This window comes from Patiria miniata, unplaced genomic scaffold, assembly GCF_015706575.1.
Source record: "Patiria miniata isolate m_02_andy unplaced genomic scaffold, ASM1570657v1 HiC_scaffold_10, whole genome shotgun sequence".
Lineage (NCBI taxonomy): Eukaryota > Metazoa > Echinodermata > Asteroidea > Valvatida > Asterinidae > Patiria > Patiria miniata.
This window is the reverse complement of record NW_024037048.1, coordinates 4197772-4254268: the sequence shown is the minus strand read 5'-3', so window position 1 is coordinate 4254268 and position 56497 is coordinate 4197772. Positions and strand designations below refer to the sequence as shown.

General features: G+C 41.8%; 4 protein-coding genes across 4 annotated transcripts; 1 reads left to right on the top strand and 3 right to left on the bottom strand.

Annotated features, from left to right (window-relative positions):
* Nucleotides 1-224: 224 nt before the first annotated feature.
* On the bottom strand, nucleotides 225-6914 carry LOC119740267. Its single transcript, XM_038215532.1, has 10 exons — nucleotides 6769-6914; nucleotides 6215-6496; nucleotides 5384-5659; nucleotides 4954-5262; nucleotides 4091-4500; nucleotides 3229-3827; nucleotides 2878-3003; nucleotides 2544-2702; nucleotides 892-2376; nucleotides 225-620 (listed from the first exon to the last, which is right to left on the bottom strand). The coding sequence occupies exons 1-10, from the start codon at nucleotides 6816-6818 to the stop codon at nucleotides 225-227; spliced, it is 4092 nt and encodes a 1363-aa protein (XP_038071460.1). The 5' UTR covers nucleotides 6819-6914.
* Nucleotides 6915-10009: 3095 nt separating this feature from the next.
* On the bottom strand, nucleotides 10010-18899 carry LOC119740259. Its single transcript, XM_038215519.1, has 10 exons — nucleotides 18758-18899; nucleotides 18203-18484; nucleotides 16612-16887; nucleotides 16181-16489; nucleotides 15414-15727; nucleotides 14542-15140; nucleotides 14222-14347; nucleotides 13888-14046; nucleotides 12256-13716; nucleotides 10010-11968 (listed from the first exon to the last, which is right to left on the bottom strand). The coding sequence occupies exons 1-10, from the start codon at nucleotides 18805-18807 to the stop codon at nucleotides 11573-11575; spliced, it is 3972 nt and encodes a 1323-aa protein (XP_038071447.1). The 5' UTR covers nucleotides 18808-18899; the 3' UTR covers nucleotides 10010-11572.
* A 5161-nt stretch (nucleotides 18900-24060) lies between these two features.
* Nucleotides 24061-31429, bottom strand: LOC119740251. The gene is made up of 10 exons (XM_038215507.1): nucleotides 31288-31429; nucleotides 30742-31023; nucleotides 29402-29677; nucleotides 28971-29279; nucleotides 27964-28517; nucleotides 27097-27695; nucleotides 26777-26902; nucleotides 26443-26601; nucleotides 24802-26274; nucleotides 24061-24515 (listed from the first exon to the last, which is right to left on the bottom strand). The coding sequence occupies exons 1-10, from the start codon at nucleotides 31335-31337 to the stop codon at nucleotides 24120-24122; spliced, it is 4224 nt and encodes a 1407-aa protein (XP_038071435.1). The 5' UTR covers nucleotides 31338-31429; the 3' UTR covers nucleotides 24061-24119.
* A 3438-nt stretch (nucleotides 31430-34867) lies between these two features.
* Nucleotides 34868-52602, top strand: LOC119735830 (alpha-centractin). Its single transcript, XM_038209769.1, has 10 exons — nucleotides 34868-35039; nucleotides 37115-37179; nucleotides 38343-38457; nucleotides 41980-42066; nucleotides 42696-42820; nucleotides 44043-44259; nucleotides 45972-46064; nucleotides 47216-47452; nucleotides 48330-48370; nucleotides 49886-52602. Exons 1-10 carry the CDS (start codon nucleotides 34992-34994, stop codon nucleotides 49986-49988), a joined length of 1131 nt encoding a protein of 376 aa, XP_038065697.1. The 5' UTR covers nucleotides 34868-34991; the 3' UTR covers nucleotides 49989-52602.
* The last annotated feature ends 3895 nt before the right edge of the window (nucleotides 52603-56497 follow it).

The following is a 56497-nucleotide window of genomic DNA, read 5'->3' as shown; positions in this document are numbered from 1 at the left end:
GAAATTTTTGTTCTGTCCTTTTCTTGCCTGGAACAATTTGCCTTTGAATTCCTTCGTGTGACACACGGCCCTAACGCCGCGTCCAAATCGGATGTTTTAGACTAAGGTTTGCATGCTTCCAGCCTTCCACTACTCATGTACTGCTCTGTAATCGTAGTCAAAACATCCGATTAGGACGCGACCGGTCTTCTCTACTCTTTCTGTGCGATTTTGGATTTGATAAACTAACAAAGACGGCAACGCATTTTAGGAGAAGGAGATGATGAGGAATGAGGAATAGGAGGCGGGCTAGAAGGCTGCTGCTCAGCCTGCACCATTTCCGCGATGAGATGGCAACGAAGATTAGGAGAAGGAGAGGATGAGGAAGGAGCAATGGGAGATGGGTTGGAAGGCTGTTGTTCAGCCTGCATCATCTCCGAGATGAAATCGTCTAGTTTCCCCGAGATGGCATCCAGTGTTGGGCGAGCATCAGGACTTCGTCTCATGCAGAACTCGCCGAGCAGACGGAGACCGTGGGGGATGTTTGCGTCACTGGCTACATCCACGAAGAGATTGCCGAGACTGTAGATGTCGGATTTCTCGGTGAATGTGTCTCTGCTTTCAAGAATCTCGGGGGCACACTGGAAGTCAATGTGTGAGAAAGTAAAATGACTTTAGCCTAAGCTTTTACATTGGGCAAGGATAACATTGCTCAATTGATAAGAATGCAGACTGCAATAATATATTGTATTGTTCTTTGCACTTCATATTCAGCTGCACAAAATTATATATTTTTTTGTTTTAAAATGGAAGTAAAGAAATCTTAATCTCAGCGAATTAAAAAGTTGGGAAACGACGGAGAAAGCATCCAAGAAATGGACTGGGTTTAAAAGATGATGGTTTCGTTCGTACCTGCTTGGCAAGTTCGTAGAGCTTCTTCTGTTGCTCATCATCAAGGATCGTGACTGGGCCTGGATTCGAAATCTGCAGGGCGTTTCCCAGGTCGATGATCTTGCCACACCAAGCCACCTTAGAGCCTGGTGGATTGGGACACACCATAGCATTGCCGCAGTGTAGGTCGCAGTGAAGCCAGCCAGCAGCGTGTAAAGCCTTGAGTCCCTTCGTGACATCACGGCAGACGTGTAGCCACTCTAACGCGTTCAAAATATCATAGTGCTGCGCCTTGCGGAAGTCGTAAGCCGTGTTTCTGCCAACACCGCCCACGAGCTCTTGGGCGTAAGAACAGTAGTCGATGACTCCTACAAATCTGGGGAAGAAAGGGCAGTTCACCACCGCATGCATGGCTGCCACCTCGTGCTGCAAGAAAGAGAAGTTTTTAACCAGCACCTTGACAGCAAGGAGGGTGTTGTCTCCTTTATGCCGCATCAGTAGGACTCCACCACAAGAACCCGACCCAAGCGCCACTTCTTTTCCGTTGTCAGACATAATGAACTCCAACTCGCTAGGATCGATGGAGGGATAGGCTGTGAGTTCTGGTAGTCCTTCCTGAGGACTTTGTGTTGCTTGAGGGTTCTTAGAAGAAGCATTAGCTGTGCTTGATGTGTTATCAGTTGTAGCTACATCCTTCAATGACGAATTCTTCGAGATTTTCCGTTGTGGCGAATGGTAATTTTCTTCAAATGATGCCTTGTTGACAACTTCTCCTAATGAAGCTGAAGTGGGAGTCTTATCAGAAAGTTTTGGCAGTAAAGACACTGGACTTCCAGATGGTCGATCTGAGTCGCTCTTCTCAGTCTCTTGGGGTTTTCTTGGAGTTTCTTCCATTTCTTGTTGGGCATACACTATGTATTTCTTTGCATTTATGGATGAAGTATATTCTGCGCCTTTTTCAGAAGCGGCCTCTGCGAGACTTAAGGTGTCCTTCTGAGCACGGGACGCTGCTCTTGATGCATCATTCGAAGATGACTTCTTCGAGATTGTGGGTAGATGTGCACATGGGGATGCCTTGTTGACAACATCCCATGGTTTACTTTCAGTAGACATCATCTCAGAGAGCTTTGAAATTGAAGACTCTGGACATTCAGCTGGCGTTGCCGCTTCTTGATCCGAGTCGCTCTTTCCAACTTTTTCGACTTCCTTGTGTTCCTCGAAAGTCGTTTCGGAATTTTTCTTTGCAGTTATGGATGCAGACGATTCGAATTTTTTTGGAGATGCTACCTGTCTAGGACTCAAAGCGTCTTCCAGGGCCTGTAATGTTGTACTTGATGTTCCTCTGTCCCCCTCGATTTCTGGGTCTTTCTTGACAGGATTTGCTGGAGAGACTGATTGCAAACTTTCAGTACTCCACTCTTCGTCCTCTTCGTCCGTCGATAATGAGATCATTTGGCTCAATTGACGCATTATGTCTTCGGCTTTTGCGGCGTTGGCTTGAATTTCCTGTCGGGAAAAACATGCAGAAACATTTAAAAATTTCAAAATTTCAAAATATTTGTAATAGTTTATTCTGACCATTCGTGACATAAACTCAGACCCGGCTCTTCCTCAGTTTTCAAGAAATCATGAGATTTAAAATCCCTTTGCAAAAGTAATGAGTATCGACTCACCCAAGCCTCCTCTCTTGTGTGAGGTTTCTTGTAGTTGGAAGCAAGTTGCATTCGTCGCATCGCATCCCTTTGCTCAATACAACTCAGCACAACCGTCAGCCAATCGTCAAAGTCATCCAGATAAGAACTTTTATAAGCAAACACCGGGGCCATCTTGAGCTGCAAAACCAACCCCCAAAAAATCTAAAACTGAAACGGTTGCTTCAAACATGCACCATTGAGACAACGTATGATTTATATGAAGTTAGTCAAGCAATAGGAAAGATTAAGAGGTCAAACTCAACTCGGAAGATCTTTCAAAGTATAGATGATGTACAATATTTATTATACTCACAGCGAGTCGCTGCTGACGAAGCGATGGTAATTTTGTAGACCTTTCTCTGTTTTTGTCTGCCATTGTCTTCTCATCAAAGGAGTCAACATTCACATCAGCTTCTGAACTTGATATTGCCCACGAAGACTGTGGATAAAGGGGGACGGGATACTGTCAATATTTCTGGGTTCGCCAGAACAATAAAACATTTCCTTACTGTCAATATGATAACAATTTTAACATAGAGAGATGGCTTAATTAGAAGACAACGTGAAATATCTATTCTATCAAATTCTTAACTTCCATGTAGATGTAGCGAGTTAATACTGTGATGGGACAGGCATCCTATTTGTCCTCATTGCCAATGCTTACATTGCTAATAGATGATGCTGATGAGCTTTCAAAATCATCATCGTAGATAAACTCTTCAACATCCGTCTCTGATCCAAGATTCTGAGACGAAGAAGAAATTTTGGATGCGAAGGAGACAGATTGATGAGATAGAGATGGAGACACTGGAATTGAGATCGATTCCCAACCACCACCATGGTCTCCACTTTCTCTTCCCTCTTCGTGAGGCTTGCCATCACCACGTGAGATCGACGTCAGAGGATCTGCATTAGGGATTGTTACTTCCTCATCTGATGATATCTTATCCCGCATCTTTGCTCCTTGCCTCTGAGATGGAAATAAAGGCAAGTCGCAAACCGAGGAATTGCGAAAGGAAGCATCCCTAGGAATTGAAGCTGGGAGTAACCCATCACCGTAGTTGGCGACGAGGCTCGTAACCTCCTCCTGCTTCTGTGATGTGATCGGATTGTCACTTCCTGGAGCAGGGTTGGAGCTTGACTGGAGACGGTCCCAGTCAAATTGAGGTGTTCCTGGGATCGGGAGGGGCTGGTTGCTGTACGAGGCTGGTCTTGTTGCCATGGCAGCGCTGTATTGCCGATGATGCATCTTTATAGTTAATGCTGGGAAGAATAAAGCAATTGGCCAGTAGGACACATTTTTTTTCCTAAAAAGGAATGTTTTCTTTTTCTAATTGTTAACATTTCAAAGAATTGTTCAGGGTGATGTCATATTCACAATGGCTAATTTTCATTTTGAAATTCACAGGTCCAAGGACATGAATTACAAGTAATGCACCTGCCATAAATCAACTGGACAGTTAATAATCCAGATGATGATGTTATTACAGACAAACCATCAATTTCGCCAGATAGATATAACTTACCATTTCCTCCAAATCCCTTCGCTTCTCGATTCTTCATCAGAGCGCTGGTGTGGCTCTGGTGACCTGGGTCACTGTGGTCTTCTTTGAGCGACCTGGGTCGGTTGACTTGACCTGGGTCACTGTGGTCTTCTTTGAGTGACCTGGGTCGGTTGACTTGACCTGGGTCACTGTGGTCTTCTTTGAGTGACCTGGGTTGGTTGACTTGACCTGGGTCACTGTGGTCTTCTTTGAGTGACCTGGGTCGGTTGACTTGACCTGGGTCACTGTGGTCTTCTTTGAGTGACCTAGGTCGACTGACTTGACCTTCCGATTGCCCTTGTGGTGTAACGAAAGGCTGAACGGTGGTCTTGGTCCCGCGACTCCGAGGAGCAAAGAGAGATCGAAGTCTCGTTTTCCACGTTCGCTTGGACCTTAGGGAAGAAAGTTATATAGGTGGCGGTCATTTCTTATTATGGATGATACGCAAAGGCACGACCCTGTCTGCCTGTTTCTTTTCCTGCATTCCGATCCCCTTGAATTGAGATGCTCAAAGTCTAATGAGAAGCAATTTAACGAAGAGAGGTTGACAAACTTGTTATCTAACAACAACCATCTCACTGACTGACGGTCCGATTTCGGCCCACGGACATAAATTCAGACAGTCAGCCCACATGACAGCACACACAATTTCCAAGAGACACACATGTGGAGAGGGGATAATCATGAGTAAGCAATGCAACAATGTTGGGACTTGATGAAAATATGCCACTTTTAACTTAATGGCAAAGCAACAGGCCAGTAAGAGTCTACCTTCGGTGCTGTAATGCATTATTGTCAAACATATTGTTGTGGAACATTTCCCTACAGAAAATGATGACATTCACCTTGATGTTGTCGGGACAAATGCCTGTCCTACGACGACAGACGGCGGCCTGTCAATGTCGTCTTCTGGGGGACTCGAGCTCGTCCTGTCGCTGGTGATGTTCGCCAGCTTACGGGACTGCCCGGCTACGACCAAGTTGTCTGATCTCTGGGTGGTATTGGAGATTTGCGAAGAGGCATTGAACATGGCGTAGCTGCGGGCCGAGTCACTGGGGCAGGGTGGGCGTGCTTCTGACGCCAACAAGAGACCGTCGATGTTCAGAGGTCGAACCTTGTTGCGTTGAGGAACACGCCGAAGGGGGAAAAGCCTCCTGAGTTGTGGAAATAAATGTGTGTTTGTTTCCGGCAAACCTGAACTGTTTAACGCTTTGCGAAATGAGGAGTGTTTCTGCTATTTTTTTAGGGGGGGGGGCAGATTTGAATAAGACTCACCTAGCTTGAGGGCCTTGTAAGGGTGGCTTGAGATTCCGCTCGTCCTTAGCGGAATCAATCTGGCGATGGACATATCCACTTGGGGACACCCGCTGGGAGCCAGTCATGGGCTGACCGGCATTCCGTGATCTTGGGCGGGTGTCACCTCCCCGTGGATTCCCGCTCTCGACACGAGCCGAGTGCGGACACAGTCCTTGGACGGTGGCAGAACGGGGATGGCAGTTGTCGTAGCGCTGCCCGCTGCCTCCCGCCGAGGGATCCGAGTCGCACGCCTTTCTGAATGATCAAATTAAACAACAAGATCAAAATCGATATTTTTATTACAGATTTGAAAAGAGCACAATCTCAGTATTACTGCTGTGAAAACCGCATGCTGGTACCATCTTTAGTTCAAAAATTATGGAAGTTGGAACACCCAAGAGGTGTGATGAAGTGATGTGATGAAGTGGCCCTATTTTGGCCTGTATCTCCAAATAAAAATTCCCGACAAACAACTCATTTAGCTGAAATTAGACGATGAAATTTCAGATGAAGTTAGACGATCGACAATATTTTACCAAAATGAAAGAAGTTATCAGTGTTGTCAGCAAGTTTGTTGATTCCACGCCAGCCATTGTGTTTCTGTTTACTTTTTTTTTTTTTTTAAGTACTTACAGATCTTTGCCCCCACCCAGACCCCAAAAATATAAATTCCTTTTATGTTGATTGGAATTAGGGGTTGCTACAGAGTTCTCTTTTTCACATTGGAAAAATGAGGAAAGATTCTCGTTAGGCTTTGTTTATTCTATTTTTTTTTAGGGGGGTGTGTGTTCAGATTTGAGGGAGACTCACCTAGCTTGGGGGACTTGTAAGGGTGGCTTGAGATTCCGCTCATCCTTAGCGGAATCAATCTGGCAATGGACATATCCACTTGGGGACACCCACCGGGAGCCAGTCATGAGCTGACCGGCATTCCGTGATCTTGGGCGGGTGTCACCTCCCCGTGGATTCTCGCTCCCGTTGACACGAGCCGTGTGCGGACACCGTCCTCGGACGGTGGCAGAACCGTAGGGACCGCAGGTGCCGTAGTGCTGCCCGCCGCCTGCCGTCATGGGATTCGAGTCACACGCCTTTCTGAATGATCAACCCAAGAACAAAAATAATAACTTCGCAATGATCAGCAAAAGGTCTATCGCCTTGTTTCACTTGGAAAAATATGTTCATTGAAATGCATTCAGATTGATTCTTTTTCATTGAAATGCATTTAGGTTTAAATAATGAAAGGTTTGCGGAAACACCATGTTCAAATAATTTCTCAACTAAGAGAATGGTTCTAAAAAACTCTTTCCATTGAAATTCTTTGAACAGAAAATGTTTTTATTTGTTTTTATTTAAAAGTTACTTACTTGTAACTTTCCGAAAAGGCTGCTGCGTACGCGCTTGCGTAGTTGTACATCCTGAATCGCTATATTCTCCGTCAAATCGTCACTTTTGAGCATCCGAAAACGCACCAAAGCAAAAAACCGTGTTCACTGATCGAAACACAAACACAAACTAACATAAAGTTGCCAAGACGCGGCAGATGTCGCCGATACATTCCAAGTTTGCGCGCACGTCACTGTGACGTCACAAAAGCTCAAATGTGGGATTTCCACCTCCCCCACCGTTATTGCTGCGCGCCTACTTTTAGCCTTTTCAGACTGATTTCATTTTGATAACTTTTTTTCTCAGAAAAATCGGATCCCCCACGCACATATAAAAGTTTGGACTTGTTGATGCCTTTTCACACGGGAAATAAGAAACGTTGATTGTTAAGTCGATGGAGATCAAACTATTAACTTATTGCTACCATGACACTCTACACTGGCAAAGAATGCATTATACAAATAACCAAACGTAGTCTGTTAGGGTTACAGACCAGTAAATAAACTTCCATAGACCCCAATGGTAAATGCTCCCACTTCAGAAATTCGGGAAAAATACTCACAACTCTCCAAGGTTTCGAGACACACATCTAATTAAAGCTTATTTCATCATCTTTCATTTTCTTTTCAGTTTTTTGGGGGTCAACTGATGACTTTTAGGAGTTATTTCCATCCGAAGATGATCACCCCTGAAAATAGTCCTGAAGCCCATCGCCATTTTGAAAAACGATGCCTACACTCCATTGCAAAATAGAGCGCTTTAAGGGCCCCAATTTCATCCAAATTGAACAGAACTACAAGCTCACAGTCCTTGCACGGCTTCCATCCATATTTTTTACAAACCGAAATAATCGAATGTAGTTATGCAACTCTCATTATTCCTACTTACAGCAGTGTGTACACGGGTCGACTGTAAATTGTTTATTTTCTACCCGGGTAGAACCACTCAACCCTGGTCCCGACCATGGTTGGATTTAACCTGCGTATAGCGCCGGACCCGTGTAGAAGCAGTGTTGGATTCTTGCTGGCGTGAAATGGGTTGCAGAAATCTCTGTGTTGGATCCTGGTCCAACATGGAGATTTTAGCCAATAGGGACCATTCGGGGTATTTGCGCGGCTCAGAAAAATTCACTCGTTAAATCGTCAGTTTGTGTGGTTATTTTATCAGGCACATTACTGGCAATGTGCATGTCACATCACAAAATTGAAATATAGGTGTGTAGGCCTTGTAAAATTATCCAACGCAATGGTGATTTAATAAGCCACTACATGTATTTCCAAGCCACACTGGTCCCTAGTGTGGAAGGCCCTCAAGAGCCTAAGTGCTGCCTGCTAATCAGAAATTTGTCTAGATACGTAATTCTGTGTTTATTGTACATATTCTAAAGCACTTGTCATCAGTTTTTTTTGTGAAGTTCATGAAGAAGTGCACAAGGCGTTACTGTCTTAAAACTGAAACAGCAGTTCATGTTGGTTTCTATATTGAAATAGTGCCATACAATGATGTAGGTTAGTCTAAAAGTTGTTTTTCTTTTGTAAGGGGGGGGGGGGCGCGCTGGGTAAATTGCTGACACTTCATCAGTTTTCACTAGGAGGCAAATTTTCCTATTTCACCGTACACTAAATTTGGCTCTTTGTGAAAACTGACGATTTGTGATTTTGTGGAGATGACCAAAATAAGGCTCTCCGGTTATTTGTGTTTGACTTGGTTTACTGTTATTTGTATTAAATATTGGTGATTTTTAACAGTTGATAGTTTGATCATGGACTATGCCAACCAAAAAGTAGTGAATTTTACACCAGGTTTATACAACCAAGCTGTGTTGTAAAATTAAGTGGTTACATAATCGTTTATGAATAAAGAGATTGTTCCGTGCCTTTCTTAAATGGAGGTGTCTTTTGTTTGAATTACCCATGGAGTTGATTCCTCATAAACAAATTATCTTCCATCAAACATGAGTTGAGGGGTGAAGATGAATTTTTTTGTGATGTTACTCGTCCCTTTGCCATTTATGGATCCTTGATAATCAACAATGAGCAAATTCGGGCAAGGACCATTTGTCGATTAGTGGTTGATTTGTGACGTAACTTGCGCCTGCGCACTAACAGCAAGGTGCGAACGTCTCGAGTCAATGCTGGTCAAAATGTCATCACAAAACTACTGGGTCCTGGCTCCCTGCTGTACGTAGTGCGTGTGGTTCCAAATAGTCGACTAACGTAATCAACCATCGTCGAACTATGGTTAACCATTGGTCAACAATGGGATTGTAGGTCAACTCGACCCCTGGCTGACTTGCCCCTTGGCCGACTTGCCCCTGACCGACTCGCCCCCGGCCGACTCGCCCCTTACCATCTTGCCCCATACCGACCGACTCGCCCCCTGACTGAATAGCCCCCTGACTGACTCGCCCCCTGACCGTCTCGTCCCTTACAATACGGCCCCTGACCGACTCGTCCCCTAGCCGACTTGCGCCCTTGCCAACTCCCCTCCTAGCTAACTCGCCCCCCGACCGACTCGCCCCCTGGATAGTTATGCACATTCAGCAGCCATCGTAAAAATGGAGGGGAATACATTGCCCGCGGTGGAACCAAATTATTTAAATGCCAGCTTTTTTTTGTAATGGCAGCCACCTGGACTCAGGAAATGACATACCAGCTTTATATGGATTAGATGCGACAGATAAAGAGGCCCAAATGATGTCACTATTTAAAATGTAGCATTTTTTATCAAAAAAAAAGGAGGCGACCTCCAAAAAGGAAGCGGGTGGGGACGCTAACATTTTTTTTTTTTGGCCTATAAGCGCCGGTCCTGGATTGATTGTCTTTATTAATTGGACAGATATTTAATGATAATTTTTTAAAAGCCCCCATCCCCCCCCAAAAAAAAAATTAGAAGGGAGATAGGAAGGGCATCGTTTTCAAGTTGTCCCAGCCCAAACAAATAACTTTACTAATATTTTTCTTATTCTTTAAATATATGATCTTCAAACACTTCAAATCTTTCACGGAAATAACGACAGGCAAAAGAGAAAACAAAAATAATAACAAAAAAAAATTCAAAGAAACCCCGCCCCGCCCCCTTCCTGCCCCCGCCAGTTGCATGAAAGGGTGGTTTTGCTGTAAGGCAATGGAGGACATTATAATTTTGAAGTAGATTTCACGACTTGAAAAAAAGACCAGAAAACACGATTTTTCGTTTTAGCATGATTTATTTGTTAATTCTCATTTGCCATTAATTTACAGAATAAACCAGCTTGATGTCACATATTGTTTCATTCTGTGCTAGGTATCAGCGTTCTAGAGCTTCATAGTGTCATACAAGAATGTGATAAATACCCGGGAGTACCAATATCTATAGGTATCAGTAATATTCTGATAGTACTGACCAACACCATCTATTATAAAAACCAAATACATTATGCTGGAAAGAAGAATGCAAAGAATTTCTTTTTGCTGTGAAAAAAAATCTGCATCAAAGCTAAAAAGTTAGGTTTTAACTTGTGTTACATACCTACTTATATGAATGACAATGTGTATGTATTTCCATTATTTGTCTTCAAACTGACCACATGTATACCTGAGGTCAATGGTTGTGTTAGTAACTGATGTTACTACAATTATTCAAACTGTGATTTCAAAATTATGCTACCTTCACTCGTGAAAAAGTGGCCCATCGTGAAATATACAAAAATAAGGGATCCATAGGATATGACTCAATTAATAGAGAATGAAATTGAATGAAGAAAAATCAGTGCATGTCATGTTTGGGCTGAAAATAAGACCAGAACTCCGGACTTGAAAAAGGTGACGTCATTGCGGGTGTCAAAGGTCAACCTCGTATTGGAGCTCGAAAGCTATGTTAACGAGGTCGTTAGGACACCCACAAAAACTAACACTTTAACAAACGGAGTACTGGTCTTAACCCTCACCTCTATAAGTGTGTGAAAAAATCATATTCAAATTGGAGGATTTGAATATGAAGCAAAATTGAATTGATGGTTTGTTTTCAAGATTTTTAGATCAGTTTTTTTTTAATACCATATTTGAATAAGCCACATCTCAGATATTAGTTAACAGAATAAATGGTTGTCAAAAATCGCACAGAAACAGTAAACTTTGGCAGTACTCTCTTTGGATCAGTTTAGCAGCAAATCTGTGGTTCAAAAGGCAGATATTTTCATATTTCAGATATTTTTCAAGTTTAAAAGCTTATTATATTTACCAAAATACAGCGTACTGGAACGTTAGCAGCGCATGATAATTATAGTCTTAATCATGTTCTCAATGTTCTTACAACTGATCCAAATGACCAAACAGATCTACAGAGAAAAATAATCACTGTCTGGTGACTATTCTGTACGCAAGTGGCCGCAGTGATTTCTCAATGTCTTGCTGCTGGAAACTAGACAAAAGGGCTACATCGTGATAAAGTTCTCTGGTGTATAAGGGCCAATAACAAAGCAATTCTCATCGGCAACTGAGAGACAACTAAATGCAAGAAACACTAGGAGGAATGGAGAACATTAGCTGTCAAAGAATACCTCAGAGTATTGTAGGGAAAGAAATTTTTGTTCTGTCCTTTTCTTGCCTGGAACAATTTGCCTTTGAGTTCCTTCGTGTTAACACACGGCCCTAGCGCCGCGTCCAAATCGGTTGTTTTAGACTACGGTTTGCATGCTTCCAGCCTTCCACTACTCATGTACTGCTTTGTAATCGTAGTCAAAACATCCGATTAGGACGCGGCCGGTCTTCTCTACTCTTTCTGTGCGATTTTGGATTTGATAAACTAACAAAGACGGCAACGCATTTTAGGAGAAGGCGATGATGGGGAAGGAGGAATACGAGAGGGGCTTGAAGGCTGCTGCTCAGCCTGCACCATCTCCGCGATGAGATGGCAACGAAGATTAGGAGAAGGAGAGGATGAGGGAGGAGGAATAGGAGACGGGCTGGAAGGCTGTTGCTCAGCCTGCATCATCTCCGAGATGAAATCGTCTAGTTTCCCCGAGATGGCATCCAGTGTTGGGCGAGCATCAGAACTTCGTCTCATGCAGAACTCGCCTAGTAGACGGAGACCGTGGGGGATATTTGCGTCACTGGCTACATCCACGAAGAGATTGCCGAGACTGTAGATGTCGGATTTTTCGGTGAATGTGTCTCTGCCTTCCAGAATCTCGGGGGCACACTTGAAGTCAATGTGTGAGAAAGTAAAATGACTTTAGTCTAAGCTTTTACATCGGGCAAGAATAACATTGCTCAATTGATTAGAATGCAGACTGCAATAGTCTATTGTATTGTTCTTTGCACTTCATATTCAGCTGCACAAAATTATACATTTTGTGTTTTAAAACTGAAGTAAAGAAATCTTAATCTCAGTGAGTTTAAAAGTTGGGAAAGGAAGAAGAAAGCATCCAAGAAATGGACTGGGTTTAAAAGATGATGGCGTGTTAATTCTCTTGGTTTCGTTCGTACCTGCTTGGCAAGTTCGTAGAGCTTCTTCTGTTGCTCATCATCAAGGATCGTGACTGGGCCTGGATTCGAAATCTGCAGGGCGTTTCCCAGGTCGATGATCTTGCCGCGCCAAGCCACATCAGAGCCTGGTGGATTGGGACACACCATAGCATTGCCGCAGTGTAGGTCGCAGTGAAGCCAGCCAGCAGTATGCAAAGCCTTGAGTCCCTTCGTGACATCACGGCAGACGTGTAGCCACTCTAACGCGTTCAAGAGATCGTCGTGCAGCGCCTTGCGGAAGTCGTAAGCCGTGTTTCTGCCAACACCACCTACGAGCTCTTGGGCGTAAGAGCAGTAGTCGATGACTCCTACAAATTTGGGGAAGAAGGGACAGTTTCTCACCGCATGCATGGCTGCCACCTCGTGCTGCAAGAAAGAGAAGTTTTTAACCAGCACCTTGACAGCAAGGAGAGTATTGTCTGCTTTATGACGCATCAGTAGGACTCCACCACAAGAACCCGACCCAAGCGCCACTTCTTTTCCGTTGTCAGACATAATGAACTCCAACTCGCTAGGATCGATTGAGGGATAGGCTGTGAGTTCTAGTAGTCCTTCCTGAGGACTTTGTGTTGCTTGAGGGTTCTTAGAAGAAGCATTAGCTGTGCTTGATGTGTTATCAGTTGTAGCCACATCCTTCCAAGATGAATTCTTTGAGATTTTCGGTTGTGGCGAATGGTAATTTTCTTCAACTGATACCTTGTTGACAACTACTCCTGATGAAGCTGAAGTGGGAGTCTTATCAGAAAGTTTTGGCAGTAAAGACGCTGGACTTCCAGATGGTCGATCTGAGTCGCTCTTCTCAGTCTCTTCGGGTTTTCTTGCAATTTCGTCCATTTCTTTTTGGGCATACACTATGTATTTCTTTGCATTCATGGATGAAGTATATTCTGCGCCTTTTTCGAGACTTAAGGTGTCCTTCTGAGCATGGGACGCTGCTCTTGATGCGCAGTCGTTCGAAGATGACTTCTTCGAGATTGTGGGTAGATGTGCACATGGGGATGCCTTGTTGACAACATCCCATGGTTTACTTTCAGTAGACATCATCTCAGAGAGCTTTGAAATTGAAGACTCTGGACATTCAGCTGGCGTTACCTCTTCTTGATCTGAGTCGCTCTTTTCAACTTTTTCTTTGTGTTCCTTCAAAGTAGTTTCGAACTTTGTCTTTGGAGTTATGGATGCAGACGATTCGGAATCTTTTGAAGATGCTACCTGTCTAGAACTCCAGGCGTCCTTCGGGACCTGTGGTGTTGCACTTGATGTTCTTCTGTCCCCCTCGATTTCTGAGTCTTTCTTGACAGGATTTGCAGGAGAGGCTAATTGCAAACTCTCAATACTCGACTCTTCGTCCTTTGTCGATAATGAGATGATTTGGTTCAATTGACGCATTATGTCTTTGGCTTTTGCGGCGTTGGCATGAATTTCCTGTTGGGAAAAACATACAGACTATTTAAAATACTTCAAAATTTCGAAATGTTTTTTTGTAATAGTTTATTCTGACCATTCCTGAAATAAACTCAGACCCGGTCCTTCCTCAGGTTCCAAGAAATCATGAGGTTTAAAATCACTTCGCAGAAGTAATGAGTATCAACCTACCCAAGCCTCCTTTCTTGTGAACGGTGTCTTGTAGTTGGAAGCAAGTTGCATCCGTCGCATCACATCCCTTCGCTCAATACAACTCAGCACAACCGTCAGCCAATGAGCAAAGTCCTCCGGATAAGATGTTTTTAAAGCAAATGCCGGGGCCATCTTGAGCTGCAAAACCAACCAAAACAACGAAAACTGAAACGATTGCTTCAAACATGCACCATGGAGACAACGTAAGATTTATATGGAGTTAATTAAGCAATAGGAAAGAAAGATTAAGAGGTCAAACTCAACTCTGAAAAACTTTGAAGTATGGATGATGTACGATGTTTATTATACTCACAGCGAGTCGCTGCTGACGAAGCGGTGGTAATTCTGTAAACCTTTGTCTGCTTTTGTCTGCAATTGTCTCCTCATCAAAAGAGTCAACATCCGCATCAGCTTCTGAATTTGGCATTGCCCATGAAGACTGTGGATAAAGGGGGACGGGATATTCTAAATGTTCGCCAGAACGATGAAACATTTCCTTACTGCCAGCACTTACAATTTTAACATCGAGATATAAATTAATGGAAGTCAACGTGAGTATTTATTTTATCAAATTCGTAACTTCCAGGTAGATGTAGCGAGTTAATATTGTGATGGGACACTGACAATGCTTACATCGCTCATAGATGATACCGATGAGCTTTCTCCATCAACATTGTAGATGAAGTCTTCAACATCCGTCTCTGATCCTACATTCTGAGACGGAGAGGAATTCTTGGATGAGGAGGAGACAGATTGATGAGATGGAGATGGAGACACTGGAACTGAGATCGATTCCCAACCACAACCATGGTCTCCACTTTCTCTTCCCTCTTCGTGAGGCTTGCCATCGCCACGTGAGATCGACGTCAGAGGATCTGCATTAGGGATTGTTACTTCCTCATCTGATGATATCTTATCCCGCATCTTTGCTCCTTGCCCCTGAGATGGAAATGAAGGCAAGTCGCAAACCGAGGAATTGCGAAAGGAAGCATTCCTAGGAGCTGAAACTGGGAGTGACCCGTCACCGTAGTTGGCGACGAGGCCCGTAACCTCCTTCTGCTTCTGTGATGTGATCAGATTGTCACTTCTTGGAGCAGGGTGGGAGCTTGACTGGAGACGGTCCCAGTCAAATTGAGGTGTTCCTGGGATCGGGAGGGGCTGGTTGCTGTACGAGGCTGGTCTTGTTGCCATGGCAGCGCTGCATTGCCGATGATGCATCTTTATAGTTAATGCTGGAGAATAAAGCAATTGGTCAGTAGGACACATTTGTTTCCTATAAGGAATGTTTTCTTTTTCTAATTGTAAACATTTCAAAGAATTGTTCAGGGTAATGTTATTTTTCACAATGCAATGGCTTTTCATTTTGAAATTCAAAGGTCCAAGGACATGAATTACAAGCAATGTACCTGCCATAAATCAACTGGACAATTTTTTTTTATTAATTAATTCAGATGATGATGTTGTTACAGACAAACCATGCATTTTGCCAGATAGATATAACTTACCATCTCCTCCAAATTCCTTCGCTTCTCGATTCTTCATCAGAGCGCTGGTGTGGCTCTGGTGACCTGGGTCACTGTGGTCTTCTTTGAGTGACCTAGGTCGACTGACTTGACCTGGGTCACTGTGGTCTTCTTTGAGTGACCTGGGTCGGTTGACTTGACCTGGATCACTGTGGTCTTCTTCGAGTAACCTAGGTCGACTGACTTGACCTTCCGATTGCCCTTGTGGTGTAACGAAAGGCTGAACGGTGGTCTTGGTCCCGCGACTCCGAGGAGCAAAGAGAGATCGAAGTCTTGTTTTCCACGTTCGCTTGGACCTTGGGGAAGAAAGTTATATAGGTGGCGGTCATTTCTTATTATGGATGATACGCAAAGGCACGACCCTGTCTGCCTGTTTCTTTTCCTGCATTCCGATCCCTTTGAATTGACATGCTCGAAGTCTAATGAGAAGCAATTTAACGAAGAGAGGTTGACAAACGTGTTATCTAACAACAACCATCTCACTGACTGACGGTCCGATTTCGGCCCACGGACATAAATTCAGACAGTCAGCCCACCTGACAGCACACACAATTTCCAAGAGACACACATGTGGAGAGGGGATAATCATGAGTAAGCAATGCAACAATGTTGGGACTTGATGAAAATATGCCACTTTTAACTTAATGGCAAAGCAACAGGCCAGTAACAGTCTACCTTCGGTGCAGTAATGCATTATTGTCGAACATATTGTTGTGGAACATTTCCCTACAGAAAATGATGACATTCACCTTGATGTTGTCGGGACAAATGCCTGTCCAACGACGACAGACGGCGGCCTGTCAATGTCGTCTTCTGGGGGACTCGAGCTCGTCCTGTCGCTGGTGATGTTCGCCAGCTTACGGGACTGCCCGGCTACGACCAAATTGCCTGATCTCTGGGTGGTATTGGAGATTTGCGAAGAGGCATTGAACATGGCGTAGCTGCGGGCCGAGTCACTGGGGCAGGGTGGGCGTGCTTCTGACGTCAACAAGAGACCGTCGATGTTCAGAGGTCGAACCTTGTTGCGTTGAGGAAGACGCCGAAGGGGGGAAAGCCTCCTGAGTTGTGGAAATAAATTTGTGTTTGTTTCCGGCAAACCTGAACTGTTTAACACTTTGCAAAATGAGCAGTGTTCTGCTATTTTTTTTTAGGGGGGGGGGCAGATTTGAATAAGACTCACCTAGCTTGAGGGCCTTGTAAGGGTGGCTTGAGATTCCGCTCATCCTTAGCGGAATCAATCTGGCGATGGACATATCCACTTTGGGACATCCGCTGGGAGCCAGTCATGGGCTGACCGGCATTCCGTGATCTTGGGCGGGTGTCACCTCCACGTGGATTCCCGCTCTCGACACGAGCCGAGTGCGGACACAGTCCTTGGACGGTGGCAGAACGGGGACCGCAGTTGTCGTAGCGCTGCCCGCTGCCTCTCGCCGAGGGATCCGAGTCGCACGCCTTTCTGAATGATCAAATTAAACAACAAGATCAAAATCGATATTGATCAGGATATTACTGATGGGTTTGTATTCCGTATGCCCAGTTTTGCAGTAGACAGGTTTTAGGTTTCTATATGTTGGCAGCTATCAATACAAATTTTGTCTCCAATCGCTGGGCAATTTTCGTGATTAAAATATTCAGCTTCAACAGAAACATTCAAAATTCCTTCAATGCCCAATAGGTTACAGCCTCCTGTTTGGGGAATCAATTTGCGTGCGTTTCCTGCAAAACTGCAGTCAACACATTCTCAGGGCAGAGTTCAAGTATCTTGTGATTTAAATTTGGACAGACAGTATATCAAAGGATAAATGAAAGTTTCAGGAAACGCATGCAGACGAAGGTCGATATTTGAGTGAAGTCGTGCCCCTTCGGGGGAATGCGCTCTCTCCATTCTAAGGCAATTTGAGAATAAATTTAGGAACTTTGAGTATAATTTAATTATTTTGGCCCCATTTTAATAGTATCACAACATTTTTTGCAGCGGCTGATCGGAAGGGTGTGCAACCACTCATCTCCGCCACCTACCACCAGATGCGGTATACTGGATAAGGTCCACTCCAATCTTTATTATAAATGAACTAACTTAATGCTTTTGATGAAGTCGGACTTGTAAATAGAAAAATGGTGAAGTGAAACTATATGAACAGGTTTCGAGGAAAAAAACATCAACGGCAAAGAATGAATAAAAAAAAAACATTGAGCGGTAGGCTACAAATGTGATGCGATCAAGCTACATGAGTCGTTTGTCGACCCTGGTCAAAAAGTTTTTTTATTACAGAATTGAAAAGATCACAATCTCAGCATTACTGCTGTGAAAACCGCATGCTGATACCATCTTTAGCTCAAAAATTATGAAAGTTGGAACACCAAGAGATGTGATGAAGTGATGTGATGAAGTGGTCCTATTTTGGCCTGTAAATAAACATTCCCGACAAACGACTCATTTAGCTGAAATTAGACGATGAAATTTCAGATGAAGTTAGACGATCGACAATATATATTTTACCAAAATGAAAGAAGTTACCAGTGTTGTCAGCAAGTTTGTTGATTCCACGCCAGCCATCGTGTTTCTGTTTACTTTTATTATTATTTTTAAAGGACTTACAGATCTTTGCCCCCACCCAGACCCCCAAAATATAAATTCCTTTTATGTTGATTGGAATAAGGAGTTGCTACAGAGTTCTCTTTTTCACATTGGGAAATGAGAAAAGTTTCTCGTTGGGCTTTGTTTATTCTATTTTTTTAGGGGGGGGGGTTCAGATTTGAATAAGACTCACCTAACTTGGGGGCCTTGTAAGGGTGGCTTGAGATTCCGCTCATCCTTAGCGGAATCAATCTGGCGATGGACATATCCACTTGGGGACACCCACCGGGAGCCAGTCATGAGCTGACCGGCATTCCGTGATCTTGGGCGGGTGTCACCTCCCCGTGGATTCTCGCTCCCGTTGACACGAGCCGTGTGCGGACACCGTCCTCGGATGGTGGCAGAACCGTAGGGACCGCAGGTGCCGTAGTGCTGCCCGCCGCCTGCCGTCATGGGATTCGAGTCACACGCCTTTCTGAATGATCAAACCCAAGAACAAAAGTAATAACTTCGCAATGATCAGCAAAAGGTCTATCGCCTTGTTTCACTTTGAAAAATATTTTCATTGAAATGCATTCAGATTGATTCTTTTTCATTGAAATGCATTTAGGTTTAAATAATGAAAGGTTTGCGGAAACACCATGTTCAAATAATTTCTCAACTAAGAGAATGGTTCTAAAAAACTCTTTCCATTGAAATTCTTTGAACAGAAAATGTTTTTATTTGTTTTTATTTAAAAGTTACTTACTTGTAACTTTCCGAAAAGGCTGCTGCGTACGCGCTTGCGTAGTTGTACATCCTGAATCGCTATATTCTCCGTCAAATCGTCACTTTTGAGCATCCGAAAACGCACCAAAGCAAAAAACCGTGTTCACTGATCGAAACACAAACACAAACTAACATAAAGTTGCCAAGACGCGGCAGATGTCACCGATACATTCCAAGTTTGCGCGCACGTCACTGTGACGTCACAAAAGCTCAAATGTGGGATTTGGATCTAAAGCGTGTGCAAGGCTTGATTTTTGGCCAAGTGCCAACATGGCCACGCGGGGTAGAATCACCCCCTAATTTCCACCTCCCCCACCGTTATTGCTGCGCGCCTACTTTTAGCCTTTTCAGACTGATTTCATTTTGATAACTTTTTTTCTCAGAAAAATCGGATCCCCCACGCACATATAAAAGTTTGGACTTGTTGATGCCTTTTCACACGGGAAATAAGAAACGTTGATTGTTAAGTCGATGGAGATCAAACCTAATTAACTTATTGCTACCATGACACTCTACACTGGCAAAGAATGCATTATACAAATAACCAAACGTAGTCTGTTAGGGTTACAGACCAGTAAATAAACTTCCATAGACCCCAATGGTAAATGCTCCCACTTCAGAAATTCGGGAAAAATACTCACAACTCTCCAAGGTTTCGAGACACACATCTAATTAAAGCTTATTTCATCATCTTTCATTTTCTTTTCAGTTTTTTGGGGGTCAACTGATGACTTTTAGGAGTTATTTCCATCCGAAGATGATCACCCCTGAAAATAGTCCTGAAGCCCATCGCCATTTTGAAAAACGATGCCTACACTCCATTGCAAAATAGAGCGCTTTAAGGGCCCCAATTTCATCCAAATTGAACGGAACTACAAGCTCACAGTCCTGTGCACGGCTTCCACCCATATTTTTTACAAACCGAAATAATCGAATGTAGTTATGCAACTCTCATCATTCACACTTACAGCAGTGTGTACACGGGTCGACTGTAAATTGTTTATTTTCTACCCCGGGGTAGAACCACTCAACCCTGGTCCCAACCATGGTTGGAATTAACCTGCGTATAGCGCCGGACCCGTGTAGAAGCAGTGTTGGATTCTTGCTGGCGTGAAATGGGTTGCAGAAATTTCTGTGTTGGATCCTGGTCCAACATGGGGATTTTAGCCAATAGGGACCATTCGGGGTATTTGCGCGGCTCAGAAAAATTCACTCGTTAAATCGTCAGTTTGTGTGGTTATTTTATCGGGCACATTACTGGCAATGTGCATGTCACATCACAAAATTGAGATATAGGTGTGTGGGCCTTGTAAAATTATCCAACGCAATGGTGATTTAATATTAAAGCCACTACATGTATTTCCAAGCCACACTGGTCCCTAGTGTGGAAGGCCCTCAAGAGCCTAAGTGCTGCCTGCTAATCAGAAATTTGTCTAGATACGTAATTCTGTGTTTATTGTAAATATTCTAAAGCACTTGTCATCATTTTTTTTGTGAAGTTCATGAAGAAGTGCACAAGGCGTTACTGTCTTAAAACTGAAACAGCAGTTCATGTTGGTTTCTATGTTGAAACAGTGCCATACACTGATGTAGGTTAGTCTAAACGTTGTTTTTCTTTTGTAGGGGGGGGGGGGTGCTGGGGAAATTGATGACATTTCATCATTTTTCACTAGGAGGCAAATTTCCTATATCTCCGTGCACTAAATTTGGCTCTTTGTGAAAAATGACGATTGGTGATTTTGTGGAGATGACCAAAATAAGGCTTTCCGGTTATTTGTGTTTAACTTAGTTTAACAGTTGATAGTGTGATCATGGACTATGCCAACCAAAAAGTACAATACATGTAGTGAATTTTACACCAGGTTTGTACAATCAAGCTGTGTTGTAAAATTAAGTGGTTACATAATCGTTTATGAATAAAAAGATTGTTCCGTGCCTTTCTTAAATGGATGTTTCTTTTGTTTGAATTACCCATGGAGTTGATTCCTGATAAACAAATTATCTTCGATCAAAGATGAGTTGAGGGGTGAAGATGAATTTTTTTAGTGATGTTACTCGTCCTTTTGCCATCTGCGGATCCTTGAATATCAACAATGAGCAAATTCGGGCAAGGACTATTTGTCGACTAGTGGACGTAATTTACGCCTGTGCACTAATAGCAACGTGCGAACGTCTCGAGTCAAATGCTGGTCAAAATGTCATCACAAAATTACTGGGTCCTGGCTCCCTGCTGTACGTAGTGCGTGTGGTTCCAAATAGCCGATAGTGAACCAACATCGAACTATGGTTAACCATTGGTCAACAATAGGATTGTAGGTCAACTCGCCCCCTGGCTCGCCCCTTACCGACTTGTCCCCTGACCGACTTGCCCCTTTACTTGCCCCCTGACCGACTCGCCCCTTACCGACTCGCCCCCTGACTGACTCGCCCCCTGACCGTCTCGACCCTGTACAAACTCGGCCCCTGACCGACTCGCCCCCTAGCCGACTTGTCCCCTCGCCAACTCCCGTCCTAGCTGACTGCCCCCCCCCCCCGACCGACTCGCCCCCTGGATAATTATTTACATTCAGCAGCCATCTTAAAAATGGAGGGGAATACATTATCGGGGACGAAATTAAAGTATCGATATAGGGAATTCGTGTGATACAAGTGTTAAAATGACCGGGAAAACCTATACATGACCTAAAAACACTTTTAAATCTTTAACGGAAATAACGACAGGCAAAAGAGAAACCCAAAATAACAACACATTGTTAGGGCTGAAAATTAACTAAAATGATGAAAACTGAGGGCCTATTTACAAAATATCATTGAAACACGGTGGCGGTACCAGCCGCGCGCCAGCACGGCCTGCGATGTTGACCGTCTGCTGCGCGCACTGCCCCTGGGGGACTCCGCGGAAAATCACGCTGCGCTATATCGATCAGTGCCAAATGTCACACTATCAACCTATATTTCTGACTTGTTAAACTGTTTCCAACTCACATTGTTTATAAAGGATCTCTGGTTTCTTGTATTTGTTCCGGAAATCCTTTGAAATGTTTAAATAATTCGGCTTCATAGTTTAAAAAAAAAAACCATAAAAAATTCGAAGAAACCCCCCCCCCCGCCCCGCCCCCGCCAGTTGCGTGAAAGGGTGGTTTTGCTGTAAGGCAATGGAGGACATTATAATTTTGAAGTAAATGTCACAACTTGAAAAAAAAAGACCAGAAAACACAATTTTTCGTTCTGGCATGATTTATTTGTCAATTCTCATTTGCCATTAAAGGGAAAATACAACATTTGCAAACATCAAAAAATAAAACTACCAAATCATTTTAAAATACCTTGCTGGACTGTTAGTGAATGACAGTGTAAAGCATCCTGTAAAATCATGGCACCTGGTATACTGTCATTTTCAAGAAAAGTGGTATTTTTGTATCAATTTCCAACGCTGGTCGGCCGACCAGCGTTGGAAAAAACTGGCTTTTTTTTTCAAATACTGGCCCCAATTGACCATCGCACTTGTTTGCAATCGATTACACACCTATGAACGGGTACAAGCCAGCTAGACTGGTTCCCTGACCTTACAATTCCCCAATGTATGTAAACTGCTCTGTTTCTTCTTATATGGAGTCAGGGAACCAGACTACAGGAAAATGATTGTTTTTCTTGGTTTTTATAGCATTTTCGAACCCAAAACCTCAAAAAAGTTAGTGTAACTATATTTGCTATATATTTCCAACCCCCCAATTCCATCCATTTCTGAAAATTACAGCAAAAGCAAATGATGTATATTCCCTTTAATGTACAGAATAAGCCAGCTTGATGTCACATATTGTTTCATTCTGTGCTATGTATCAGCGTTCTAGAGTTTCATAGTGTCATAAAAGAATGTGATAGATACCCGGGAGTACCAATATCTATAAGCATCAGTAATATTCTGATAGTACTAACCAACACCATTTATTATAAAAACCAAATACATTATGCTGGAAAGAAGAATGCAGAGGATTTCTTTTTGCTGTGAAAAAAAATTGCATCAAAGCTAAAGTTAGGATTGAACTTGTGTTACATACCTATTTATATGAATGACAATGTGTATGTATTTCCATTATTTGTCTTCAAACTGACTACATGCATACCTGAGGTCAATGGTTGTGTTAGTAACTGATGTTACTGCAATTATTCAAACTGTGATTTCAAAATTAAGCTACCTTCACTCGTGAAAAAAAGTGGTCCATCGTAAAATATAAAAAAATAAGGGATCCATAGGATATGACTCAATTAATAGAGAATGAAATTGAATGAAGAAAAATCAGCGCATGTCATGTTTGGACTGAAAATAAGACCAGAACTCCGGACTTGAAAAAGGTGACGTCATTGCGGGTGTCAAAGGTCAACCTCGTATTGGAGCTCGAAAGCTATGTTAACGAGGTTGTTAGGACACCCACAAAAACTAACACTTGAACAAACGGAGTACTGGTCTTAACCCTCACCTCTATAAGTGTGTGAAAACAAAATATATTCAAATCGGAGGATTTGAATATGAAGCAAAATTGAACTGATGGTTTGTTTTCAAGATTTTTAGATCAGTTTTTTTTAATACCATATTTGAGTGAGCCACATCTCAGATAATAATTAACAGAATAAATGGTTGTCAAAAATCGCACAGAAACAGTAAACTTTAGCAGTACTCTCTTTGGATCAGTTGAACAGCAAATCTGTGGTTCAATAAGCAGATATTTTCATATTTCAGATATTTTTCAAGTTTAAAAGCTTATTATTTTTACCAAAATACAGCGTACTGGAACGTTAGCAGCGCATGATAATTATAGTCTTAATCATGTTCTCAATGTTCTTACAACTGATCCAAATGACCAAACAGATCTACAGAGAAAAATAATCACTGTCTGGTGACTATTCTGTACGCAAGTGGCCGCAGTGATTTCTCAATGTCTTGCTGCTGGAAACTAGACAAAATGGTTACATCGTGATAAAGTTCTCTGGTGTGTAAGGGCCAATAACAAAGCAATTCTCATCGGCAACTGAGCGACAACTAAATGCAAGAAACACTAGGAGGAATGGAGAACTTTAGCTGTCAAAGAATACCTCAGAGTATTGTAGGGAATGACATTTTTGTTCTGTCCTTTTCTTGCCTGGAACAATTTGCCTGTGAATTCCTTCGTGTGAAACACGGCCCTAACGCCGCGTCCAAATCGGTTGTTTTAGACTACGGTTTGCATACTTCCAGCCTTCCACTACTCATGATCATGTACTGCTCTGTAATCGTAGTCTAAAACATCCGATTAGGACGCGGCCGGTCTTCTCTACTCTTTCTGTGCGATTTCGGATTTGATAAACTAACAAAGACGGCAACGCATTTTAGGAGAAGGAGATGATGGGGAAGGAGGAATAGGAGACGGGCTAGAAGGCTGCTGCTGAGCCTGCACCGTCTCCGCGATGAGATGGCAACGAAGATTAGGAGAAGGAGAGGATGAGGAAGGAGGAATAGGAGACGGGCTGGAAGGCTGTTGCTCAGCCTGCATCATCTCCGAGATGAAATCGTCTAGTTTCCCCGAGATGGCATCCAGTGTTGGGCGAGCATCAGAACTTCGTCTCATGCAGAACTCGCCTAGCAGACGGAGACCGTGGGGGATGTTTGCGTCACTGGCTACATCCACGAAGAGATTGCCGAGACTGTAGATGTCGGACTTCTCGGTGAATGTGTCTCTGCCTTCCAGAATCTCGGGGGCACACTGGAAGTCAATGTGTGAGAAAGTAAAATGACTTTAGTCTAAGCTTTTACATCGGGCAAGAATAACATTGCTCAATTGATTAGAATGCAGACTGCAATAATCTATTGTGTTGTTCTTTGCACTTCATATTCAGCTGCACAAAATTATATATTTTTTGTTTTAAAACTGAAGTAAAGAAATCTTAATCTCAGTAGTTTAAAAGTTGGGAAAGGAAGGAGAAAGCATCCAAGAAATGGACTGGGTTTAAAAGATGATGGCGTGTTAATTCTCTTGGTTTCGTTCGTACCTGCTTGGCAAGTTCGTAGAGCTTCTTCTGTTGCTCATCATCAAGGATCGTGACTGGGCCTGGATTCGAAATCTGCAGGGCGTTTCCCAGGTCGATGATCTTGCCGCGCCAAGCCACATCAGAGCCTGGTGGATTGGGACACACCATAGCATTGCCGCAGTGTAGGTCGCAGTGAAGCCAGCCAGCAGTATGCAAAGCCTTGAGTCCCTTCGTGACATCACGGCAGACGTGTAGCCACTCTAACGCGTTCAAGAGATCGTCGTGCAGCGCCTTGCGGAAGTCGTAAGCCGTGTTTCTGCCAACACCGCCTACGAGCTCTTGGGCGTAAGAGCAGTAGTCGATGACTCCTACAAATTTGGGGAAGAAGAGACAGTTTCTCACCGCATGCATGGCTGCCACCTCGTGCTGCAAGAAAGAGAAGTTTTTAACCAGCACCTTGACAGCAAGGAGGGTGTTGTCTCCTTTATGACGCATCAGTAGGACTCCACCACAAGAACCCGACCCAAGCGCCACTTCTTTTCCGTTGTCAGACATAATGAACTCCAACTCGCTAGGATCGATTGAGGGATAGGCTGTGAGTTCTGGTAGTCCTTCCTGAGGACTTTGTGTTACTTGAGGGTTCGTAGAAGAAGCATTAGCTGTGCTTGATGTGTTATCAGTTGTAGCCGCATCCTTCAATGACGAATTCTTCGAGATTTTCCGTTGTGGCGAATGGTAATTTTCTTCAAATGATGCCTTGTTGACAACTTTTCCTAATGAAGCTGAAGTGGGAGTCTTATTAGAAAGTTTTGGCAGTAAAGACACTGGACTTCCAGATGGTCGATCTGAGTCGCTCTTCTCAGTCTTTTGGGGTTTTCTTGGAGTTTCTTCCATTTCTGTTTGGGCATACACTATGTATTTCTGTGCATTTATAGATGAAGTATATTCTGCGCCATTTTCAGAAGCGGCCTCTGCGAGACTTAAGATGTCCTTCTGAGCATGGGACGCTGCTCTTGATGCGTCATTCGAAGATGACTTCTTCGAGATTGTGGGTAGATGTGCACATGGGGATGCCTTGTTGACAACATCCCATGGTTTACTTTCAGTAGACATCATCTCAGAGAGCTTTGAAATTGAAGACTCTGGACATTCAGCTGGCGTTACCTCTTCTTGATCTGAGTCGCTCTTTTCAACTTTTTCTTTGTGTTCCTTCAAAGTAGTTTCGAACTTTGTCTTTGCAGTTATGGATGCAGACGATTCGGAATCTTTTGAAGATGCTACCTCTCTAGAACTCCAGGCGTCCTTCGGGAACTGTGGTGTTGCATTTGATGTTCTTCTGTCCCCCTCGATTTCCGAGTCTTTCTTGACAGGATTTGCAGGAGAGGCTAATTGCAAACTCTCAATACTCGACTCTTCGTCCTTCGTCGATAATGAGATGATTTGGTTCAATTGACGCATTATGTCTTTGGCTTTTGCGGCGTTGGCATGAATTTCCTGTTGGAAAAAACATACAGACCATTTAAAATATTTCAAAATTTCGAAATATTTTTTAATAGTTTATTCTGACCATTCCTAAAATAATCTCAGACCCGGTCCTTCCTCAGGTTCCAAGAAATCATGAGGTTTAAAATCACTTCGCAGAAGTAATGAGTATCGACTTACCCAAGCCTCCTTTCTTGTGAACGGTGTCTTGTAGTTGGAAGCAAGTTGCATCCGTCGCATCACATCCCTTCGCTCAATACAACTTAGCACAACCGTCAGCCAATGAGCAAAGTCCTCCGGATAAGATGTTTTTAAAGCAAATGCCGGGGCTATCTTGAGCTGCAAAGCCAACCAAAACAACGAAAACTGAAACGATTACTTCAAACATGCACCATGGAGACAACGTAAGATTTATATGGAGTTAATTAAGCAATAGGAAAGAAAGATTAAGAGGTCAAACTCAACTCTGAAAAACTTTAAAGTATGGATGATGTACGATGTTTATTATACTCACAGCGAGTCGCTGCTGACGAAGCGGTGGTAATTTTGTAAACCTTTGTCTGCTTTTGTCTGCAATTGTCTCCTCATCAAAAGAGTCAACATCCACATCAGCTTCTGAATTTGGCATTGCCCATGAAGACTGTGGATAAAGGGGGACGGGATATTCTAAATGTTCGCCAGAACAATGAAACATTTCCTTACTGCCAGGACTTACAATTTTAACATCGAGATATAAATTAAAGGAAGTCAACGTGAGTATTTATTTTATCAAATTCGTAACTTCCAGGTAGATGTAGCGAGTTAATATTGTGATGGGACACTGACAACGCTTACATCGCTCATAGATGATACCGATGAGCTTTCTCCATCAACATTGTAGATGAAGTCTTCAACATCCGTCTCTGATCCTACATTCTGAGACGGAGAGGAATTCCTGGATGTGGAGGAGACAGATTGATGAGATGGAGATGGAGACACTGGAATTGAGATCGATTCCCAACCACCACCATGGTCTCCACTTTCTCTTCCCTCTTCGTGAGGCTTGCCATCACCACGTGAGATCGACGTCAGAGGATCTGCATTAGGGATTGCTACTTCCTCATCTGATGATATCTTATCCCGCATCTTTGCTCCTTGCCTCTGAGATGGAAATGAAGGCAAGTTGCAAACCGAGGAATTGCGAAAGGAAGCATTCCTAGGAGTTGAAGCTGGGAGTGACCCGTCACCGTAGTTGGCGACGAGGCTCGTAACCTCCTTCTGCTTCTGTGATGTGATCAGATTGTCACTTCTTGGAGCAGGGTGGGAGCTTGACTGGAGACGGTCCCAGTCAAATTGAGGTGTTCCTGGGATCGGGAGGGGCTGGTTGCTGTACGAGGCTGGTCTTGTTGCCATGGCAGCGCTGCATTGCCGATGATGCATCTTTATACTTAATGCTGGAGAATAAAGCAATTGGCCAGTAGGACACATTTGTTTCCTATAAGGAATGTTTTCTTTTTCTAATTGTAAACATTTCAAAGAATTGTTCAGGGTAATGTTATTTTTCACAATGGCTTTTCATTTTGAAATTCAAAGGTCCAAGAACATGAATTACAAGCAATGCACCTGCCATAAATCAACTGGACAATTTTTTTATTATTAATAATTCAGATGATGATGTTGTTACAGACAAACCATGCATTTTGCCAGATAGATATAACTTACCATCTCCTCCAAATCCCTTCGCTTCTCGATTCTTCATCAGAGCGCTGGTGTGGCTCTGGTGACCTGGGTCACTGTGGTCTTCTTTGAGTGACCTAGATCGGTTGACTTGACCTGGGTCACTGTGGTCTTCTTTGAGTGGCATAGGTCGACTGACTTGACCTGGGTCACTGTGGTCTTCTTTGAGTGACCTCGGTCGACTGACTTGACCTGGGTCACTGTGGTCTTCTTTCAGTGACCTAGGTTGACTGACTTGACCTGGGTCACTGTGGTCTTCTTTGAGTGACCTCGGTCGACTGACTTGACCTGGGTCACTGTGGTCTTCTTTCAGTGACCTAGGTTGACTGACTTGACCTGGGTCACTGTGGTCTTCTTTGAGTGACCTGGGTCGGTTGACTTGACCTGGGTCACTGTGGTCTTCTTCGAGTGACCTAGGTCGGCTGACTTGACCTTCCGATTGCCCTTGTGGTGTAACGAAAGGCTGAACGGTGGTCTTGGTCCCACGACTCCGAGGAGCAAAGAGAGATCGAAGTCTCGTTTTCCACGTTCGCTTGGACCTTAGGGAAGAAAGTTATATAGGTGGCGGTCATTTCTTATTATGGATGATACGCAAAGGCACGACCCTGTCTGCCTGTTTCTTTTCCTGCATTCCGATCCCTTTGAATTGAGATGCTCGAAGTCTAATGAGAAGCAATTTAACGAAGAGAGGTTGACAAACTTGTTATCTAACAACAACCATCTCACTGACTGACGATCCGATTTCGGCCCACGGACATAAATTCAGACAGTCAGCCCACCTGACAGCACACACAATTTCCATGAGACACACATGTGGAGAGGGGATAATCATGAGTAAGCAATGCAACAATGTTGGGACTTGATGAAAATATGCCACCTTTAACTTAATGGCAAAGCAACAGGCCAGTAACAGTCTACTTTCGGTGCTGTAATGCATTATTGTCAAACATATTGTTGTGGAACATTTCCCTACAGAAAATGATGACATTCACCTTGATGTTGTCGGGACAAATGCCTGTCCTACGACGACAGACGGCGGCCTGTCAATGTCGTCTTCTGGGTGACTCGAGCTCGTCCTGTCGCTGGTGATGTTCGCCAGCTTACGGGACTGCCCGGCTACGACCAAGTTGCCTGATCTCTGGGTGGTATTGGAGATTTGCGAAGAGGCATTGAACATGGCGTAGCTGCGGGCCGAGTCACTGGGGCAGGGTGGGCGTGCCTCTGACGTCAACAAGAGACCGTCGATGTTCAGAGGTCGAACCTTGTTGCGTTGAGGAAGACGCCGAAGGGGGGAAAGCCTCCTGAGTTGTGGAAATAAATTTGTGTTTGTTTCCGGCAAACCTGAACTGTTTAACACTTTGCGAAATGAGGAGTGTTTCTGCTATTTTTTTTTAGGGGGGGGGCAGATTTGAATAAGACTCACCTAGCTTGAGGGCCTTGTAAGGGTGGCTTGAGATTCCGCTCATCCTTAGCGGAATCAATCTGGCGATGGACATATCCACTTGGGGACACCCGCTGGGAGCCAGTCATGGGCTGACCGGCATTCCGTGATCTTGGGCGGGTGTCACCTCCCCGTGGATTCCCGCTCTCGACACGAGCCGAGTGCGGACACAGTCCTTGGACGGTGGCAGAACGGGGACCGCAGTTGTCGTAGCGCTGCCCGCTGCCTCCCGCCGAGGGATCCGAGTTGCACGCCTTTCTGAATGATCAAATTAAACAACAAGATCAAAATCGATATTCATCAGGATATTACTGATGGGTTTGTATTCCGTATGCCCAGTTTTGCAGAAGTCAGGTTTTAGGTTTTTATATGTTGGCAGCTATCAATACAAATTTTGTCTCCAATCGCTGGGCAATGTTCGTGATTAAAATATTCAGCCTCAACAGAAACATTCAAAATTCCTTCAATGCCCAATAGGTTAGCCTCTTGTTTGGGGGACTCAATTTGCGTTCGTTTCCTGCAAAACTGCAGTCAACACATTCTCCGGGCACAGTTCAAGTATCTTTTGATTTAAATTTGGACAGACAGTATCAAAGGATAAATGAAAGTTTCAGGAAACGCATGCAGACGAAGGTCAATATTGGAGTGAAGTCGTGCCCCTTCGGGGGAATGCGCTCTCTCCGTTCTAAGGCAATTTGAGAATAAATTTTGAAACTTTGAGTATAATTTAATTATTTTTGGCTCCATTTTTAATAGTATCACAACATTTTTGCAGCGGCTGAACGGTGGGGTGTGCAACCACTCATCTCCGCCACCCACCACCAGATCCGGTATATTGGATAAGGTCCACTCCAATCTTTATTATAAATGAACTAACTTAATGCGTTTGATGAAGTCGGGAATTTGCGGTAAATAGAAAAATGGTGAAGTGAAACTATGAATAGATTTCGAGGAAAAGAAACATCAACGGCAAAGAATGAAAAAAAAACCCATTAAGCGGTACGTTACATATCCAGATGAAATTAGACGGTCGACAGTATATCTTACCTAATGACAGAAGTTATCAGTGTTGTCAGCAGGTTTGTTGATTCCGCGCCAGCCATCGTGTTTCTGTGAACTTTTTTTTCTTCTAATGTAATTACAGATTTCCCCCACCTCCCACCCCCAACCCCAAAATATAAATTCCTTCAATGTTGATTGGAATTAGGGGTTGCTTTACAGTTCTCTGTTTCACATTGGGAAATGAGGACAGTTTCTCGTTGGGCTTTGTTTATTCAAATTTTTTTAGGGGGGGGGGTGGTTCAGATTTGAGTAAGACTCACCTAGCTTGAGGGCCTTGTAAGGGTGGCTTGAGATTCCGCTCATCCTTAGCGGAATCAATCTGGCGATGGACATATCCACTTGGGGACACCCACCGGGAGCCAGTCATGAGCTGACCGGCATTCCGTGATCTTGGGCGGGTGTCACCTCCCCATGGATTCTCGCTCCCGTCGACACGAGCCGTGTGCGGACACCGTCCTCGGACGGTGGCAGAACCGTAGGGACCGCAGGTGCCGTAGTGCTGCCCGCCGCCTGCCGTCATGGGATTCGAGTCACACGCCTTTCTGAATGATCAAACCCAAGAACAAAAATAATAACTTCGCAATGATCAGCAAAAGGTCTCTCGCCTTGTTTCACTTGGAAAAATATTTTCATTGAAATGCATTCAGATTGATTCTTTTTCATTGAAATGCATTTAGGTTTAAATAATGAAAGGTTTGCGGAAACACCATGTTCAAATAATTTCTCAACTAAGAGAATGGTTCTAAAAAACAGAAATTCTTTGAACAGAAAATGTTTGTATTTGTTTGTATTTAAAAGTTACTTACTTGTAACTTTCCGAAAAGGCTGCTGCGTACGCGCTTGCGTAGTTGTACATCCTGAATCGCTATATTCTCCGTCAAATCGTCACTTTTGAGCATCCGAAAACGCACCAAAGCAAAAAACCGTGTTCACTGATCGAAACACAAACACAAACTAACATAAAGTTGCCAAGACGCGGCAGATGTCGCTGATACATTCCAAGTTTGCGCGCACGTCACTGTGACGTCACAAAGGCTCAAATGTGGGATTTGGATCTAAAGAGTGTGCAAGGCTTGATTTTTGGCCAAGTGCCAACATGGCCACGCGGGGTAGAATCACCCCCTAATTTCCCCCTCCCCCATCGTTATTGCTGCGCGCCTACTTTCAGCCTCTTCAGACTGATTTCATTTTGATAACTTTTTTTCTCAGAAAAATCGGATCCCCCACGCAAATATAAAAGTTTGGACTTGTTGATGCCTTTTAACACGGGAAATAAGAAGCGTTGAATTAACACCACTGACAAACAAACACTCCTTTAGTCGATGGAGATCGACAATTAACTAATAGCAACCATGGAACTCTACTCTAGCAAAGAATGCATTATACAAATAACAAACCGGAGTCTGAGTGTTATGCGCCTACCAATTGTTTCCCCCACCCCTCCCCGGGCTACCCCACCCAAGACGTGGGGATTGTCACTTTTGAAGTGACAAAATCCGCACCCTTCGGGCAAAATTTAAGTGACAACTCCCGACCATGCCCCGACATACATGCCTGGGGCGCACTAGTGATTGCCTTTCTATGTAGTACGCCAATTTTAACAATGTAATTTGAGTGACCATAATCCCTACCCTGGGGCATGAAAAACGTGACCAAATCCCGACATCGGACCTGAGGCAGCGGGAGGGGGGGGGGGGGGGGGGGGGCGCAGCGGGAGGGGGGGGGGGAAACCATTTGATAGGCGCATTAGCAGAAAAGAATCCACTTTTGAACTTCCATAAGTTTTCACAGCGCCCTCTATAATTTCTCTCCGGTATAAGCTAAACCTATAGTACGGTGTCTTCAAAAAGACGTATTTTCCTCTATAAATAACTACTTTCCCTGATTTTGTTGTCCTACAGTTTTAAATTAATCAAGTATTTATTCTTCAAAACTTAATCTTGCACAACAATGCAAGGGTTGTAGTGTGAATATTTTACTAGTAAAACTAGCTGTGTCTCGAAAAGTTGTTTTATATTCGTTTTCTGAATTCCTGTTCATTTTTGTATTTGTCGCCTTCCATAGTTCATCGCATGGTACTTGCACACGTTGCACATACCGTTGTCATTATTATGAAAATCCGACTCCTATGAAAATCGGTCCAAATTTTCCCTATTATTGGTTAAGCCCTCGCACGTGACAAGTCACTCTCCCGGTCCATCGCTGTGAAGTCACAGCGGAGGTTTTGGGGGACTTATCGGCCGGGAGTGTATTTCGGTATGATCAGTTGATGCGGATTTACTTATATTTTCGTGCTCAGCTTCAGACAGCGCAGGGTTCCGAATAAAAGAGCTGGAAACAAATATTGTTATGAGTCGTCTAACTCGTCTTTTCAAGGTTTTTTTTTTTTGGGGGGGGGTATTCTAGTTTAGGGAGTTTTGCTTTGCATTTTGGGGTTATAATTTTTGGAAATTGATTTGTCACATAAAATTTTAAAAATCTACATGAGTGTCTTTCGCCACGCGTAGTGTGCTTGTATGGCCCTTTATACCATGTTTATACCAACGGGTCTCAAAGCGCTTTACCAATCGAGCTACCGAAGCGCTCCGGTGGGATAGGCAGTTATAAAGCAAGTAAATATTTCATGATGAAGTATGAAGTACCCAATTCATAGGCGTAGCCAGCGGGGGGGGGGGGGGGGGGGGATACTTTCTGAAGCCTGCCATTTTCCATTGAAGTAGGCCTACCCTTTTTTCACCTGCTCTTACCCCTCCAGTATTTTTGTAGAAGTGTCCTTTTTTATTAAGAAGTGCCCCTTGTGGCAGCGGCCGTTCGGGTGCTTTTTTGGTTTAATTTGACGCACATATCGCCCCGAATAGCCCCATATTGTCCGTCAGTGTGAATAACGGTGGGTTTTGAACAGCGCCTCCACCGACATATGGTACCAGCCCCCCCCCCCACCTCCCCCCTCCCAGCTTTTTTATTTTACGGAGGCCAAGTGTCCAGGGGAAAAAACGCGCTTACATTTTACCCCGGATGTGTAAAAGCCCTTTTCAACAAAATTTACCCCCAATCAAAATGACCGTGCCGCTACGCCACTGCAATTATTTGTTGACTGGTGTGATGATATGACGGATAGCCTAACGTCAGTTTCCAGATTGACTTAAGAACCACAAAGTGAAACGCAAACTGGACTAACTGCAACGCAAGCATCTGGAAACATTTCATCTGAAAGTGTCGTCGACAACTAACTGAGACAGACGTAAACTAGCTCGCAGACGATCGGCAAAGTTGTCGACGGTTCCGCGCACTGTCTGATCAGTCTACGTACGCTTGATTAACGTCTATATCAGGGGCGCATAGCAGTCACGCGTTCTTGCGGGAACTTGCCCAAACATGCGGGAATTTGCCCAAAGATGCGTGTAAACCATAGAGCATGCGAAAATCATAGAGCTATATAGCTCTATGGTGTTAATAAAAAAAAGGGAAAAGAACGCCCCCGTGTGTCGAATGAGGTCCAGCTCCCCAGCCCCTCCACTCTCGCTTTTCAAATTGCAGCCCCCCCCCCCCAAAAAGAAAATGGTTCTGGGCAGACTGGGCTGGATCCACCCTTGTCGATACAAATGATAAATATTGGCGCATTGCGTTCAAAGTAAACTCATTAAACTCCATTCAGCGACTTTCCAATCCTAGAAACTACCTTTAGTTTTACATGCATTAAAAATCATGCAAAAGGATTTTTCTTCATCAAGGAATGCAGTGTGATGTGATATCTAATTTGTTCATCAAACAGCAAACTTTCGTATTCGCTAGGGACATCGATTTGGTTTTCATACTTTTTTCCAGAATTTTATCGGTTCTATTACCCTTTTCCTGAAAACGAATACAACAATTATGTCGGTGTGGGCATAGTTGCAAGATGTTACACTAAAAGTCTTTATAAACTAGTTGGGTCGTGCTTTATTTAAAAGAATATATAGATTTTATAGGCAAATTGCTTTTGAATCGAAGAAAAAAAGGGGGGGGGGGGGCGAACCACCTCTTAATTAATGATACTCGGCGAAGGTTATGTAAGAGGGCGCTATTTACATTTAGTGGTCCGAGCCTGTTCGTTAGCGAACTTGTGAGGTTTTACAACTTTGGCTTCCTCACTGGTTCCACCGATTTAATGATCTTCCAGAGTCCAAATCAGTATGACTCCACCTCCTACTTTAGAAACAAAATCGGTTAAATGTCATCAGACCATGCCAAAGTCAATTGTATTTCTATTTGATTGATTCTTCACATTTTTGAAGTGAAGGACGAAGCCTTAGCTGAAACAAAGCAGGAGTTTCAGAAATTTCCTTTTAGGAGCGGTGCCAAAGCGAGCTGCATCCCAGACTCATATTATGATTCCCAAGCGCGATGCCGAAAACGGTATCAGACTAAATGAGAAGGGTCTGATTTGCAGATTGTCCAGCGCGGCGATCGGGAAACTAATCCGATATAAAGTGCTAGAATTTGGGTAAATTTTGGCCCTGATTTTACAACGATGGACTCTTATGATGTCATAGCGAACCAACCGGTCGTCATAGACAATGTAAGTTAAATAATGTTCAAGGATGGAGACGTAAATTGATGGAAAGAATGTTGCAACCTGACGCTACTTCAGCGGTTGTGTACAAAGTCTATGGAGAGTCAAGAAAATTTTCCAAGTAGGGCCTATTTCCTAACAAAATTGGAATTAGGCCTAGTTCTCAGTCCCAGATTCATGTCTTATCATCATTTTTGCAATGACTGAACTTCATTGAGATGATATATGAAGAAAAAAAGCAGCGTCAGGTTGCAACATTCGGCGATCGTGTAGTCAGGTAGTGTAGGGCCTGGTTCGTAGGCATAGCACTCTTGCCCAACATACAGTCTGCCGTATGCACGTACGTAGTGGTGACCGGGACATATGATGTAGTGCACTTTTCAAGATCGTCTCATTTTAGAGTCAATAACCAATCAAGGTTATTTTTTCTTGTGTGAATATTGTGTCATTTCTTTTATATTTGTATCTTTTTAAAGTACAGAATAAATAAAATACAGCGACAATAATCGAACTTATAAAATACACCATCATTGCGCGCTACAGTCACGCAGGATCTTTTATTTCCTTGCGGGAATACCATACCGTAAAAATTGAAGTTTCCACAATTTCGAGACGAAACAAGCACTGCACTATTGTGGAGAAGTTGCTCTTTCACCTCAAGCATACAGATCTTCCAATACTTGAGAGGAATTCCTGTCTATTTGAGAAAAAATACAGCGAGTTTTTCCTTGCGTCAGTTTTGAAAATGACAAGAAGTGTGACCAAACGGTGTGTAAACGAATGACGTTGTCAATGTCACTGCGAGATTCTTGCATCTACTTGAGCGATTCTTGGCCAAGTTTCTGAACTAATTTACGATTACAAATGCCCTGGTAAGAAAAGAAGTGCTTGGTGACTTTCGTGGAGAAAATTGAATTCTATTTATTCTTAAAACGATACATTTTAGGTGACTGAAAAAGGCCAAACAAATCCTTGAAAAACACGGTCAGAGTTGGGCCGTGTGAAGGGAGGCATGAAGCATGAATGTAGCAGCCTTGGTTGAGCATGCACGTGCACACACCACGTTGTGTATGGGCGCTCTTTTCTACGACTGTTTCATGGGAGGGGTGTTCTGTTTGTGCAGTATGCGGTTGTGTTGGATTGTATTTTGGCTAAATTGGGCTGTTGTTAATTTGCGCACTTACTCCTTGCACTTAGAAATGAATGGATTTAATGACATTTAATTTTTTTAATGTATTGTGAAATAAACAATTTACCCACGGTTAAGAAATCATTTAATCAAATATTTGTGTTATTTTTATTTCTTGAAACTGTGATTTATATAACGAAATGTAAAGAGGCAATACAAAAGAAAGAACAAGCAAGGTTTTTTAATGCAATTTTAATGAGCCAAACTGATTTTGATTATCACATACATTGTACATATTATAAGGAAGACGTCATTAACCCTAACCGTCCCGAATCCTTCAAAATCCTCTTTGCCAAAGTGGAGGAATTTGGATGATCGAGGTTACATGGCATAGTGGCATAGTGCGTTACTGATTTCGTAGAATGCACTTTGTCAAGGTCTTGGGCTGGACCTTGTGTTGTTTTTGCTCAGCCATGCATAAATGTAGGCCTGGATTATGCTTGAAATCCTCCGTACTGCTCCAGGATGTCACTGGCCAAGCCTCAACATATTGACAGTCACTGCCGCAGAATTTTGCAGGATTCAGGCAGTGGTCACCCCTTCATGGACCATATTCAAGAAATAATGGAGGAATTTGCAGGATTGAGGCTATATGCTACATGTATATTTCCATGAGGCCAATTGGAGGATTTTGCAGGATTGAGGCTACATCCTAATGGCCTAGGGAGTTGGGGTTAATTAAACAATTTGCTTGATGATGTAAATTATTTCTTTTCTTTAAATAATTGTTCCACTATTCAAACAGATAGCTTGCATACATTTTTCATCAGAATAGGGTACTGTCTTCAATAAAAAAAATGCAACAAATGACAAATGATCTACCCTACCTTTAAATAACGTGGAATGTATATATTTAGATCGTAGCATTTTTGGGCTTGTTTTACCTGTACAGGGTTCCGGTGTCATTAAAGCAGGGTTTGCTGGCGATCAGATACCAAAGTACCACTTTCCCAATTAGTAAGTAAAATTTATTATGTTTTTCAAAGTTAAACAAAGAAATTGACTGGAGGGGGGTTTGAACCTGTTAATCTGGATTGCCGTTCTGGTGTTTCACCAATTGAGCTATCCAGCCCCGGACTGGGACCTTAAATGCAGAAAAACATGCAAACAAAAATCAGGCCAACTTTACCCTCTCTTTAGCCAATGAAATTGTCCAAAATTTTCAGGAGGCCAAGACAAGGTCCTCAGTATTTCACCAGCCAAGTTTGAGGTCTCAATTCAATTTTGAAGAAGACTTTTCTTCAACATTTGCCACCTGAGAGCGAAGCCAAATGATTTCAATTTGAAGCCTAAGACTAGACTGGTACATGTCCAAGGTTTGAAAAGATTGACCATTCTGTAGTCTGGTGACATGACTATGAGAGAATGTGTAGAAAAAGAGACCAGGTACCAGGTGTTTTTTTGACACAGTTGAACTGATTGTTTCATGTGCCAGTCTATTTTCTTGTATTGCATGTTTTTACTTAAAGTTTTGGGACTCTCATACCCATTATTGAGAGTTGCAAATTTTTGGACTAATCCATTCCTATGTTGGTAATTCTCCAATTTATCAGATTCGGGAACTGCCAATATAGGGCTGGATAGCTCAGTTGGATGATTAAGTTGGTAGAGTACTGGAACGGCAATCCGGATGTCACAGGTTCAAATCCCGCTTCAGTCAAATTCTTTGTTCAACTTTGAAAAAAGTAATACGTTTATAAAATGCACCTTTTCAGTTTCCCTTTGTGGTTTATTTGAAAATTTGTAATAAAAAGCCGTATCCTCTTTGAGTGATCCCCGTTTGCTATTTGCTTACTTCATCCATGAGGATGAAAATTGAGGATAAAAATTAGCATGAATTCGCTGAAACATACAGACAAATAGTCTTCTCCAGACACTGATGTTTTAAAAAGTCATTCTTAAAACTATGACTTAAAAAAATACCACTTTAGAAGAAATTTGTCTAATTTTGTGTGAATAACTGGACTAAAAGTGTTCTTGAAATAGCACAGGTATTCAGCAGTTGTTGGGGAAATTGGTTGTCGACAAAAATTCAATGTAATCTAAAATTGTATGGAGGAAAACATACACATTTTTGTTTTATGCTACCATACAATGTACGTGTCCTTGTTTTTCTCTAGTGTTGGAAGACCTAAGCATGTACGAGTTATGGCCGGGGCACTAGAGGGCGATATATTTATTGGTCCAAAGGGGGAGGAGCACCGCGGACTACTGTCAATCAAATATCCGATGGAGGTAAGTGTTTGTTGGCATTAACACCCCCTCCCATCCTTAAATATCCACAAATTTTTTTTTGCGGATTTTGCAGGATTGAGGGACTTGGAGGCACAGCCCAGTTGCCTCATACATATTCATGATCCTGCTGAAATCTAACTTTTCTCTTCACCATCATGTGCCAGCTGCTATTTTTTCGATTAACATGGGGCAAAAATGTTTGCGCACTTGGTATAAATTAAAACGTATAGAAGCTAAAAAGCAAACCAAAAAACTCTTTTTGCATAATATATGAGCACTTTGATCTGTCACGAATATTTGAATATTCAAGTGTCAACTGAATATTCAAATAGCTTTTTGCCGGTTGGAATATTTGAAAACAAAAATCTATGCACGTACACACAAGATTGTGATGTTATTTTTATCATAAAGTTCGGCGCTTTATTGTCAGATGCCACTTTCTTATTGACGGTAACTATAGCTGGTTAAAGGGAATATACAACATTTGCAAACATCGAAAAATAAAACTATCAAGTTTTTACAAAATACCTTACTTGGATGTTGGTAAATGACAGTCAAAAGCATCCTGTAAAATTATGGCTCCTGGTGTGAAGTCATTTTCAAGAAATTGGCATTTTTGTATACATTTCCAACAGTGGTCGGCCGATCACCTTTGGAAAAACCTAACTATTTTTCAACTTCTGCTTCAAATTTACCATTTTTCCAGTCCAAATTTTGTTTGTTATTGGTAACATGTTCATGAACGGGTGCAGGCCAGCCAGACTTGTTCCCTTACCTTACAATTTTCCGGCATCTATAAATTGATCCATTTTATCCTTAGTGGAGTCGGGGAACCAGACTACTTAATCATTTTCGTTTTTCTTGGTTTTTCCAGCATTTTCAAACACAAAACTTCAAACATGTCAGTGTAACAATATTTGACCTATTATACTAACCCCTCAACTAGTTCATTTCTGAAAATTACAGCAAAAGCCAATGATGTACATTCCCTTTAAAACCCTTGACAGTTATAAAATACTTATTGCAAAACACTCTAACGGCTCATATCGATCACTGCATGCAAATTTTAACTGGTGCGCTCTGCGTGCAACTTTTGACCAGCGTGGCATGCAGTTGCAGGTGACAGTTTGGAATACCTGAATATTCGGTCACATGCAGTTTCAAGTAATCGAATACTAAATTATTCGAAAATGGACAGCCCTACGAGCATTCTCATGGAATTGCCACCATGTACGATCTTTAGTGGTACAGTAAGCCAGTTCGGTATCTCCATGAAGTAGTCCAGGTCAAAGGTCATTTGGGTTCGAATTTGGGTTGGAATTAGCGCACGAGTGTCGTGCGACCGTCTCTGCGTGCATTCATACGCCTTTGATTATCCCGAATGACCTTTGACCCATATCATTGTGTACATGCGCAGTTGAAATACTGAACTGGCTTATTCTAACATGGTTTGTTTTGGGTACGAAGTGAATATAAGGGCTTGATGTGAATAGCACATTTAGCAGAATTTTGCTCCGCGCCGTACGCCCGCATACTCAGACAAACTTTCGAACAATCATGCGCGCACTGGCCCATACATTCACATAGAAACGGTGCTGCAAGCCTGTGCGTAATCTTCACATGAGAAGTTCGTACAACATGCTTGTCTGAGATCCGGGTACTTGCTTCTATTTTTAACATTAGTGCAGAGTGCTATTGTAGCCGTAGTTGACAAATTAGATCAATCGGCTTTGCCTTTGTCAACTTCCAACACTGAGAGGATCTAAAACTGACTATCCACCCTAAAACCATGCATGTATAATTTGTATACTACTGGAAAAATAACGTGTTTAAAAACATTCATGTATAGTTCACATTTGACCTAGAGCTGACCCTCACAGATTACAGACTATGATGTAGGATATCAGCTGGTGATAGTGTTTCACACAATCTCTACAACACCTTTTAACCTTTATTATTTTTATTTTATACTTTTTCACAAAAGAAATTATTTGAAAATTTGTAACAAAAAGCCGTATCCTCTTCGAGTGATCCCCGTTCAAATGGTATTTCTCAGGTTTGCAGCATTGCTAATGTTGCTAACATCGTGACTTAAGGCGTGATCCCTGGCTACATGGCATATTTATGGGTTTATGGCTTCTGACTAGCGCCCCTTGAACGAAGACATTGACAAAATGGGGAACCGCCAACATAGGGCTGGAAAGCTCAGTTGGTGGAGCACCGGAACAGCAATCCGGAGGTTGGAGGTTCAAACCCCATTCCAGTTTAATTACTATGTTCAGCTTTGAAAATGAATATATTTTATTGTAACATATTGTGGTTATTTGTTTACCGATTCCATGTGTATCAAATATGTATACATGTACATCATGAGGACAGTAATTTGTTTGCAATCATCACTGTTGTTCACTGTACATGTACATGTACATGTACATTACTCTAGAGAGTTGTCAACACTGTACACAAATCCTTGTTCATTGTTCAACTGGGTACAAAATATGCAAATGATTAAGTAGATATTGATTTTTCTACGCAGTCACTCATTGTCATCACAAAGCATTATTGCCAATGTGTATTTTTTTTTTAGGAACAACACGTAACAAAGGGCAGTATGTCTGCTCCGCACCTGTTGTGTGTATTAATTAGGATACAAACAATCAAAAGGTAAACAAAAGGTTAAATGCAAAAATATGATAATGCATGAGCAAGTGCTGGTATCATAAAAATGTCAAGATCAATATTTGTTTGAGATTTGGCTGTGGTAGTGCATTGTGTACTAGGGATGGGACTTTGCGTTTAATTTTGTAAACGTTTAGCAAATCTATGAACCCTAACCCTGCTCAATCTAACAGGATCCAACTAATTTACATACTGTGTTGGATTGAGCAGGAAACTCATATGAGTAACCGTTGGACTCTGTTGGATTTAGCAGGGTAGTCCTGGGGAAGTACGAGGGGGTTAATTCAATTCAAAATACTAAATACAATTAATGTTAACAGTTTAAACGTTTAGCCACTTCACAAAGGCTGCCGCATTTATATATGTTTGCACCCGAACATGTTACATGAAATGCATGCACATGTACATGTAGGTGCACATCAAACGCCTCACAACTCCTTTCATAAATCTTCAAAACTATACACGCCGTCAGACAATTGGCCTAATTTGTTTCAATTCAAGAGTGAATCATAAATCCAAATGTGTGAAATGCATTCACTATATTCATATGCATATGTACGTTTGGTACAAAACAGTTGTTTGATTGTAGAACTGTACCTTGACATCTTCAAAATGGGCTTGTAGCCCATGCTCCCGACAGCTTTTGTTTTCCTTCTGGTTTTTAGCAGAGCTTTTTTCCACTTTTATTTGTTTACGGCTGAAACTCCACTTATTTAACTTTAGATGTTGTACATTGTTTCAAAGTTCAGTCAAAGTTTGCCACATTGATGTGAGTGATCTTTAATACCTCTCTCAATTTGTCATTCACTCTTACTTTTTTCACCCCTTGTTTTTCTATTACAGCATGGTATTGTGAAAGACTGGAATGACATGGAGCGAATATGGCAGTATATTTATTCCAAAGACCAACTGCAGACCTTTTCAGAAGAGGTTAGAGTGACTAAATCCTTTCCTATGTTTCTGTTGATATTTTTATCTGTGCCTAGTGGCCAATGACATTTCAGCATCTGAGATCAGGTTTCTAGCTATTAAAAACTAAGATCAGCTTGATTAAAATTTCTCATTTATTATGAACATTTCATTTTTTTCATCACATTTTCTTGTTAACCACATACCAGTGCAACAGATATCATGGAATTCCAAACTTTTCGTGGCTGAATTTGAAAATTGTATTGTCTTGCATTTCAACTTTTGTATTGATATGCTCTGTTTTATTCATTGTTACTTGCCCAGTGGCTTTCTATATGGCCCTCACTCAGAAACAAAAAGTCTGTTTAGCCACTTAACCTTACCAACTCTATCGAAATCCACCCCCCCCCCCCCATTTTGGGGGATTTTTGCTGATAGGCCATGTGTAGCAATTCCATCAAAATCCACCAGCACCAGTTGTGGATTTTAACTGATTTGGTCCTGAAGCATTATGTGAAGCAGAGTGAGTGATGGATTTTGATGGACATGGTCTTCTGTTTAGTATAACAAAGTAGGGAGTTAGGATAAAGTAAAAAAATAACCTACTTTCAAACTCCAATCTTGAAACAAGTATTTTCAACTCTCAACAGCATCCAGTTCTCCTGACCGAGGCTCCTCTCAACCCACGGAAGAATCGTGAGAAGGCAGCCGAGGTGTTCTTTGAGACGTTCAATGTTCCCGCTCTCTTCATCTCAATGCAGGCCATCCTTAGCTTGTAAGAAACAGATTCTTCCTGATGTTTCAAAATTTCCCCAAAACAAAATCTGTATATGTAAACTCACAGCTGGGTCATTCTATAAATTCAGGGGTCTACGTTTTTCCTAGACTTGGCCAAGTCTAGGTTGCGCTCGGTCTTTATCTAAATGTGCCAAAGTGCATACGTACACTGTACACGCCTTCATGCGTCAAATCCAGACCAACATGTTAAAAACGTACATGTACATGTTATTTTTATGTGATGCAGCAACCCAGACTTGGTCAATCTGCCAAGCGTACGCGCTGGTTTGTTTGACGTTTGTACACAGTCTATGGAAATTAATTTTCGCTGTGATTGGCTTCAACCGATTTGGGTAGTAGCTAATCAGAGCACAGTATTTCAGGTAATCAGTGTTTTTATTCTTAAAAACGCGCGCAGGTTGTTTTGATATTATTCCTAACACGCAATCAGCCAAAGTTTCGCGGAGAACACACACGCATCCCATGGTGAGGAGTAGAAACAGATACACGCACGCGTATGTTTGAATGCTTTGAAATGGCTCTAGGTACGCACAACACGTAGCGGAATCAATGGATCTCAACATCTTTTCCAGGTTAACCACAATAAAAATTCCCTTTTGTTTTGAATAACATTTGAATGTCGTGTTCTTTACAAGCCAAGAGCAGCTGATCTTAGCATTATCATCCAAATATATATGTATGAAATCTTTTGCAGATTGTTATCCAGCCTTCCATACCTACTGAAAAATAATAAACGAGTATTCAAAAATTGGTTACTTTCATTGGTCAAGCGATATTGCTGCATATGCATAAAGATGGTGTTGCATATGCATCGATGAATACAGGCGCGTGCGCGTGAGGGGGGGGGGGGTGCTGATGGCAGATTGATCAAGTCGGAATTGCTAACTTTTGCACCACATGTATACGCGTGTTGTACAATGTACATACAGTGTGTGCGCATTGTTATACGGCACTGAAGTGGAATGCGTGCTGAAGTGTACATTGTCGTGCTTCTGGAAAGACGTAAACTAAGTGATTTTTGCAATTTAAAAAAAAAAGATACCGACTGAAAGCAATTCCGACTTAAGTCAAGTCTACGTTTTTCCCTGTCCATGTTACATCTGACACAGATGATTATATAATTCTGATGTACTCCTTAATACAGTCATCCTCCAAGAATGATTACGAATAGTAAACTATCCTTTTTTAATTATTGATAGATATGCGACAGGTCGGACGACTGGTGTAGTCTTAGACTCCGGTGACGGCGTGACGCATGCCGTGCCGATCTACGAGGGTTTTGCTTTGCCTCACTCCATCATGAGGGTAGATATAGCAGGCCGGGACGTCACCCGATACCTGCAGCTGCTACTGAGGAAGGAAGGCTTCAATTTCCACACGTCGGCCGAGCTTGAAGTAGTCAAGATGATCAAAGAGGTATAAAATGGTCCTTTTCTCTGAGATTTTTTTTGGGGGGGGCGTGAAGAGAGGGGTTGAGAACACTGTAGAATGTGGAGCAATTACTCTGACAGATTCCCACAATTGTTTAACCATAAAGCAGCCTTTCCATATGCACGATATTTTCATCCGTTGTCCCGTATGCGTTGCGTATTCGTTTCGTTTTTGGACGCGAACAATCAATCTCATAATGTAGCACACTTTCATATGTACGTATATGATGCGTGTCCGTTTCGATCCTCCATTTAGATCGCTCCACGGAGCGATTTCGGCACATATTCAATAAATACTCAATGTGTGTAACGGATTTTAAAAAAACACGCATATGGAAAGGCGGCTTAACCCTGCCAGATCTTTCAAAAGCTACCTGGGGACTTTTGAAGATTTTAATGGAGTATTGTGGAAGGCTGCTATTACTTTAATTGGGATTTAACCCCCCCCCCCCTTGACATTATAAGTATTGTGGTCATTGATGTCCTGCTGTCCTAAGACGATTCAAGAAGTACCCAAGCAAAAGGACGACAGTGAAGGGTTCTTTATTATGAAAATTGGAGCAATCAGGGTTTTGTGCAACAGAAAAATCAGAAATAACCTTCCCAAATCCTTCAAAATTTCGGAGGATGCACTGTGTCAAAGTCTTGGGCCAGACCTTGTGTTGTTTATGCTCAGCCGTGCATAAATTTAGGCCTGGATTATACTTGAAATCCTCCACACTGCTCCAGGATGTCACCAACTCTGCCTCAACATATTGACAGTAATTGCTGGATGATTTTGCAGGATTGAGGTTGCATCCTAGCAAAAATGCCTAAGGAGTTAGGGTTAAGGAAAAAAAACCTTTGTAGGGTGAACATGAATCGAGTGGTTTTAAGTTGGTTAATAACTCGATTCAAAAGTGGAGAAAATAATCTTGTTTTGAAATATCAATAAGATTAGCACAGTGGACTCGATTTCATGAAGAAAACAAAGCTGATCTGTTAACACTTTTTAAGTGATGAACATGTATCGTGATGAGTGGATACATGGGATTTCTTTACAAGAATAGAAAGTAGAAACATGGAAAGTAGCAGAATAATTTTTTTTTTCAATTTTCATGCATGTTGAGAAATCTGGGTTAAATTCGTATTCTGCAAAAATGTACATCAACTACCAGCCTCGACTCCATGGGCCCGTGGGCATTCCTTTACTAACCCCTGGCCGTGAGAAATACGTAAACAAAGCTGCCTGGCTATTCAGAGCGTACTGCGCACGTATTTCGAAGGCTGCACGACCTATAATATGCGCTCATGCATAATCTTCTGCACGTCACGTACGAACATCTTTTTCAAGACTATGCGATGCCTGTACGATATGGAGTCTGGAAGCCTCGTTTTTCACCCCAAAAAATGTATCTTGTTGTAGGGACGACAGAGGTACGCACATTTAAAATAAATCCTTGCTCTATAACGTGACCTCGAAATCTCATCTTTGAAAGGATTGATTCTACAAAAAAAAAAAAACTTCAAAATTTAAAGCACTGCGTCAGACATTAAACGCATCGACCACAATCCTGATATAAATCTCCCAAATAGTGGTACATTTAAATTACACAATTCCAGGAGTTAAGATCGCACAAGGCATGAAGGGAACTAACATGGCGACTATTTGCTTCAGAAAGAAAGTACCAAATTTGTTGAATTGTTTTTGTTTGGCAGCGGTCTTGTTTCCTATCAATCAACCCTCAAAAGGAGGAGACAACAGATACAGAGAAGTCGCTGTACATGCTGCCTGACGGAAGCACGCTAGAGGTGAGTCCATGCACAAAAACAGAAAAATAGAATTTTTCAATGTCTGCAACTTTAAAAACTGTTGTCACAGTATCATTCCAGATGAATTGTTGTTGCAAACACTGCTATTTTGAACTGTTAGCGTGCCCTTGGGCAAGACACTTGAAGTGTGTTGTCCCTTAAACTCGGTGATAAACGCTGATTGCTTCCCCCCCAACTAAAAGTTGTCATAAATTGCTATTTTTGTTGGCTATTTCTCACTTACAACAACTAAGAATAAGAAAGTTTCCCTACATTGCTCTCCAGATAAACACTTTGAAAATTATCATGGAACTATTGCATGGCGTAGTGTGCATGTGCTAACATCCCAATAGCTACATGCACATGTAAAAGATGGTTGCACATGGACAGCATTGTTTTGTTGAGATAACTTATTGTAACTGGACTTGATCGGGGAGGGGGTTGGGGTGTGGGTTTGGGGGGTTGCAATGCCCCCACCCATTCAGCCGTTGACCAATGTTATGATACTATTATTTTTTATGGGGCAAACAAAAATAAATGGGTTGAAAAAGTTGAACTAAATTTTCTTAACTCAAAGTTCCTAAAGGTATTCTGATATTGCTGTAGAGTTCAGGAGAAAGCATTGAAGATTTCACAATTTTCCAGGTGGGGGTTGGGGTTCCCCTGGACCTTCTAGCAGGGCCTGCCATCGGCACGCCTTCACTCAAATATCAACCCCCTCCTCCTTCCTGAGTTCTTGATCGACCCTTGCAAAATGCTTCAAAATGCTTCAAAAAGCAGGATTTAGTGTTGGTCCATCCACTGCGTATTTCGAATGTATCCAAAGTTATTGGAGGCGGGGATTAGTCTTGGAGACCATCGCAAGTTGAATATTCGCGCTGACGGCGCCTGACGTTCACGCGAAGACGTGGTGCCTGTAGCTTTTGCACATGCAGAAAGTCGTGCAAACTTCGGGCGCGAACGAGTACAGTACCATACGTGCACGCTGTGTGTCCTGTCCACGGAGCTCTCAAAAGAGGTAAAAACGCGCCTCTTTTGTTGGCGTACAGAACCCATTCCCTGACACCAATTGTATTCTTTTCCCTGACTGTTTAAACATTAAAATCATGGAATCTCCTTGATTATTTATTCATGATATCCCTTTCCCCTAGGTTGGTCCAGCTAAGTTCCGGGCACCAGAGCTCCTCTTCAGGCCAGATTTGGTCGGGGAGGAGTGCGAGGGACTCCACGAGGTCTTGACCTTCGCCATCCAGAAGTCAGACTTGGATCTGAGGCGGACTCTGTTTGCCAACATCGTGCTGTCGGGAGGCTCCACGCTCTTCAGAGGGTTCGGGGACAGGCTGCTCAGTGAAGTCAAGAAACTAGCGCCCAAAGACGTGAAAATCAGGGTAGGTTGATAGCTTATCTTCGGTAATTTTTTCTTTTCGTTTGGACCTTCCTGAATCCTCAAAAATCCACTGAAAATATTGACCCCTCAAACGGCGCCCTCAGTGAGGAGAGTTTTTCGATATTTGAGGTCAGTCATTATTTGAAGTACAAAGTATCAACTCACGCATATCACAGAGGAACAAAGACATGTCCTTGGCTTTACAAACGTTTGTTATTATCCATAAATGCAATCTCGTTTACTATGAAGGTGGCCCCTTGGGATAACTCTATCAGTTGCGTAACCGGGGTGGGGGGTGCAGATTGGCAGATTGCAACGGGTTAGATATTTCCAAAGCGAAATCGGGACGCTGATAAAAGCAAAATTTGGGATGGCGAAATTTCAGAAAAATCGTGTATCCATCGGCAAATTTGCACCTATCAATAGATAAACCCCCCCCAACACCCCCCAGCTTTTTGATTTTGCAGATGGCTGATTGCCGGGAAAAATCCTGTCAACTTTTTACCATGGATGGTCTGTGAATTTATAAGCGAGACAAAAATTCTATTTTGAAACAGGCAAACAAAACCACACCCTGGTTACGTTACTGGACTCTAAAAAAAATTTTGCTACTTTTTTTTTCAAGGGGTGTATATCATGCCTGCAAAAGGTTCGAATATTTGCATTTGGGTTGCTTCCCAGTGAGTCAGAAGTCGGACATTTAGCCGAAGTTGTAGGAAAGGTTTAAAAAAAAAACGGTTCAAGTTCAGGCTTGCAAAATAAGCAAAATGAAACCAAAAGTCTTTTAGCATTTCTGTTGTTGAAAAACAAACAGGTTTATTACTTGTTTTGTGGTGTTATATGTGTCACTCTTTTTCCTTCCCTTTTTCCATCCCCAGATATCAGCCCCACAAGAAAGATTATACTCAACATGGATTGGGTGAGTTTGATTTCCTTCTCCAAGATTTCTTTTTTAACCCTAACAATCCCCATCCAGGCAAACTCCAACGACAGGGTTTGTTGGAATCTGTTGGAGTGAGTACTGCACTTGTAAACAGATTATGCTTTACATGGGGTTAGGCATACCACCATAATCAGAGTCCAACAGTTTGGGTGTTGAGTTTACCATATGGTGTTGGATTTTGCAAGAGTGAGGAAGGTTCCTGGTAAATCACTCAAGGGGTTAGGGTTAATGAATCACATTGGAATAGATGTGTACGAAGACTAACAAATGGAACAAAAGAAATTTCTAGTTACTGACTCGAGATGGTTGAGCTTGCGACCTGTTGAATACCATACCATGGGTCTCCTAACTAAATGTTCTAACGTAACTGAGAGTGAAAAGGTCAACGGTGATTTGCTTGTCAACTCTTAATTATAGAAATTGTTCATCAATCAGTATTTTTGCAATACCAAATCCTGCGTGGAAAGTCAAAAGATGTATGCACCATGTAGGTAACTCTGTTTTGTAACTCTGTGTGGTTCTAAAAAGAACCAGTTTGGTAACGACGTTTAGGATAGTATGCTAAGTCTGTCTTCAGGAGACTGCTGGACTACTGTGGAATGCTGGGCTTAAGAGGAATCCTTGGTGGTTGCTAAAAAGTGGAGATGGGGTGATGGATCCATGGTGGTCAATGGAGCCAGTGGTAGGATGCAAAAGTCAGACGGCCAACTGTGAGACAGACAGAGCGTACTGTCCGAAACATTGTGTGACAAAACTGGTTCTTTTCAGAGCCACACACAGTCACAAAAGAGAATTGTTTCAGACGTGTGAGCTTTATGTCCGGAAGTCAGTTCAATAGTCAATCTTTGGCTCTCACCGTTTTCACGAACTGAAACGCAAGTACTGTGTGCGCACACTTTGTGAGAACCACGCCATCAATAAGTTTTATTCACGAACTGACCTGGGCTGTGCGCACAGGCCATGTACACTGATGCCTAACACAATAATTTTGGTTTTCGCGAACTGAAATGCAAGCATGTCGCAGAAATACTATTTGGAGAAAAATTGAGAGGTTTGACACGAATTACTCCATCCGTATACTTGTGGAGTTACAGAAACATTTAATTAAAAACCTTTTAACTGGTGAAATTGTGACAGGTTTCAGTTCGTGAAAACGAAAATGAACGGAGTGTGTGCACGCGGTACTTGGGTATGCGTGAAAACCACAATTACGCACTGCTGTACAGTACGTGTACGTGGCGTGCACTCATACACCGCCAAGTGTCAGTTCGTGGTGTCGGTGACAAATTGTTCTGATCGTCAAGCTTCAATTCTAAATTTCGAAATATGTTAGTTGAGCGCATCTCTGAAATACCAGTCCCAAACCGTGTGTTTGGGAATTTGTATTTTTGGCAACCCCCATGCAATTGGTGGGTGTCGCAATTGCGCAATTGTACAATTATATCAGTCAATTGACAAATTTTTTTTTCTGTTTTTTTTCCCTATCCTTAGGGGTTCAATCTTAGCCTCACTAGACACTTTCAAGAAGATGTGGGTCTCCAAGAAAGAATACGACGAGGACGGAGTACGAGCCGTCCACAGGAAGACCTTCTGAACACCAGGCAATATTAGTTAAATAGTTAAATGAGAACAACATATTTAACCATGTCACTTGTACTAGTGGAATCTCTTTTTTGTTTTTGTTTACATTGCAGGTTTTTGCTTTTGTTTGTACAGTTACAGAAATGCGGGCTTGGGGAATATTACAGTTGTGTGCTTATTTTGGAAGTTACTTTAAGTAGGAGGACAAGGTTTTTTTTTTTATTTTGGATTACGGATTTTTTTGGTCTACTCTACTTTTAAATACTCTACCTTTAAATGTTTTGTCACTTAATATCGAAAAGCATGTGTGCATGATCGGTCGATGACATCGGCATCGTGGCCTACTAGTGCAGCTGGTTCCCGTCCGTTCTGCCCAAGATGTTTTTGGTGACGGGAACCAGTACACGAACAAGTAGTATGCACGTATAATCCAGCAACAAGCAATGATATCAGATCAAGGCGTTACAATGTACGTACGTAGGCCTACATGTGGCAATGTACGGTGAGGCCTTTCTCTATTTTGCAGGGCTAGACGCTTGGATTGTGGTTTAAAAGCGAATCAAAAGCTTGTGATTTACTCGGAAGGCAAGAATTTGTTTTTGTCATCATAAGTAGAATATTTGGGCTGATCTAAAAAAAAAAAAATTGTTGATATCCGATTTTTTCGGCGGTAGATCCGTAATCCAAATAATTAAAAAAAAATGGCCAGAGTAGCAGAGGTTTTTTATGCATATTCCTCCTGAACAAGGCTAAAAGCTACAGGGCTACAAGAGAAATAAAAAGAAGAGTAGGTACTCAAGAAAACTGAAGGAAGGAATTAACATTCCTCTTGAAACAGGACAGATCATAGGTTGGAGGGAAACAAGCACCAGGCAAGGAGTTCCATAGAGATGCAGCACGTGGGGAAAAAAAAACTATTGCAATATCATTTTGTTCTACATCTAAGTACTGCAACAGCTTTGACTGAAAATGCAAATCCTGTTAATTATTAGACCAAATTTTGAATATTTTGATGTTAAAATGCAACAGCTGTTTTTCCCCCCAGTCTTTCTGTTTATTGTTGCATCTTGTACAATTGGGTTTGAACTCTCTGATAATGTACCAAATTTGGACAAGTTTGTTAGGAATGCAATTATGAAAATTCTTGACTGAATTGGCAGTTTTCCTAAAGAAATGGTCCTACCTCCAGCCTGTCTGGTTTAAGAGATACTTCAGTCATTTTCCTAGTTCTGGATTTTTCCTAGTTCCGGATCGCTTCAAAAGAACCTACTTCTTTTGGATTGGTTTCAATCCTATTTTTTTTCTGACTAAGTGTGTTTGAAAAGTAAAATGTAAGCTCCTTGATACACAAATATCTTTTTAATAAAATCTCTAGAAAAGGAATTTTGGCCAGATTTCCGACTTGCACTTTGACGTGTGTGGATGATTTGTAGAAAATCACAGGAGCCGCGAATCAATGATAAATTTTTCCCTTGATACAACACTCGGAACGTGTGATTTTGAACAATTTTTTTTGTACTCTACAGTCGTATAAACACTTGCATCAAATGTTTGTTGAAACAAAATAAGTTGTAGAGTCTCAAATACTTGAACGCATGCTTTTGCCTAGTTCAGGATTGCACGCATAAGTAGGACCAAACTACACTTGCGTAATCGATTTTTGTGTGACGTGTTCTGTGATTGGTCAATGTTTTGTGCCGTCGCGCTGCAGACAAAAGTTTCAAAAACATTTTCGGGAATTCTCATCTTAAAATTTGCTGGAATTCTCATGAAAGAACTGTTTTTCGAAAAATTAAATAATACTTTATCAGAAAATTTGCTTGAATCGGGTTGTTTCTGGCTGACAAATTTATTCTCTAGCGTGATTATTTTTTTCGCACGAAGCAGTTTTTGAACTGATTAAACCGATCCGGAACTAACAGAAGTGGCATCGGTTCTTTTCGAGTCCCATATTCAAAATGGAAAGAACTTAAATTTACATGTAGGAAACATTTTTGAAGTATCCTCATCACTCAAGGTAAACGATTAAACCAATGTCACTCGAATTCGTGAATCAGTTGAGCCGAAAGCAGACTGAATAATGTTTGCGATCCAGAACTAGGAAAACGACTGTAGTTCAAATTAAAAAAAATTTATTTGTTTTGGGATTGGTTTTTGTTTTTGAAAAGGCCACTTTTGCATTTGACTTGCCATATAGGAAATTCAGTTTTAAAAGTAAATTTAAAAATGAGTCGCAGAAAAGAAATGTGTCGGTGAAGGCAACATCCAATATTGAATTTGCATCTCCCTGACAAATATGGAAATGGAATTAATTCATTTTCAATTTTTATTAATCTTGAAGGGGTTCCCAGGATTTTCTGTAAATTAATTCATGCATCCACACGAGATGTTATATGACCAGGCGATACTTGCATTCCTTTCTATTTTACAATTTACACAAAAATACTTAAATTTATTTCATTTTATGCATCATTTCAGCGATTTAGCTTTGGTTGATATTTGTAAGAGGAATCAGAAATATGTTTAATTGTAAAAAAAATTTAAAACCCAAACTCAAATAATTTGTCATGAAAAGTTCTTCCTCTCATAACTTGTTTTTGGGTGTCTTTTAGGGCAGATCTGCAGAATAAATAAAATAGGGTTGGACTTTTAGTGTGTTCGTAGAGCAAATGTGTAATGTAGTGGAACTTTAGCATCATAGAATTTGGTCCAGTAATATGAACTGTAAATATCAGTCAGTGTGTCGTCATGTCATAAATTGGGAGCTTGCTGCAAACAATGAATATGAAATTCCAAATTAATTTATATTATATCTTGACAATATTTTACCTTTTTTTTTTACCGGCACAAACCAACATGTAATGTTTTCTTTGGGAACTTTTGAGTATGAGTACATATGGGTCATTCCACCGGGTTGGGGAACAATGTGTGACATATGACCATATTAAGAAAAGCATGAATGCCTTGCTAGCAGTTGCTTTACATAATATTTGTTGTTGGGTGTTTCACGACTGCAGAAAGTTTGAAATGATTTTAATGTAATTTGCCAAAAATTTGAGCCAAAAATGTCATTTTGGATGTAACATTGACACCGTGTCAGTGTTACGTCCAAATGTGACATTTGTACCTTTTAAAAAAATTTCTGTGAAACATCACCCAAATTCACTTTGCGTACTTCTTACTATACATGCAACACAATAAGAAAAGCTTTTCTTAGGGTAGTCAGGTACCAAATGGAGCAAAAATGATAGCTTGGTTGTGTGGACGTAACATTGACACGGTGTAAAACCCAATGTCACACTTCCATTGAGTGATTTTTACACCGTTACATCCACACTTGAGGTATTGTTTCTGCTATATTTAAATCCTGACTATACCAAAACAAAAGCTTTTCTTGGTGCTTAGGTGTCCAGTGTAAATATACAATGTCAGTTTGGGTAATATTTGACATATGTGTAAAAAATGGCAAAAAAAGAATATTTGGATGTAACATTGACACGGTGTCAAGGTTATGTCCGAATTAATACATTTTTGCTCATATTTTTGTCAAAGTACTTCCAAATGATTTCAAACTTTCTCAAGTATTGAAACACCTCAAGACAAATATTATGTTGAGCAATTGTTTAGAATGCATTGATACTTTAAATAATATAACCAAATATATGGATGTAACATGCACTGCTTCCCAACCCGGTGGAATGACCCGTATCTGAAAACATCCCTAAAGGTTGTAGTTGAGAACATTATTACAAGTATGAAAATCCTAAATTCTCGCGTGCGTCTTTTAAAAATGTACAATTTGTCGGGTACCTGGAAGAAGGTCGTTAGGGCGAAGAATGGGTTAAAAGGTCAAATTCAGATTTTTCGGATAATCGATAGAGCTTGGAAATATCTTTCATTTGATATACATATTGTCTCAAGGGGCTACGTCATTCTGACGTAATTAACAGTAAACAAAAGATGGAAGGAGAATTTTTATTATTTGTGCCCGGCAAAAGGACGTTAACGTGTAATACTTATGTAACATAAATGTTCGAAGTGCGCTAATGTCCCAAGGGTACGCAAAGCCAATTTTGTTCCCGGAAAAAGGATGTAAGGATTTAACATGCCGCTAAAGCGTACGTTTAAGGCTTGGGAAGTTCCCGGTAAAAATGAAATAGCTTCACAATGAAGTAATATTTTGACATAAAAATGCACAAAATTATTTTAATTATAAACCAATGTCATCAGTCTAAATTTCAACCTTAAGTGATTTTTAATCAAGAAATGGCAGCACAAAAACTTTCAACTTGATTATCTCCAAAAGTGCTTTTTGTGTGCCAGGCCTGCTAACGTCCTTTTCCTTGTCACACAAAGAATTATGAGGTGTTCTGGTAGGACAAAATCTTCGTCAACCTGCATAAAATCTTGGGACCACAATTTTTTTGCTATTGATATCTGGATCCCTTTTACATATTTATTTTCCCCTTTTTAATTACAATTGTCAAGATGCTAAAAAGTGTTCTTAATTAAAAGTTTATTGCATGCAGATGTAATATCTCTGTACAGTTATGTGCAAGAAATAAAATGATGCTTTTGCTCTTTCAGGGTAAACAAAAATGTGTTGTGCTTATTTAATTCGATAAACCTGAGCCATTAATTTTGTTGAACTCAGTATAATAACCTTTATTGAGTCTGCGTAGAAACTGGAGATGGCACTTTTTGGCCTACTTACTGATGCAGGCTAGAAAATAGGACAGAATTTGCCTCGATGCCCAAATCACGATTTGCATGCCCTAAAATTTTGCGGTATTGGAGCATTTTGAGGGCCATAAACTTGAGTGTTTGTAAAAAAAGAAGGATGGAAGCCATGCACAGGACTGCAAGCTTGTATTTCTGCAAAGTTCGGATGAAATTAGGCCATAAAATGGCTCTATTTTGCAATGGAGCGTAGGCATCCTTTTTTCAAAATGGCGATGGTCTTCATGACTACTTTTAGGGGTGATCATCTTTGGATGGAAGTTTCTCCCAAAAGTCATTGGTTAACAACCCCCCCCACCCCAACCCCCCACCCCCAAGAAAAAAAATTAAATTGAACAGCAAATTAAAGATTATGAAATAAGATTTAATTTTATGTGGGTCTCAAACACCTCGGAGAGTTGTGAGTATTTTAAAAATAATTTTGGGAAGAGCGCGCATTTATGACAGGTCTGTTTACTGGTCTGCAACCTTTATGAGAGTCGGTGGTGCAGAGGATGCACAACACCGATCTCCATGTATATAAGTCTGGACTAAACCCTTTGGCCATTACCCTCTGTACAAACACACACTCTCAAATTTGTATCCTTGTGGAGACATTTCTTTGTTCTCGTGTAGTAAAGTTTTCAATTTTGAAAGTGAAGTTTCAGAATGCCCTTATTTTAACCAGAATTAATTTCCTTGGCTGAAATTTGGACTTAATATCCCTTTTCTAAAACTCTTCCATTTGCGACCGATCAACCCACCTTGGAAATTCCTTGTTTTTGAGTAAAATCCATTTATCTATTTCGTGAAAACCTTGTGGAGACCTATTCATCTATAGAAATTGCCTTGTGGAGACCTTTACAATGTTTTGTTCCCTATTGTGTGCGTGTCTCCACAAGGATACAAATTTGAGCACACTTGTAGCTACCTGGTAGTTGCATTTCGTAGTAATAGTGTTGGAGTGCTAGTATCCATGAAGAGCAAACTTCTTCAATTTATATAGTTCTCCACCCCCAAAAGAATAGTCGTTTTCATCTGTGTTGATTTTAGTTTATACAAATAGGTCTCCCCTCTCCAGGTTTCTAAATCTACCAAGTTTTAATTTGTAATTGTCTGATGGTTTACAGATGTTTTCACTGAAGTATTACGCTTGCTTTTTTACTCTCTTGTTGAACCCATACCTTCGTAATAATTGATGGATTTAAAAACCCATCCGCAATTACATTTACAATGATTTGCAATTCTCGGACACAACCAGGTAATCTGGTGAAAGTGGAGGCGGGTTGAAACTTCTTCCCCACAGGAGGGCGCTGTAAGCGGGCGCGGACATCCGGGATTTTTTTACATTGGCTTATCTAGCTCCCAGACCTATTTTCTTGAACCTCAATGGTTCTCGAGTGCTGAATGGTAGTACATGTACACAGCAACCAAGCCAAGGGCGTCAATTGCTTCTCAAAAGTTGGGGGGGGGGGGGGGGGGGGGAAACCATACCTTGATCAGAAATCATGCTAGTGCGAAGCCCTAATGGCGTGGGGCTCGAAAACTTTTTGACTCCAGACGCTCTCACTATGAAAATGTGGTGTGATTTATCATCTGAGGCAATTTTTGACCACTTTAAACCATTTTTTTGAGCAAAAGATCATTATTTAAATATCATTTTCGAAATTGGAGTCATTGAATCAGCTATTCTGAGCTATAGAATCAAATGCAGGCTACAATATTTATTTGGGAATGGGGGGGGGGGGGGGGGAGGACAAACGATATGATATCCCCCTGCTTTTAAAAAGTGTGTGTGTGTGG

What these genes read in the sequence shown, in the direction of transcription:
- LOC119740267 (XM_038215532.1), bottom strand. Translation starts at nt 6,818, where the DNA reads ATGTACAACTACGCAAGCGCGTACGCAGCAGCCTTTTCGGAAAGTTAC. An exon ending in GCCTTTTCGGAAAGTTACAA is followed by an intron (nt 6,497 to 6,768) that starts GTAAGTAACTTT and finishes TTGATCATTCAG; the next exon opens with AAAGGCGTGTGACTCGAATC. An exon ending in TTACAAGTCCCCCAAGCTAG is followed by an intron (nt 5,660 to 6,214) that starts GTGAGTCTCCCT and finishes TTGATCATTCAG; the next exon opens with AAAGGCGTGCGACTCGGATC.
- LOC119740259 (XM_038215519.1), bottom strand. Translation starts at nt 18,807, where the DNA reads ATGTACAACTACGCAAGCGCGTACGCAGCAGCCTTTTCGGAAAGTTAC. An exon ending in GAAGGAATTTGGAGGAGATG is followed by an intron (nt 15,141 to 15,413) that starts GTAAGTTATATC and finishes TTTATTCTCCAG; the next exon opens with CATTAACTATAAAGATGCAT. An exon ending in CGGTATCATCTATGAGCGAT is followed by an intron (nt 14,348 to 14,541) that starts GTAAGCATTGTC and finishes CTTTATCCACAG; the next exon opens with TCTTCATGGGCAATGCCAAA.
- LOC119740251 (XM_038215507.1), bottom strand. Translation starts at nt 31,337, where the DNA reads ATGTACAACTACGCAAGCGCGTACGCAGCAGCCTTTTCGGAAAGTTAC. An exon ending in TTTGTCCCGACAACATCAAG is followed by an intron (nt 28,518 to 28,970) that starts GTGAATGTCATC and finishes TTCTTCCCTAAG; the next exon opens with GTCCAAGCGAACGTGGAAAA. An exon ending in TCTACGAACTTGCCAAGCAG is followed by an intron (nt 24,516 to 24,801) that starts GTACGAACGAAA and finishes ATTGACTTCCAG; the next exon opens with TGTGCCCCCGAGATTCTGGA.
- LOC119735830 (XM_038209769.1), top strand. Translation starts at nt 34,992, where the DNA reads ATGGACTCTTATGATGTCATAGCGAACCAACCGGTCGTCATAGACAAT. An exon ending in CAATCAAATATCCGATGGAG is followed by an intron (nt 38,458 to 41,979) that starts GTAAGTGTTTGT and finishes TTTCTATTACAG; the next exon opens with CATGGTATTGTGAAAGACTG. An exon ending in TGCAGACCTTTTCAGAAGAG is followed by an intron (nt 42,067 to 42,695) that starts GTTAGAGTGACT and finishes AACTCTCAACAG; the next exon opens with CATCCAGTTCTCCTGACCGA.